The sequence below is a fragment of the Pelecanus crispus genome, chromosome 3, assembly GCF_030463565.1.
Source record: "Pelecanus crispus isolate bPelCri1 chromosome 3, bPelCri1.pri, whole genome shotgun sequence".
Lineage (NCBI taxonomy): Eukaryota > Metazoa > Chordata > Aves > Pelecaniformes > Pelecanidae > Pelecanus > Pelecanus crispus.
Window position 1 is genome coordinate 41,304,548 of NC_134645.1, and position 71,458 is coordinate 41,376,005.

Consider the following 71,458-nt stretch of genomic DNA (forward strand, 5'->3'; position numbering starts at 1 on the left):
GGGGAAAGCATAGCCTGTCTGCAAGCTCGGGATGTGAGAGGTAGCGTGGGCTGTGGTTGGCACTAGGAAGACCTAAAACTGCCACTGACCCATTGCATGATTCTGAGGAAGCCATTTCCCCTTTCTATTGTGCTTTTCTTCTCAGCCTTCATCTCTCCAACCCACCAGCCCTTCACAGCAAGACCTGTCTCTTACGATATCTGTCTCACAGTGAGAGCTCAGCCGGGGCTTCCAAATTAGAGCTGATTGGGAATTTTTCAACTAAATGAATTTTCGTTAGAAAGCGTAGCTCGGTTTCAGTGCAGTTCTGCAGTGCAGTTGTGGGGATGCTCACCCAATATGTGAGGATGCAAATTCAGCTAATGACCCTGAAGAATACGTTGTTGTAGGAAGTAGATCATCTGTAGCAGGAGCTGTGGAGTGCATCTTGCCCTAGGATAACTATCAGGCTGTGGGTGAATTGGCACAGTCATCTGTAGTTAGAGAGACAGCAGGTCAGGAATTTGAACCTCAGTATGCTAAGGGAGATCACATGCTGTACATCTCTTTTGTTGGTGTGTTTGTTTGTTTGTATTAAAACAAACCTTCTAAAAGCACTTGGGTTTGCTACAGGAAAGAACTGGAGCATCAATGAAATCCTGAGAAGTTTCATGGGTGGGTTCACTCGGTCTCACTCGGTTCTGCTCTGAACCCTGCTAACTGTTAACAGAGATCAGATATATTTTACCTTGTAAAATACTTACAGTCTAACGGAGACAGACAACTTCAGAATAAATCATGACCAAATATCTGAGGAGAGTTAATGACGAAAAGAAAGAGAAGTTATTTTCAAAAATAATTCCAAAGAGAAATAGAAAGTTCTTCTGGTGATTAGTAAAAACAAGTTGTCCCCAGCATGAGGAAGGAGATGGCAAGAGACAGGTGTGGGCAAAGGGAATGATCAGATCAGTAAACCAAAGGGAATAGTAACAAAGTCCAGTGGAGACAACAGGAAATAAAAGCATGGAAATGGTGGGAAAGTGGTATGGGGCTTTAGTAAGTTCTGGTGTCCCGTAATGAGAGAAAGGACATAACCAGGAATTTTCAAAAGAGATACCATTACAGCTTTTAGAACATTTCCTTAGTAGCTTCTGAGTATTAATTCTGGTGGAACACTCTGAAGAGAGAGACACTTTAGAAAGAGTTTGTTTTTACAAAAAAGATTTGTTGTTATGAAGCAGATCTCCACTCTACGCCAGCTTAACTTACTAATTATGTAGGACACTGCAGCAATACCAAAATGGCAGTGCTGAAGGGAAGATGTATTTTCTCCCCTTCCTAGCCCCACTTCAGCTTCTCTTACTGACTGCCAGTCTAAAATAGCCTGCATTTCTAACCCAGAGAGCAGCCGAGACATAATTCACATCGTCACTTTGCAGCTGAGTGTGATTGCACTACCTATGTGGCATCTCCAAAGAATATGCAAAATATCATTTGCTGAAATGGCCACTCTGTAAACGTGTCTCCAGGGGGCATTTTGTACAACAGTTAAGACTATCAGGAATATCATATCACTTAGGCTAAAGATTTGTACTGGATCACACACTATTCCCTCTCCAGCCTCTGTCTACCAAACACCAATTCTGTGCGCAGGGCTGTGAACCGGAGGTGAGGGTTCAGGCTCCAGTGTAACTGAAATCAGTACAGAGTCTGCTGCCTGACATCGTCATTGCCACTGTGCTCACCTTTCAGGAAAATTAAGGCCTCTTTCTGTGGGAGCTAATTTTGCTTAAGCTCACTCCATGAGTTTCCATTCTCTAATTGTTCACTTTAGACTCAGACAGAACAATTTTTTCCAACTTGCAGAACAATGTTCCAGGAGAATACATGGAGAAATTAGTCAAACCCTGGAAGAAATCTCAAGAAAAATATTGCATCAACAGTACAGATTACTAACAAAACCACTAGATTAGTCTCCTTCTCAATGAAGACAGTAACTTCTCCAGTGCAGTAAGATGACCTGTATTACTTCCTCAGAAACAAAAAAATTTTTTCCTTTTAAATGATATGGCCAGTGAAAATGCAATGAACTATGGAGTCTTTTGTGGGCAAAAGGTTTGACCGTGAACCTTCTGCTACATAAACTGAGATTAAAAGGAGAAAAATTTGAGACAAACAAGCACTGACCTGTGAGTGAGAGTTAAGCAAACACGTAGATGAATTCAGAGATGCAGCCCTGTTATGGGGAAATACCCAGGGTAAGAAATGTTTACAGAGGAAAGTTCTGTGGATTTTCAGGCAGGGGAATAGCGGTGGTTACCTCCTGCTGAAATATCATAGCCGCAATGAAGTGGCAAAGACGACAACTGACATGTCAGAGACACATAAATCTATCCTTAAAGGGCTGACAACTTGGTATGATTGCTCTCCAAAGATAACTTTATAACTTGCTGAAGTGTGATTTAAGGATGCCCTGGAGCAGCACTAACCTGTGTACCTTTCTTGTGGGTAACTTTTTATAAGCTATAGCTTTAGTTAATAGCTTATGCAATTTTTCATTTGACCTACGGGTGTCCCATGTGGGTGGGATTTTCAAAAACAGGCCCAAATCCACAAGGGGATTTACGCAGAGATGATTGCACCTATAACGTCTGTAGGGAGCAGAGCAGAGACCTGGCCACAATTTAGCCTGTAATCTAGCAAGGACGCAGGAGAGGGGCTGCAACACCCTTAAGTGTTTACCAGGAAATCTACCCATGGTTATGTATGAAATTGCTCTGGACTCTGGTGATGCCTTAGGTCTGTTCCCACCAAAATGGACTAAAATTAGGCACCAGCCAAGTGCTCTTGAAAAGACCAGACTGAATCTTTCTTTTCCTGCTGTAACTTTGACCCTTTCTAAAATATCTTTTAGAAAGAAGTACTTGAATTTTATTATCAGGTAGACCACTTCAGCAGGAAAAATGTGTGCTGTTTTTATTTCAGTGTTTTGGGTTTTGAGTGAACTATTGTATATACGTGCAAGAATAAAAAAGGTGATGGAAAGGATAATAATGCAAAATCCAGTTTGGTCCCAGTGATGTTAGATGTGCTTAATCTGAAGCAGTTGATAATTTCTGCATGCAACTTGGGCTGTAGATCTTTGTGTACATCTTCCCTTTTGATGCTGGCAAAGAGCAGGGGTTGTGTCTTCATATATGTCAAACGCTAGCATAAATTTATGTCCTCCATGGGAAACAAGCCACAAGCAGCAGTGTGTCTTATAAATAAGCCTTTAGCAAAGCTGCTTTATTTCCATTTTTTTCCCGTCTTTTCACAAAGTCAGACCATCCCCTGTGGCATTTGGGCACCCAGAAGACAATTGTATTTGAAAAGCCATAAAGAGTCAAACTAAATAAATAGATGCAAAAAGCTGAAGTCCTTGCAATGCCATGCTACAAAATAGGTGCCAGACTGGCAACTTCTGCACCAAGGCTCGATGCTGATTTTCTTCCTCAGACCCAGAGAGCTTTCGGTGAGTGCCTCTGAAGAAAAGTAAAGTGCAGGTTGCGCTGGCCTCACACCTGTGGAGCAGACAGCTACCTTTCTGAAGGCTGGTGCAGCGCCAGGACATTACAATCTAAACTCCCAGAGCCACATTCTGACCCCGGTCAGTGGCTGAATTTACACTCCTCTTAGTGGGGAGAAATCATCTGGAAAGCAGTAGAGGATCCCAAGGGTCTTTAGAGCTCCTCTAATGCTCAAGTGTAGTGGTAGCAGAACATACTCATCTGGCTTTCACTATGACAGGTAGCAAACCCAGTAAACTTAATCCAGGGTAAACTTCTGTGGCCTGCAGAGTGAACTGGAGAAAAGTCTTTGTCCTCTAGGGACAGCATTATGAGCAAGTCTATAAAGTTGTAGATCCAAGCACAGAGCCTGCGCTGACTTCCAGGAGAGCGCCAACTGCAGATAAACAGCAGTGCAAAAGCCTAAAGGCGTGATAAGAATTCATCTCAAAAGCATTACAAGTTTATTTTGCTTGCACCTACAGGACAAAGTATGTCAATTCTACTGCTGTTGTAGTAGTATGGTCTAAGTCTAAGATAAGAACTGCAGGAAGAGGCCGTATTTTCTCTTAGACCAACTGTTTTAAGTAGGGGGGAAAAGCTTGCAGACACAAGTCCTCTTTAGTACACAAAAACCTTCCTCCTGCTATTGGTATCAGCTATTCTAGTAGAAGAGGTTTCTTTTCCCTGCAACTTTGCCTTGGAAACAAGTGAGGTCTGAACTCTGCTCCAATGCAAAAAACTGGGTGATCTATGCCTACACAGTAAATAAGCATTGAAAATGTTTATTGGGAAAGCTGATGAACTCACTACACACTTTGTCCTAAGACTGACATAATTCTAAGGCTAGGCAGAAAAGAGGTTTTTCCCCAGTGGGTATATTTTGTAGGTGTAGTGATTTAAAGTCGCATCCTCACAGAAAGTCATCACAGAGTATCTGAACACTTAAATCCTAAGGGTGAAACGTGGGCCCTGTGGAATTGGTATGGTTATGAGAGTGCACAGGCCTTGTAATAGCATGTTTGTAATAAGGTCAAGTTGGTATAGAGAATGGGAGAAGAGGAAAGCAGATTCTACCCTAAAGCACTTGCACCCTGGCTCTTGGTAAGAAGTCAAGTAAGTATTTTATGCTGCATGGCACTTCAAGATTTATGACCTCTTGTTCTCGGTGATAAAATACCACTTACACGCAGGCAGCAGAAAAATCACATAAAAATAAATTCAGCTACTTCCTGCTTCATGGGAAGAACTAAAGTGGTGCTGTCGGCCCTCAGCATCAAAAAAAATTACGCTTTGTCAGGTAAAATGCACCATTCACCATTCACTGCAAATCACATGTTCTTGTTCGTTCTAGCATTTCATTCCTTTTGCGTTCTCTAGCTCTTAAATGAGGGAAAATCTGAGGGTGATGCTTCTGGATCATAGAGAAGGGAAGTAGGTTCCTTTTTAAAGCACTCTAGTTCCAAGGAACTAAGATATTTCTTCTAAGTATTCATTGCAAAAGCAGGGAAAACTAAGGAAAAGTGACTCCAAAGTAGCACCTACAGTCAGATTTGGGGTGAATGTTCTCAAAAACTTTCTCTTACACATACATTTTGTGGGCTCGAGCATTACGTTCAAAAAGATGATTGTGGACTACTAAAAAAGGAAGAGAAACCTGAAAGTGGGATAGTCTTCTAGACCCCTGAGTCCAGAGGAGCTATGTTGTATTTCTGAGGCTGCCTTAAAGTCTAAGGCGGTCGTTCTTCCTCTGACCTAAAAGAGAGTAGTAACAGTATTTCCCCTCACCCACCGATTTTCAGTTAGTGTTCATTTCAATCACAGGTGCCATAAGAGACTCTTAATGTGTATCATTACTTTGGCCAGCACGGAGGGTTTCTCTTGGCACCTGTAGATGCAGGAGTAGTATAAATATATTCAGTGCTACAGTGCCAAGCAAAGTCTTTAAAATAACATAGATCTCAGCATACACACATCTTCATAGGTACACAGTAAGGCACATTCAGCATTAGCCTAAACAGAGAAAATCAGGTAACATAGCACAAGGCCAGAAAGCAAGTATAAAATGAGTCTTGATCAAACAGTTTCTACTTCATTTATTTTTGTCCTGCTCTGACTGGTGTAACTTATAATTAGTCTCTGCCTGCAGTGGTGTGGTTCCAAAGAATGGTGGATTAAGGAGAAACTCTAGAATTTCTCCGTAACTTGACAAGTTATAACCTGAAAAGCTACACTTAGTCCATTAAAGATTTTTCACAGTGACATTTTAGTGCGGCAAGGGAAATATGCCACTTTGCCATTTATCATTTTCAGGGCATGGACAGTGAAAAGGAGGTTGCTATGAAGAACAAAATAAAATAGATTACACGTATAGAAGTGAGGTGAAGAATACTGATAAATATACACCATTGAATGTCAGCAAATGTCACTTGAGAAGCCATTTGCAGCTACCAGAACAGCCTTGCAAACCAGCAAAAGTAGCAAAACCAGGCAAAACAAGTTGGGTGTACTCACTTCCACATGAATAAGCAATAAACCTCTCTGAAGTTACACCAGAAAGTTGTTAAACTTGATAGATGAATCTTTTCCAAATTGCTCTGTCGCATACTGTATATGGCTACAAAGGACTATGGATGGTTTAAAAGTGAAAAGGAGAAAGCATTGCTGAGAATGCAGCGATTTAAGCATTTTTGTTCAAACACTTGTATTCTGCTTTGTATTAAAGGGACAGTTTGAACAAAGGAGTGATTCATCACACTGCTTTTTCTTCCATAGGGCTGCTCTTTTTTTTGTCTGAACTTCGTTGTCGGAACTATTGCGTTATTACCGTTTCTCCTTTAAACATATTTGCTGCTCCAGCAACAGGGCTTAGAGTTAAATCAATTTGGGTTTTAGGCAGAAACATTACAAATGAAAGACTTTCTGCTGGAAAACTTCTAATGGTAGCTATCTAGCATGCCATCTAAGTGTAAATGAAAGACCTGCAAGATGTCTCCTATCTTTCCAGGAGCACCTGATTTGTAGATCTAGGGATCAGCTCCATTTTGGTTTATAGACACGTTGACCTGGAAAAAGCTCTCCTTGTGAAAGTTACAATACTTGAGAGACAACATCAAGATTCCTTCAGACTTAGTTTAATCTGGGTTGTCTGTTCACAGCCTCTTGAACCACAACTCTTCATTGATAATAAACAGAAGTGAAGATCTTTGAGTCAGAAAATACCTCCAAGGAAAAGTAGGAGCTCTTAAAATCTCAGAAACTCTGACTGCTTTTGTATTTAATTTTCCATGAGATTCTTCCTCCCAAATTCTAATTTATCTTAGCAAAATCAGAGACAGCCTGCATCATTTTGATTTCATGAGACTGTTATCCCCAGACACTGCACTCATGCAAATTTCAGATCAGTTTTGTTTTCATTAGTGAAAAGCAGCAACATGGATCACATAAATGGGGTCATACAGGAACTTCTTTATTCAAAATATTTTGTACATGCTAAGATGCACTGATTGTAGAACCATTTCAGCCAAACTTCTCACCATATGTTTATGTAAAAGCTATAAACAACCAGCCCTACAATGACATCCTAAAGCCTGGAAGTTTAAATCTTTGAAGAGAACAAATTTCTTGTACTTACAGATCCTGTAGATGGAGTAAGGGCGAACCTTCCTTTCTTGGGCAGGATGTTTATACAGTGAATTTTCTTTGTACAAGTCTTCACTCTGTTCTTGCAAAATCAAAATCAAAAGCGATCCTTATGAGTCAAACCGAACCCTTTATTAAATTAAATGTAAAGTCTGTTTTAGAAATGAACAATGAAAATCAGAAAACAAAGATTAAACCGATGGGTTGTGCTCAGCACTGCATGAACTTTCCTGAACCGCTCCCCGCCCCCCTCCCCCCGATTCTTTGAAAACTGAAGTAATCTTTGAGGCAAAACAGGCGTTTGACAGCATCCGTCATCCAGAAGCTCTGTAGCAGTTGTGCTGCATCTTTGGTCTTGTTTTGAATTTCTCTGTCAATTTGAATAGACACAACAGAGTCTCAAAGAGTGATGCTCACAAGCTGAGAAGGCAAGGACTGTGTCGGATGCAACACAGGGCAAAAGACGTATCAGTTTGTTACCTCATCACAAATACCCATGTCCCCAAATACTTCTCCTTTTACATAAAAGTATGCAGTTCGGTGAAAAACACAAGAAAGCTTATTTACCTTTTATATGTGAAATTTACTGTATGTTACATAATAATATGCTTAACGTTTTTTAGACACTCTGAGATGTATGCACACACCCGTCTTCAAAAGAGACAAAAATACAGTTTCTTAAAGGGTATTTGAAAAGTAGAAATGCTCGGCCAAGAGGTTTTAGAGGCATTCTTGAACAAATAGGCAGCACATAAATAAATACGCTGATTTTGCAACAAGCACTGAAAAGAAACTTCTGGTAAGCAGCCTGCCTAACCTAATGAACGGTTTTGTCCTTCCTTCCTCCATCCTAAGCATTAAAGCTGCTATCCACACCCCAGGCTTGATCTAAACTACTGAATGCGATAGGGAAGTGCCTACAGATGTTGGATCAGGCCCGGCAGCCTCCAGGCTTGACCCTGTAGGCCTGCACCAGCCCAAAGCCAACCTATGCTTCCCCATAACCAAAAGTCCCTCAAAGGCAGCGTAATAACAGGTATGCGCAAAATAGATGAACTCGTAAACAGACAGATCTTGTCCTTTGGGAATAGTAGAAATTTTGCTTAAATAAAGCAGTATGGGGTTTGGTTTGGTACAGCCAGTAATTATGAAGAATCATAGTTTCTGTTATCAGGGGGTTTTGATACATGTGTCTTTCTAAGTAAAAAGAACATATAGTTCGGGGGGGGGGCATTTTTTGTCCTTTTTTATTTTAATGGCTAAACATTGTAATGCTAGCTAAATAGAAATTCTTGTCTGTTAATAGGTTCCTTTAGTTTGTAATAAATAGGAATGCTAATGACTAAAATTTGGTATTTGGTATGCATTAGCTTTTGTAAGTCTTTTCTTTACAGGCTTCATTGACATTCAATATGGCAAGCTTCCTTTGAAACATATTTATAAAATAACTACGGTATAATTAAACCAACAAAGCCATCTTTTAAGTAAGCTTAATAGCCCAGTTTTTCACTCTGTAAATTTTTTATTTTAAGGAGGAAAAATAGTTATGCTTCAATTCTACTGTATATTTCATTTTGCATCTAATATTTCCTTTCCATTTGCAATCTGTGCATATCTAATTCTTGACAACTGTGATTATTAATAAGTGTGCATGAAAAACATGCTTCGCAGAATCTTCCACAAGAATTTTTTTGTTAATGAGAACTGAAATGTATCTCGGCAAAGACAATATATGAAAAATATATATATGCATATATATACATATTTTAATAGCTAATGGTGGTGTAGTTAATACACAAAAATGGATTAATAGATATGGCAGGTAATAATCGAAGTGGATGCTGTTTAATAAATATAACTAAAAATGTCTTAATGATATAAAAGCAATAGGTAAATAAAAGCAATTACATTTAATTTTGCTTTCAGCTTGTGAGCATTTTCTGTAAGCTTTAATAGAGGGGAGAGCTTGTGCAGAAGGCTAATGGTAGAGTCAGTGTTAGCATTATTCATTAGGGTTTCTAAGTAGTACTTATTCCGAGATATTTCTCTGGAAGACTAAAATGTTCTTGGTAAGGGTACTTGGATCCTGATAACCCTAATTCATAATAATATCCCCCTCATTCAGAAAATTAAAGTTTACAGAGTCCTCAGCAGTTTGAAAATCTTTATACTATTTAGAACCCTGATCATGTTTACTAAGGACAAGCGAAAAAGTGATAGCTCACATTATAATAAGTAAAGTGGGACCTCATAACTGTTTCTTAAACTCTGTCCTCTACAGGCATAATAATATTGAGACCCCATTTACGGTACGGCGAATAAAAACAGTTGACATCATTGTTATAATCTTTATTTAAAACTGTTACCAAGGTTACAAATTACCATCACTGTGTGCAACAGGTCCCTCTGAAGCAGTATCATTACAGATTAACAGTAATGTGTAGGATTATAATAAAAGGCATAAGGGATTACGCACAAGCAAAAATGCTAGAAATAACACAAATACAGCTACATTATACGGTGCGTCGCGTTGCAAAAGCCTCTGCTTTCAACGCTGAAACAGACAATGTGGCTTTGTGTTTAATTCGGGCGTTTAGGGGGATGTTAACCGTACCCTGAAGTGGCTTTACAAATGTCAGGGAGCAGAGGGGGTAGGCTTTACCTCGACCTATAAACCCGCCGCTGCTGGAAGCGTTCCCACACGGTCTCCGCTCCTAGCGGAGCACCTGGTTTGCAGGGAACGATGCCTGTGCGTGCGAGGCAGGAGGGCGGTGAGAGGAAGGGGGCAGCGGCTGCGCGACCCGCAGCAGCGCGACCCGCAGCAGCGCGACCCGCAGCGCCCAGCGCCGCCCGGGGCTGCCCTCGCCGCCCGCCGTCGGGGCGCGTCCGAGCGGGGCGGCAGCGAACGGCCCGGCCCCGCCGCGCAGCCCCGGGCACCGGGGCTGAGGGCCAGGCCTCCCCCGCCCCCAAAAAGCGGGGCTGGCCGGCAGTGACGGGGTGGCTCAAGGGAAAGCGGGGCGGCGGGGGAGCTGCCGCCCGCCGAGGCGGCTGGCCACCCCCGGGCAGCGCCTCCGTCCCCCGCTCAAGCATTCCACCCCGCCCGCAACTTAGTGCCACAAATCCGGGCTCTTAAGGTCTTTGCGACTGACCGTACGCGCTCATTTATAAATAATGATCTCCATATAGATGCATAACAACAACATACCAGAAGTGTTTGGGGAGAAATCCGATTAAAGTCTATAGCTTTTTTTCCCCTCTCTCTCTCTCCCGGAGCAAAAGTCCTGCCACAGGTCAGCTGCCGCCGCTGGCCCAGCCTGCGGGGTTAAAGGGAAGAAAAGGCTCCCGGGCCGCCGCCTCCCCCGGGCGGCAGCTGGGGGCCGCCACCGAACGCCTCGCCCTGCCGGGGTGCGGCCCGCCCGGCCTGCGAGGCTCGGCCGGGCCGCCGGCCGGCATTTTGGGGCGGGGGGAGGGAGCCGCTGCCCCGGCTGGGGCGTGAACTCTGCGGTCGGGACCGATTTCCCCCCGGGCGCCAGCATCCCCGGGCAGGGGCGTGGGGCCGCCGCGCTCCGCCTGCACCGGCCCGGCCCGGGGTGGCGGTGACGCAGAAAAGCGCTTTCCTTTCCTTTTTCGGGCGATTTAGGGGAACTAGAAAAACAAACATCGGGTCGTTTCATGAAACCGGTGGAGAAAACTCCGAAGGGAAAGAGAGCGGGGCACATCCTTTTAGAGGAAGGACAAGGGTTCTCTGAGGAGGGAAAACAAAAGATGACAGTGGTGGCTGTAACCCCACCATGAACCAGGGACCTCCTGGCCACGCTCGGAGAGCTAACCTCCCCGGACTTCCCATTACCTCTCCATGACACTTCACTAATGCTCACACAATGGCCAACCGAGCAGTTTAAGTAAAGATATTTTAACCTGAACTAAACACTGTCTCCAGACAATAGGATGCAAAGCAACATCTGGTACCACACATAAACAATGCTGTGCAACGGCATATGCTCGACGTCTGGAAGTTTATGTCAACGCTAAGGATTCGAGGAGGCTGTCGCTGCTCGGCATGAAATCTTAATAAATGGCTGTTTGCTGCGCTTCCGAGGTGAGCATCTAGGATCCCTCCTCCCGGGGCATCCTTTTCAGCTCGAGGTTGCCCGGCAAGACATCTTCGGACGCCCTTCGCGCCTCCTCCCTCCCGCCCTCGGAGCAAACCACCGGTGAGAAATGCCACGGGGAGAGCCCGTGGCCCGGCCTAGGGACAACGCCGGGTTCCCCCTTCCCCGCTGCGGCTCCTGCGGGCGCGGCGCGGCCGCCGGCGCCGGTGGAAGAGGCCGGCGCTGAATGGGCAACTTCAGGGAAGCGCTTCTTTGAAGAGGAGGCTCTCGGCTAATGAAACAACGGGAGGTGACTATTGCAAACAGCTGTTCCTCATACATATTTCATTACACAATCAGATAATGCGTCTTACCACCTTCTCAATTATTCACAGATAAACATTTTCAAGACGTTTTGACATCTGTCTTAGGGCCTGCTATTAATTTAGTAATCACTGTGGTTAAAAATGTATGGGGACTGCACCTCACAAAAACTCCGATTTCACTTATGAGGACAACTTCCGTAAGAGCTCGCCCTAAGCAGCGCGTCAGGTCAAAGAGAGCCCCGAGCTGGGGCGAGCACACGATCTTCGCCCCGCAGCCCTCGCACTGCCGCCCCGGGGGGGCCGCGCCGGGGGCCTCCATGCACCCTCCGGAGCTCCCGGGGGGAAGGGCCGGGCACAGGAGGCCGCGGGGGCAGGGCGGGGAGGCGGCACCTTCCTGCCCTGGCGAGCCAAGAAACCACCCAGAAAAGTCGCATTGGTCCCTTCGGTGGGGCTCTTGGCACAAGCGCTCCCGCTCCCCTCCGCAGGCAAAGGGCCCTCCCCGCTGCCTCGGGGCGGCCCGGAGGAGGGCAGCCGCCCGGCCGGCTCAGCCCTGGCCGGGGCTGCTGGGCGCCTGCTCCCCCCGCTCCCACCCGTGCCCCGCCAGCCCACTGTCCCCGCCGGCCGCCCGGGGTGGTGGGACCCGCCCGGCCGGGGGCGGCGGGGGCAGCTCCTGCGGCTTCGCCCCCCGCCCGAACAAAGCCCGGGGGTCCCCGGCCGGGCGGCGGGACGCGCCTGTCCCTCCTGAGCGTCAGGAAACTTGTGACACAAAGTTGGTGTCGCTGCTGCTGCTCGGGCTGGTTGTAAAACCGCAAGGCTTGAAGGACCCGCAGCGTCTTAAAACTGCCTCTTTTGTGTCTCTTCCTTGGCAACGATCCCTTTCCTTAAAATAAGGAGCACACCACCCCCGAAACACACACGCACACGCAGAACTACCAGGTGTTACACACGAACCTTAAAGAGCGAGTTAAACGAGCAAAGGGGAGAATCAAATCTCGACAACTCTTTCAGACACTTTATTGATTAAATTAAACCGTTCAGTGCCTCTCTCCTCCCCCCCCCTTCTCTTTTAACCACAAAAATTCACACGCGAGCAATAATCGGCCCCCTTCACGACCCCCCAAATGCCCAGGTAAGTGGATGGAAACGCATGTGTGTTTTCCTGTCCTGCTTCAAAATATCTTGATTTAAACTAGTTTCTAGAGCTGCGGTCTCGCCGGTGACACGGGGCTTTTGCTTTGCAGAAGGCGCAGGACCCACGCGTGAGCCAGCAAAGCAGCGCACGGGGGAGAAGTGGTGCTTTCAGCCTGGCCCCGCTCATCTTATCCTGCGGGGGGCCTGGCCGCCCCCACACCCACCCACCCACCGACCCACCCACGCTGCCCCTGCGCGGAGGGCGCACACGGGGGGTCCACCAGGTACCAAAGCGCCGGCCGCCTCCTCCCGGCGCACACCCGGCCGCGGGTGGGTTTGCTCTAAAACCTCGACCGGAGCCCCGGCCGTGAATTTCATTTTAATCGCAGCGCCAAGATAAGTGCCGGCACCCAGGACGGCTGGGGAGCGTAAAAACCTTTCTGCCTTGCAGGTGGCGGAAGGCAGAGGAGGATTTGAGGGTCAGACGGAAGAGGGGATGCTCTGTGAAATAGAAACAAGAATTCTTAGTGCTCCCTCAAAATATTACCCACAGCTGAAGACCTTGCCTTCCCCTGAGTGCTTTGTAAACAGCAAGAGGGTTAGTGGTGAGCTCCGAGTCCCTGGTTCGGATCTACCTGGTACCCACGATTTTTCAAGTCAGACATAGGGTAAATCGGGCTGTGAACGTGGGGAGGGGAGACCCTTCCACCCCAGCAGCATTCATCGTGTTTCAAAGTGAAGTGTCAGAAGCCCTGCAACAAACCCGGCACCTGAAGCTTTCCTCCAGCCGCTCCTGAACTGGTCCTCCACTCACCCAGGGCTGGTCTGTGCCCACCTGGCTCTCGACTTCAGCTCTCTGAAGTCCTCGTGTAGTTTCAACACTCTGCTTGCAACTGCGTCCCCGCAGAGCCGTCCTGCTCACCGTCCCCACCCCAGCCTCAAGACGTCCTTCGCCCTATTGATTTGCGCTATAGCCAAACAGGGCGAAAAGACGAGAATTGTATTCGACAGATGCTGCTCACTCGTGAGTAACAGGTTCAGCGCATACGGTATCTCTCGCCATTATCCTGTAAGTTAATATTGAGTAGCAATAGCTGTCTAAGTATCAAAATCTATTTACAGGGGATGCAGAGCCATGACCTCTCCATCTGACCTTCAGGGTCCGCAGGCTGGAAAACAGGGCAAAGGGGAGGAAAAAGAAAAAAAAAAAAAGACAAAAAAAAAAAAAAGACGAAAAGCCCAGGATTACAATGGAGATTTGTGCGTGGCGGAGCTGGGCTGGGCTGCCTTTGTTCCGAAATCCCGAGGGGGGACTTGAACCCTTAGGACGGCCCCGGCCCCGCGGAGGAGCGGCTCTGTCCGACTTTTCTGTGTCTGCGCCGCGATCGCGGTGTTGCTTCGTCCACTTCGGCCCATCTGCAAAAGTTGTTGGTTTGGGTTTGGGGTTTTTTTCACACTATTAAAAAAAAAAAAAAACAAACCCAAAGGATGGGAAAAGACAAAACAGCGCCGTTGACTAAGCAGCAGGTCTCAGTGCCAGCTGGGGGAACTCAGCACAGTGCAGACCCACTGCCTGGGAAATTATTTTGCACGGGAGGGGCATTTTCTTATTTTGCTGCTGGCAGCCTCCCCAGCACAAACGGGGGGTGCGCGGAGGGAAGAGGGTCTTGGGGCGTCTTCCCACCCCCGCCCGGGCAAGCAGCAGGGTCGGGGGGCGCTGGGCGGTCCCAGGCGCTGCCCGGGGGTGACCGGGACCCCCGGCAAGGCGAGTGCCGGGGCCCTGGGCCGGGCCCCCGTGGCACCCCGCGAGGGGGAGGGTGCTCTGTAGGGTCCCAGAGCAGGGATCGATATTACAAAGCGCATCCCCTCGGGAGAAGTAGAAACGGGGAGGTGGGAGAGGGGGGAGAGCATCCCAAAGTACTTTTTTGTTTTTACGGAGCCGTCGAGAGTTCGTCCGCCTGAATTAACAACCGCGAAACAGCCCTCCCCCAGCCCCAGCTCCCGGCATTAATATGGCGCCTGCGAGCGAGGGAAGCACTTTTTCTCGATGTTGAGCCGCTGAAATGTGCTCCCTGAAGGTCACACCAGGCGACGCGCCCCTTGGCTGCCGCACAGGGCGAGGCCGCGGGCCGGGCCGGGCCGGGCCGGCGGCAGCGCCCGGAGCCCCCGGAGCCCCCGGCAGCGGCGCGCCCGCCCCGGCCGCCATCCCGGCGGGGACAAGAGCGGCCGGGAGCGCGGGGCGGTCTCCCACAGCCAGATGTGCCCCGGCTCGGCTTTTTCACCCCCCCTTCCTCTTTCTGTGTGTATAAAGGAATCGTAGCCAGCTTCCCTTTTTCTCTTATTAAAAAAAAAAAAAAAAAGATTACCGGGGCTCCGAGGGAGTCATTCCTTGTGTCTGGAAATTAAAAGGCTCCAACCTCCTATGTGACCCTGTTAAGACACGGGAGCGCTGTTCGCAGCTACTTTAAAGCGCCAGTCTCAGTTGGTTTGGAGGTCGGAGCTACTGTTCTTCAGGAAGAGAAGTGCAGTTCAGGGGGCAAACTCTGTCCCCGGGGCTGTGTGCTGTCTCCCTTTCCGCCGGCTAAGTGCACCTACCGAGGGAAGAGAGAGAGGCAGGGCTGCTAACCGCGCTGCTTAAATGTTCTCCGCTTTCTCCTACCGGGGGCTAAGCAAGGAACAAGCTTCTCTAGCCGCCCGAATATAATGAGAAAGGTGATTTTTTTTTTTTTTTAAAAAAAAAAAGAAAAAAACAACCCCACACTATTCTTGGCATTTGCGTCCCACTTGAGGAAAGTGTCTGGAAAAAAATCCCCCAAACTCGACCCAACACACTTGGCAATAATCTCCTTTTAAATCTTGGGTCTTGCTACTACATTAGGCTCCGTGATATTGCATTCCAAAGAAAATAGACCGGGTATTAGAAGAGGAATCTCCTCTTCCTAATGAATATTTACCCTGAGGTCATTACATCCGTAATGGTCCTCGCTTAACTTACCTTGCTCCCCTCGTTCTCTGCTAGAGACTGGGATTTCAATCACAATGCCCTCGATTTTAAAGTGCCGTGTACCATTTAATGGCGGGGTGCAGGCAAGGTTAGAATATTATTGACTTCATGCAACATATAAGATGGATACGTTTAAGACTTTTAACTTTTTGTTGCAATGACACGCTGTATTTTTATGAGATACCTATTATGTAGACAGAACCATTGTGCTGTAGCTGCCTCACAGTTCCTGGATCGTTTCTATCAGATGAAAGATTTTGAATAGTTTTCTTTCAACAATGCATCCTTTTGGTCTTGATACAAAGAATGTAGGCATGGTATACACTTAAACAGCTCTGTCACAGAGCAAGATTAAATAGAGTATATATCGAATCCTGTCTGCCGTATAATACGCGCAGGGAACAGAATGGAGCTCCCTCCGCCGCTGAAGAAGCCCATTAAGGTCTGATGTCCTGGGAGCATCTTCCAGATTTCCCTTATCTGTGATATTCGCTAAGCTGTTAAAAATCTTTACAGCCGGGCTTGGAAATCGGCCGTTTCTCAGGGAAAGACCGAGTTTGGTAACGGCGTCTTTTAACAAAATCTGCTGCGGGTAGAGGGGCCAATTTTGCTCTGCCTGGTTACCCGCCGCCGCGGCCGCCCGGCAGATCCCCGGCGCCCGTCCCGACCCCCGCAGAGGGGCCCCGTTTAACGCCCCCTCCCCCCCCCCCCCCGGCGGGGGCCCCGGGCCGGGCGGGCGGTGCCGGCGGCCGCCCGGTGCCGGGAGCGGGGGGCGCGGGGGGGAGGGGGGGGTGCAGCCGCGGGGAGACTCCGCGCCCGCCGTTCCCCCTCCGGTGCTCGCTCAAGCGACTTGACCGGAGTGCACGTGCTGAGCCCAACTTTCCTCTCCCCCTTTCCCCAGCTTTGTGCTCTCCGCTGATTGAGTCCCCATATTAAGCTCGAGATCCTTTCTAAGCAACTGCTAAGAAGTCAAGAGCATCCTTGCTTGCTTTCTCTCCGTGGCCTTTCATGCCCTCAATTTGTTATTCTACTGACACTTTTCTTAAAGTTAGCGCCTAGCATTGAAACATTAGCGACAAAAGCCCTGGAAAATCTCTCCCTCCTCGCCGCTAAATCCTCTAATGGGTCAGTGCGTGTCGAATTTTTATTTGATTTCCAATAATCTCTAGCGCTTCAATATTAAACCTACCTCAGCCCAGCGCCTCACCTATGGGATATTCTTCAGCTTCGCTCTAGAAAGTAGAGAGACGCTCAGATTTCCTTCCACGTGCACCCACTAATTTATAAATGAGTGTATACAGCTGTCTTCGTGTATATCCATGTCTCTATATCTGCAGTAACGCTTTCATTTTGTGTCAAAATAACATATCCTGTCACTCCACGCCAAAAGTATATTTATCGAATGAAACAGCACCGCAAGCCGCATCTTCTTTATCAAACCTTCATCTCTGTTTTACCCAGTTGTTAAATATCTTTTCATTTCTTTTCCTATTTTAAAATATGTATTAGAGTAATTGTTACTTGGAGGTCTTTTGTGTATCTATAGCTCCTTTGATTCATATCTTTTCCTTTCTTTTAATCTTGTTATGCGAAATTATATACACATTTCTCAGGAAATCCAAGGAGCATAACTTTATTAAATAAAAACCTCCTAATCCTGGAGTTTTGCAGCAAAACCCGACTTTTTTTTAAAGTACACGTTCCTAACCCATGGGGGTTTTTTTAATGAAGATCCATAAGTCCTCTTCACTTTATTACACGGATTTTGTGAAATGATTCTTCAGTTCTCTGATTTAAATAAGTTTTAGTGTGAACCAAGAGTGAACATTATCCTCTAACCTGAGGTCAAGTGAAGGGTGATTTACATGACAAAGAATAATGCCCATTTTGTCCAATATGAAGCAACTTCACCTTCGGCATCATTAAGAAGAATTTAGCACTTTCAGGGCTTTGGGGGTTGGGTTTTTTTGGTAAATAGTTGGCTATGTATGGCGCAATTTCCCTTTTATAAATCACAACACAAAGGCCAACTTCTTGCGCTCTTGAATTTCGGCATTATTTTTGTAGCCTTAAGTAGAGCGAATTTGCACCTGGTGGCATTTAAACTTTTAACATATTAGCTGGGGAGGACTTATCAGCCCAGCGCACTGCCTCGAAACAAATTAACAATCTTCATTAAAGTAAAGGAAGGGGGCGGGGGAGATGTGACCATTTAAGACGCTATCCCGGATCTCCCCGATCTATGCAGGTTCCGAGGGGATTATTTGGGGTCCTTACAGCAGGAGAATTTACCGCTTTCCTTCCCCTAACGCACACTCTCATTTCCAAATTTCTGCCTCTTTCCGGGCACTTTAACCCCCTCGACACCTTCTTCCCCCTCTGCCTGGCGCGGTGCCCTGCGGAGGAAGGTGGCGAAGGGGCAGGGGCACCCCGGCTGCGCTCCCGGGGCTCGGCCCCGGCGGCCGGGCCGCTCCCACCGCACCTCCCTTTGAGAGCGCTTCCCCCCCCAAAAATCAGGTTGTGCCCGTGGTGGTTTCCTCTCGCTCTGTTATGGCCATTTTCGGCTGAGCTCGCTCGCTCCCTCCCTCCCTCCCCTCCTCTCTGTCTCACACGCACCCGCACGCTACAAGAGCCCGTGGGGAAGTGATCTTAACCCAAATAGCAAACTTACCGTCCGGAGGGTCCTGCCTTGAAAAAGTTCGGCTCTGCCGGGTCTCAGAGTTAGAGAAACGACCGTCATCGCTCACCGGGAGCCCGGGGCTGGGGAGGGGGGCTGCAGGCGGAGGGCCCCGGGCGGGGAGCCCAGCTCCCCGGCTCTGCCCGCCCGCCTTTGCTGGCTCTGCGCCCCGAGGGGCGCGGGGAGGACCGAGACCCCCTTCCCCGCAGGCGGCTCCGGCGCTCCCGGGGCGGGCTCGCACCGGGCACCGGCTCCAGGATTTCTCCCGTGGACGCGGGGGTGCGCACCGAGACCTGCCTCCGCGGGGGCATCCGCGGGCTCCCCGCGGCGGGAGGGGGCCCGGGGGCAGCGCCCCGGCTCTGCCCGGCCGCTCGCTTCTTTTTTTTTTTTTTTTTTTTTGGGGGGGGGAGGGGGCTGGAGTGTGTGTCGTGTGCTTGTTCACAGCTACACCGGGAAAGTGGGAGCATTTGGTGTTTACAACCGGCTCCGGCTTGTCATGGTGAGATGTGGTTCAAGCAGCGCTCCAGTGTGTCGCGGGCTCTTAACTGGAGCTTTGCTCAGTCATTGAGAGCAATAGAAAGTATATGGAAATCAATATATAGACAGTGTGGAGGGCAGATAATGGATTCGAGTCAGTGAGTGTTATAATCTGCATTATGGGCTTCCTATTGTTTAGACTGAGCACAAATTTCCAAAGGGTGAAGTGTTGGGTGGGTTTCCGCCCCCCGCCCTTCTTCTTCTTTTTGGAGGGCTTTGTGTGTATAGGGGGAGGGGGGGTGTTAAATCCTCCTGCCACAATTATCAGAGTACCCCCCCTCTTCGCGCCCGCCCCATCTGATTTTAAAGGTAGTGCTTTCACGGCGAAGCTAATGACTTTCATTTAATTGAACATGCCCTGATGTAGCGGATTGTTCTCGCAGCCCTGCGCCTTTGTTGCTTTTGGGGGGAAATAAAGCTAATCAAACCTTTTGTCACGGCCAAATTCTCCCTCAGGGTCTCCCAAACATTTGTTTGAATAATTCACCTCAAGAATTGAAAATACTAATTGATTTTAAAATGCTAGCCCGGAGGGACGGGGAGGTGGGGGGTTGGGGGGGGGTGTGGGGGGGAGCCTGGAAATTAGAGGCGAAGAGCAAACGTCTACCTGCCAGCGGCGAAGCCTCCGCAGTCGCTGCCCTCGCCGGGAGCCGGGGCCGGGGCCGGGGCCGGGGCCGGGGCCGGGCTGTCCCCCCCCCGCGGCCCGCGGTGCCCCCGCCGCTGCCGGCCGCACGCTCCGTCCCCTCCCTCGGCCTCTTCTCCCCCTCCCCGCCGCCAAACTGCGCCTGGTCACCTCGGTCCTGGATGCTCCGCTAAAGTGCCGGAGGTGGCAGGGGTGGGCTCCGCCGGGCGGGGAGGGGATCCCGGTCCGGGCGCCTCGGCCCCATTCAGGGAAGAATTTTGATGCGATTCATTAGAAGTAACGAGTTGACATAAGGTAAATCTACATCGAGGGGGCCTTTCTTTGAGTGCATGGGGAAGCTTCATTAACCATCGCTAACAAGGCGTGCAAATGCTCTGATTGGGCAGCTTTCTTGTAACGCCAGGGCCTTAGCAGGATGCCCACCTAATGAGGGTCACTACAAGAGACTGATAAAATATTCAAATTTTCCGTCGCACCAGGAACTTTGTACTAAAGGAGAAAGTTGAGGCAACTGTGTGCTTATTTACCTCGGGAAGGCACACTCGGGGGAGAAGGCATCTAGCTCTGACAACTGCATCTCCCAGAGAAGCCCCGAGCTGGATGGTCGCTGCTTTTCGGACGTTTATTTGTTAAATTCGTCGACAGATTTCCCCCCTCCTTCCCTCATTTTCCCTCGGTCTAATTATGTTTCTCCCGGGTTTAATGCGCTGATAAATAACTAACTTGTCTGCGAGGTTCCACGCCTTTTTTTCTTTTCTTTCTTTTTTTTTTTCCCCTTGAAAAAAGAATTATTAAAATCAACCTGATGGCTTTAATGATACGTCAATCATTTCAAAGTTGCTGCTTGTTGCTAATATGTCAGCCTCTGTACACATCACCGCTACTTTCCTCGCTGCCGCGTTTAAAGGCTGTCCCCTCCTCCCCCCCGCAATTTGTTTCTTCAAGTTTTCATTGCTAGGTTACGATTTCTAATTAGAGCTAAGTATTTCACTTAATATTTAATTTAGACGCCCAGCACATATATCATACCTAGATCAGTCAATCAAGTGTCCCTTGTTGATAATGCTACATCATTAAGAGTTGTGTTTAATTCAGGAGCAAGCGACTGCACGGCTGCTGCTGCTGCTGCTGCTGCTGCTGCTGCTGCTGCTGCAGAGCAGGTAACTTTCGGCTGGCGGGAGCTGCCAGCAGATCCAGAGGGATGCGGGGAAGCAGCCCAGCCGGGCGGCGGCTGCGGCTCCGTCGCTTCCTCGGGAAAGTTTGCTGCTTCCCAAGCCGGCACCTCGCCGCGGAGGCGAGATTCTCCCTCCTTTCAAAAAAAAAAAAAAAAAAATCGAGTATCTCACGTTTTCCTCCTCCAGCCTCTGTGTTTATGCAAAATAAAGTGTGTGTGTGTGGGGGGGGGGGTGGTTCCCCAAAAGTTTAACTCGGAAGCTGGAGCACTGCTTTGGACCAGTAATAAAATCCCCTCCTAGGCTTCTTAAACCAATCCAAACCGTTAAAAAAAATCACTTGCCCACTTGTTTCTTAGCACGACCGGTACAGCACACATCGCATCAACAGGGAGCCGGATGGGCCACATCTCGCACACCCATCAAACGCGCGCTCATTTATCTCGGGAAACCGTGACTAAAAAGAGAGGGAGAGGAAGACAGAGAAAGAGGGAAGGAAGGAGGAGGATAATGTGTTTGTAAAGACAGCATCAGTGCAAAATTGTCACGGCTTGCCACTGCAGACTGACAAAAATTCAATTAAATCGTAATAATAATAATAAAAAGCTTAACAAGACCAACGCGATGGGTTCTCCTTTACCTGCCCCGGGCTCTCCCTCTCTCCCCCCTCGCCTTTCCCCTCGCCGCGGCCGCGGTGCTGCATTTTCCGCTCGCCGGTACCTCGACCGCTACGCCCCAGCCCCGTCTGAATCCCTGCCTCCCCCGATAAAAAAAAATAATCAGCCCTTGCAAGCGTCGACTGAGGCGCTCCCGAGTCGGGATTAAGGGGCACTAACTAGGCAGCAGAAAATCGCAGCCTCCTGGGAGCGACCATCAAAACAAGCAGTGAAATAAAAAAGAGCTTCCCCCTCTGCTTCCCTTCCTCTCCCCGGAAAAGTCCTCCAGGTTGGCAGCCCGACACACACACACACGCACGCACACACACTCGCACACAACTTCGCGGGGCTCCCTCCAGAGAGCACAGGCTTGTCCTGGGTTATTTAGAGGGGGAGGTTGTTGGGTTGTTTGGTTTGGTTTTTTTTTTTCGGGGGGGGGGGGGGGTGCTCCCCTGCCCTGCAGGGCCACATGTCATTCTAGCAGCTAAAACAATGATTCGTGTGGGATGAAGTAAGATTGACTGGAAACGGACGGCAGGTTCCCCAGCCCGGAGAAGATGGCCATCGGCTGCCGGGGGGGGGACCCCGCCTGTCACCGCCCCGGACCCCCGAGCCCCAGCGCGGGGGTGGGGAAGGGTTGGGGGGAGGGGGGGGGGGGGCTGAGGCAGCGCACCCCCGGGGGGCTCCCCCGCGGGACCTCCGCCTGCCCGTAACAAACTTACAGGATCCGGAAAGGATTTTCCCAGCCGAGAGGGCAGCCTCTGCCCAGCCCCGTCCGCCGCCGTGCTGCCGCTCCCGCCGCCGCTCCCGCTCCGCGCCCGGCTGGGCCGCCCGCTGTGCGCGCCCCTCCGCGCCGCTCCGCGCCGCTGCGCGCTGCCGGTGCCGGCGGGGGCCCGGCGGCTGCGCCCGCCCGGCTGCTGCGGCTCGGCGCCCGGCGGGTCCGGGCTCGGCATTAGCCGAGCCCATTGACAGTTTGCAGCCAGCAGCTGCAGTCATTAAAAGCCATTTACACCCTGGCCTCCTCACACAAAGCTAGAGCGCCGACAATTATCTGCTTGCACATTTCGGGACATGAGAGTGTGTCCCTAACAGGCTTAGGGGAGCGCTGAGTCCCCGGCCGGGCTGGGCAAGCACCGGATCCGCTTCCCGAGCTCTGGCTGACGACCACCGCGCCTCGGTGGCCCGCACTGGCGAGCCGCGACAACAGGCGCAAACATCTCAGGGTGCTGGCTGCGTCCTCGCAAGAGCTTCGGGCTGGCAGAGCTCCTGTGCTGGACGTCCGCGGGCGCGGAGAGGGGAGCGGGCTTCAGTGAGACCTTGGCATTAGCTGATAGGGACATCAGGGTTGTGGGTTTGTTTGGCTTTTGAACATAGACACACGCACACAGAGTACACATGCATTGAACTGCCCTGCAGAAGGGTATTCTGGAAGAAAGATTTTCACCAGAAACGCAGTTATATGTTTCATATGTCTGGGGAAAAAAAGAAAGGAAGAAAGAAAGAAAGGAAGAAAGGAAGAAAGCAAGGAAGAAAGCAAGGAAGAAAGGAAGGAAGGAAGAAAGGAAGAAAGGAAGAAAGAAAGAAAAAGAAAGGAAGAAAGGAAGGAAGAAAGGAAGGAAGGAAGGAAGGAAGGAAGGAAGGAAGGAAGGAAGGAAGGAAGGAAGGAAGGAAGGAAGGAAGGAAGGAAGGAAGGAAGGAATAAAGAAAGAAAGACGGAAGGAAGGAAGGAAGGAAGGAAGGAAGGAAGGAAGGAAGGAAGGAAGGAAGGAAGGAAGGAAGGAAGGAAGGAAGGAAGGAAGGAAGGAAGGAAGGAAGGAAGGAAGAGAGAAAGAGGATATATATTGAAGCTTTGCAAGGTTCATCAGGAAGGAATCCTAATATAGGGATGTAACCTATAGGTGAACGACCAGTGTATGATCCTCTGGCAGATTTAAAAAAAAAAAAAAAAAAAAAGGCCCGGTTGGTTTTTTTCTGGAAATACATTTTAAGGTAGTTTAATTTGCAGCTTGAAGAAAAATGGAATCAAATATTCAGAAACTCCCGCAGGAATTCCCCCCACCCTCCCCTCTGTAATCCTTTACATAAAAGGAAAGGATTACAAAGAAAAAGATTTTTTTTGTGTGTGTGTGTATTAAAATCTTTGGCTAAACATATTGTTGTCCAATTAATACCTCCAAGTCGATTTGTAGAGGGGCTGAAAAGTCTCTTTCCCTCCTTAGCGGTACAACTGGAAATATGAGCCAAGGAGGGAGGGAGGGGGTAAAAAGTTTTCCCCAAGTCTGTTAACAGAAGTGTTTAAGCAGATCACTAAAAATTAAGAGGGGGAGTTATTTCCATTAGGGCTATGAAGCCATGTAGCACACCGATGACAGTTTAGTGGAAATCAGATGAATGTGTAATACAGCGAGCTTCTTCCAGTCCAGCAGCTCTTCCAACTGGACCTATTCATCTGCCACTTGGAATTATTTCACGAGGAGTGCGCTGTGAAAGGATCACAACCAGTTTGGAGCCCAGCTAAAGAACTTCTACCACCCATAGCAGTATTATTATTATCCTTCGGATAGGGCAAGTCACGCTATGTTTTCACATTTTAATTGTAATATCTCTCTTCCCCCCCCCCCCCGCCCCTTCCCTCCATTGATGTCTGAAAGTAGTTTGGGCTCCAAGCCTCACCCCTCGATCTCCATCGGAATGCAGAAAAGATCTTTAAAAAAGTTTTGAATTCCTCAATGATTTTTCTTCTAGAAAGGCGGCTTAGGATAATTATTTCAGCTTTATTGAGGGCAGATTAGTTGAAGTCTGGATGCTGCGTTTCAATACTCGTTGTACATGCCTTTACAATGTCGGTATTGTTTGCTACTGTGTGTGAATCTATTCAAAATATACACTTTTTAACACCAAGCAAAGTCCTGTCTAAATATACACAGTAAGTCTGGAAAGATGTCCATGACCCGTACAAATCTCTGTAAATCACACTTCCATAGCTACAGAAACTAAACAAAAGAGTTACCAGCTCAAGATGCTGATTAAATCTTCTTAAAAGCAACATACCTAATAATAAATATAGTTGCATGGTAGCAAGGTCTGGCGACCCAGCTAGGTCTTACTGAGGGATGGACTCAAACCACCACGGAGATTTTCCTTGCTCCCGGTTAAAAAAAAAAAAAAAAAAAAAAGGAAGAAAGAAAAGGAAAAAAAGACAAGAAAATAAACATGGGCTCAAACCCGCTTCTGCTCGCCTCCCTTTCCTCCTCCCCGCGCAGAAGCCCTGCAAGTTCGCGGCAGAAATTGCGGGGAAAAGGAGAGATGCGGTGTAGAGCCCCGGCGGGTTTGGGGGTGAGGACAAGCCTCGCAAGGTCGCCGGGCTCCGGAGGAAGGAAGGAGCGAGAGGAGGTGAGGCGAGTGGGAGGAGGAAAGCCAGAATGAAGGAAAAACAAAGTGGAGAGAGGGAAGAGAAAGGAGAGGGAAAGGGAAGGCGAGAAGGAGCGGGAGGGCGGGGGAAGCGAGGCGTGGGACGGGGGAGGCAGCGAGCGGGGCGCCGGCGGAGCCGGGCGCGGAGCCGGGAGCGGGGCCGGGGCGGCGGGCGCGGAGCCGGGGCGGCGGGAGCGGAGCCGGGGCGGCGGGCGCGGAGCCGGGGCGGCGGGAGCGGAGCCGGGGCGGCGGGCGCGGAGCCGGGGCGGCGGGAGCGGGGCCGGGCCGGGCGCCCTGCGCGGCTCTCGGCGGAGCCGCCGCGGAACTGCGCGGGCAGCGGATCCCTCCTTCCGCGGAGAGGAGCAGGGAGCGGGAGAGGGGAGGGGAGGAGAGAGACTCCTCGGGGAAGCAGGGCTAAACCCAGCCTGTACTGTATGTGCCTGCTTCTGGGAGGGTCACCGGCGTGAGGATGGGTCTAATGATCTCATCTTTCTTTTCTTCCCCGGCACTATTAGTGCTCAGATAGGCAGAATGAAGTGAAACTACGTGCAAATCATGTGTAAATTGTCTCAGTTAGGAGCCCTTTATCCGAACGTGTATCCCAGCCTGGCCCATTTGCTTTCCCCCCATATCTCCTTTAGCTTTAACGAGGCTCGTTAAGATCACAATAATATTCCACCCTCTAATTGCTCATCCCATTCAACAAATACGTGCACACTGCTTTTCGCATTATTTGATCCCTTATTTAGGGAGGGGTGTGGAGAGGAGGGGGGAGAGACAGGGAGAAGGGGAAGTGCTGAGATTAGGAGTTGCAAAGATTAAGGGGAAAAGAAAAAAAAAAAAAAAACCCAACCAGGCTTTTCCACCAACCGCCCCGCTTCCCTCCCCCCCCGTGCATTTGGGCGAAGTGGTAAAAACCTTCCTTACGTACTCCGTAATGATTGGCAGGGCTGACAGTGATTGGCAGGGGCTGCCATGGCAACGCCACAACGACACTCAGAAGACCAATAGAAAAGCGAAACAAAATGTTTCAGCGCTGCACTCACTGTGGATTTAGGGGAGATATTATGAGGCTGTTGTCATTAGGGCGATTGCTGTTGAATCACTGAATCCTGACTCGGCGGCGGCGCGGGGCCGGGTGTGTGTGAGTGCGTGTGCGCGAGTGCGTGTGCGCGCGCGTGTGTGTGTGCGTGTGTGCGCGCGAGTGCGTGTGTCCGCGTGTGCGTGCGAGTGTGTGTGTGCCCCCGTGCCTCTATGTGGCTGTGTGTGCGTGTGCGGGTGTGGATGCGTGCGCGGTGCGTGTGCCCTTTCCTCCCTTCTTCCTCCCTTTCTTTCTTTTCTCCTTGATTTATCTCCCCCTCTCCCCGGTCATCCCATGGTGTTCAGGTCCCCGCTAGAGCTTTATCCGACCCATTTCTTCTTGCCAAACTTCGCCGCCGACCCGCACCACCGCTCCCTCCTTCTCGCCAGCGGCGGCGGCGGCGGCGGCAGCGGCAGCGGCTCGGGCTGCAGCCCCGGTGCCGGCGGCGGTGGAGGCGGCAGCTCCCGGGCACCCCACGAAGAGTTGTCAATGTTTCAGCTGCCCACACTCAACTTCTCCCCGGAGCAAGTGGCCAGCGTCTGCGAGACGCTGGAGGAGACTGGAGACATAGAGAGGCTGGGGAGGTTCCTCTGGTCGCTGCCGGTGGCGCCGGGGGCATGCGAGGCCATCAACAAGCACGAGTCCATCCTCCGCGCCCGGGCGGTGGTGGCCTTCCACACGGGCAACTTCCGAGACCTCTACCACATCCTGGAGAACCACAAATTCACCAAGGAGTCGCACGGCAAGTTGCAGGCCATGTGGCTCGAAGCGCACTACCAGGAGGCCGAGAAGCTAAGGGGTCGCCCGCTGGGGCCGGTTGATAAATACAGGGTGAGGAAGAAGTTTCCGCTGCCCAGGACCATTTGGGATGGCGAGCAGAAGACGCACTGCTTCAAGGAGAGGACTCGCAGCCTCCTGAGGGAGTGGTACCTGCAGGACCCTTACCCCAACCCCAGCAAGAAAAGGGAACTGGCTCAGGCCACGGGGCTCACCCCCACGCAAGTAGGCAACTGGTTCAAAAACCGAAGGCAAAGAGACAGAGCGGCGGCGGCTAAAAACAGGTCAGTGGGGCTGCGGGGCCCCGCTGCGGGCCGGGGGGTGAGGTGGGCGGCGGGGCTCCGCGGGCGGCCGCGCTCCGCGCCGCGGCTGGGCTCGGCGGCCGCCCGGCCGGCAGCGCGCTTCTGCCTCTCCTTCCCTCCTCCTCCTCCTCCTCCTCCTCCTCCACCTCCTCCTCCTCCTCCCCTCCATCCCCGCCACCGGCAGCAACCGCTCGCCCCGCCGGGCGGGAAGGGCTCCTCCCGGCAGCCGCGGGGATGCGGCAGGGGCAGGCAGGGCTCAAAGTTGCCTGGCGCGCCCCGAGCCCTGCCCGGGCTCCCCACAGGCTCCCGGGCTGCGGGCAGGGCTGGGGCTCGCCCGCGGGCGTGGGCAGCTCCGTGGGCACGCGTGTGTCCGTGTGTCTGTGCGTGTGCGGGGAGCGGCGGGGGCAGAGCCCGGCTCTCCCTGCCTCCCTCCCGGCAGCGGCTGCCGCGGGGGGCGGGAAACCCCACGGCCCCGGCTCGGTGGGCTCCGGTTTTTGCTTTGGGCTTGCGGGGATCTGCGTCTGGCCGGGCCCCGGCGCGGCTGCCCCGCCGAAGGGCCGAGGCGGGCGGTGCGGTTCGGAGCGGGTTTCTGCAGAGCAGGCGGCTCCGCTCCGATTGTTCGCGCTGCTCGGCGTGCGCGGCGGGACCGGCACACGCACACGCACACGCACACGCACACGCACGCCCCGGGGCCGCTGGGCTCAGGGAGAAAAAGGCAGAAAAGCCTTCAGGAGATCGGGGAACCTCTTATTTCCCCCCATCCCCGTTTCTCTGTTTACGCCACATGGCGACCTGGCCCTCCGCTCATGTGTTTCCTGTGCATTTACGCTTGCATTCATTTGCGTGTCTCTCGGTGTCTTTTCTTTTTTAAATTTTTTTTTTTAATTTCTCCTTTTCCATGATAAAAGCGAGGCACCCTTCTTTTTTTTTTTTTCTTCCCCTCGCTACCCTCCGTAAAAGTTATTTTGCAAGTGAAAATGGACCCTTAATCCAGCTTGACACGCTGTTTTTATTTTAATTTAAGTTTGGCTACCGCTGTAAGCGTGTAAACAAAACTTCTTGTTCTTGTAAATGCTGTCTCTTAAATTCCTCCTAATTATAGCACTGGTGCTATTGATTCCAGATTCTGTAGGAGAAATGCAACCTAAAAGTGCCTCGCCATTTAATTTCCATTAAATGGAAAACAGATCAGCTTAGGACTGTAAATAAACAGAAGTTGCCTACGGATGCTTTTGTTGACTCAACGCTGTTGACAGCAGATGAATGCACCGGGAATTGTAAATGGGAGAAAAATCAAAGACGCTGAAATTAGACAACTTGAAATAATGAGAAATGTAGAATAAACCGGCTACATTTTTCTGTCCTTTGCAGGCGGTTAAATAGAAAATACCCCGGCGAGAAGCAGTTGAGCGAAGAGTGTATTTTGATTCGCACTGGCAGTGCTAGGCGCTAGAGGTTGTGGCTGGCAGCTCAGCCCAGGACTTTTAGCTCTTATCCTCGTTTCAGGCTTTCTTTGGGTTTCCAGCGGAATAAACGGGCGCGGGGGAATATTCACAGCACGCTAGGGAACCTAAATATTATTTATCGCCTCTTTAAAAAAAATTAGCGTTCAACGGCAGTGTGCGCTTAAGTCTTGAAGGTGAAAGGACCAGCACTTTAAAGCTAATTTTGGCTTTCAGATGGAGAAGGGACTTAAATTTCGAGCGGAGAGAAGCGCTAGGTGCCACGATCGCCCTTTTTTTTATTTTATTGATAGCGCTGCCTCCCCGGGACAGGACTTTCTGCCTGTCCTGCCGCACACCCCACAATATTTATCTGTCCACTGGAAAATATGTAGACGGGTATTGGCCAGAGGACAAAATGAGGATCCTGCACGATTCTTTCCCGCTACAGAGCGGTCCTGGCAGGCTTTATGCGCTGGCCAAGTGTTTAAGGAGCTCCCAGGGACGCGGTTTTCTCCTAGGCCCGCGGTGCCGACTGGCTGTGGGGGGAAAGGGAAGGCGCTGCTCGTGTTTTTGCAACCCACGGGGCAAGGCAGAGCTTCTCTCCCCACACACACACGCCTCCCCCTCCTCCTTCCCTGTCTCTTTTCACATCGCCACCCCTCTATTTGTGTTTGTCCCGGGTGCCAACCACCACCCTTCCCCTTCCCGAGGTGGCTGCAGCGGGGGAACACCCGGCCCCCCCCGGCCGCCTTCCCGCAGCGCCCACGGGGCGCTGCGGGAAGGCGGCCGGGGCGGGCCGGGGGCGAACCGGGGGTCTTCTCCGGGCCGGATCGGTGTCTCAGAAGGGCTGTGCTGTTGTTTTGTCTCCCGGCGCGATGCAGGCTCCAGCACCAGGCGATAGGACAGAGCGGCATGAGGTCGCTGGCAGAGCCCGGCTGCCCGACACACAGCTCGGCCGAGTCTCCGTCCACGGCGGCCAGCCCGACCACCAGCGTCTCCAGTTTGACAGAAAGAGCCGAGACGGGCACCTCCATCCTCTCGGTAACCTCCAGCGACTCGGAATGTGATGTATGATATCGGCAAACAAACAAACAAACAAAAAAATCCAAACAGCCAAGCACCCTCTTCCCCGACCCGAGCAAAACAAACCGAGGCAACCTAGGATCAGGACACACACACGCATGCACGCACGCACACACAGCCGGGAGGAAAGAAAAGGCCAAACCCGACCCAAACATAATAGCAAACAAACAGACAGGGATCAGAGAATCCACCACCACCACCGTCAGCCAACACCACCACCAAGAGATGGAGCTAAAACTTCAACAGTAACAAACGCTGGTGCTGCAGCGGGGGGGGGGGGGGGGGGGAGGGGGGGGGAGGTTGGGTGGGAGGCGGGAAATAATAATTATTATATATATAAAAACAAAAAAAAAAAAAAAAAGAAAAAAAAAACAAAGCAAAAGTGACAATTGTATTCTTTTTAGGACAAGCACGATTTCTCCTTTGCGCTTTTCCATGGACGCATTTCACCCACTTGCATGATGATGATGATTAAATTTGTATCTGGGAAAAAAAATTCTCTATAGTAAAGGAAAACAAACAGAAACCAGACAAACAAACGTAAACTCCGATCGAATTTGTACAAAAAATCAAAATTTTAAAAAAAAAAATTAAAAAGGAACTCCTTGAAGAGGGAAATAACAAATGTTTATCGCCTTTTTGTTGGTCCTATTTCTCTCTCTTTCTCTCTCCCTCCCTTTCTCTCTGTTTTTTGTTTTGGTTTTTTTTTTAAGTCCAAGTGATGGTCCAGCCAAGTTGCAATTTTCTGTTTTTTTGTTCAGCAGACAATCATTTTATTCGTAAGCACCTTTTTTTCTACACTTCTGTCACTGCCTGTGTGGGTACTGGTTATAAATGTGGAAAAAGAATAGTTATGACTGTAACAGATTTTTATTTTTATTTCAAAATTTTATATGAATTATGTATATCTTAATGATGCGGTCATTTTCCCAGTTTGTAATATATGTGTAGAAATGCTTGTATATGATATTTGCTCTACTCTTTCTTTCTTCCTCCCCCCTCTCTGTCTATCTCCCTCCCACCCTTCCTCTCTCCTTTTTATTTTCCTTGACTCGGTGTTCCTTGCACAAACTTAGCTGTCAAGATCTGACGTGCTAGGTTTTCAAAAGGGACCTCAGCGATAGAAAAAAAAAAGAAAAAGAAAAAGAAAAAAAAAAAAGCTTAGGGTGCAACTGTAGTTATCTTATGCAAAAGCTATTTTGAGTATTTCATAGCAGCTTTGGGGGGTCTCTTCTTAAACTCCACGTAGGACGCTTAAACTATTGTTTCCTTAACTGCGTGTTTATCTATATGTACAAACTTTCTAAATCAAATACAGTATTCCATTTTCTTATCTATCCAGAGATGTTGGTGTTTTTGTCCGCCACGGAAAAACACGCCTTCCCCGTGGGCGCCTCGCCCCGCGCCCTGCGCCGCCGCCGGCTCCCGCCTTCCCCGGCTCGGCGGGACACCCCGGAGGGATTTTGGGGGGACCGGCTGACCCTGCGCGGAGGCTGCGGGCGGCAGCGGGGACCCCGGGGCCGCGGTAGCGGCGCGGGGCGCGGGGCACGGCCGTGTCCCCCCGGGTCCCCTCCGCCACCGCGGGCTCCAGCGTCGTCCCCCCCCACCCCACCCCGGGCCTTTTTTTGTGCACTCCGAGCTGAAAGGCTTCCCCTGGCCGCCTGTCTGCGGGGCCGGGTGTCTCCAGAGAGCGGTTAAGACATTTCGGGATTTGTTTTGTAGCTTTAAATGAAAACAAAAACATAAACTCCTCGCCCCAAGCGGGCTGCAGCTCCTCCCCTCGAATCCGGAGTATATTGTAATGTGCTGAAAGAAGCCTTTATTTGCATGACTAACAGTATTTCAGCATCTTTCTTTCTTTCTTTCTTTTTTTTTTTCTTTGTCTTCTTTTTTATTTTTTTTCATTAAAGTGTTGCTTTGCCCTGGGCAGATTATTCAGCCGTGAATTAAGGAGAGGTAAATTCTAAACTTGTTTTTACTTGAAAATACAATTTTGAAACTTACTAGGGATTTAGGGAGAAACGTGCCTGGAATTTCTTGACCACTTCCAAACTAATTTGGACTTCCGATCTACCTTTGTGTTGCCCGCGTCCTCTCTCCCTCTTCCCTCCTCCCCTTTTTTGGGGAAGTCCGAGCTAGGTTTACGGAAAGCCTTAGGAAGCGCCTAGAGATGCTTCCCCTCGCACCCCCCCCCGCCCCAAGAGGCTACCTGGGGAGCCGGGGGAAACCCCTAGGGTGTGAGATCTCGGAGCAAGCCACTAATGGATAACTTTAAGGAATAAGCTGATGTACAAATACATTCATACACCTCCGGTGCCCCCGAGGAAAAGCCGCGCGTGTGTGCGCAGAGCGCGAAGGGGACGACACGTCCCCCCGTGAGACCCCCCTGGCCGGGGCAGGAAAGGGTTTCCACGCTGGGCCGCTGAGCGCCCGCGAACCGCGGAGACCCGCGTAGGGGTGCGTGGGGGGATTTCTCCTCCGCTTCCCCGCGGGAGCCTCCGCGGGGAAGGACACGCACGGCCCCAGGCAGCGCCCGCCCCGTCGGGGCTCGCTCAACGCGCGGCTCCGCGGCGGGGGTCCCCCCAAGGGCAGCTCCGGCGGTGTCACTGCCCCACCGCCAACACGAGTGGGGAGTGAAAAGAAAAGAACGCCCTGTTGTGCGAAACCAGAATGGATGGGAATCGCTGGGGGGGGGGGGGGGGGGGGGAACACAGACAATAAGGCTCCCGTGTTCCGCGTGGGTGGAAGAAGGGGGTCGTGTTGTGGACTTAGTTCTTCCCCTCCCCGTGCGGCTTTTAGGAAGGGATAAAAGGCTCCCCAACGGCCGGCACCCCCGCACGCTCTCACTCTTGAGCTCGGGCTGCCCTTTCTTTGGGCAGCGAGGGAGCGGGGAGGCCTTCATAGGAAAAAATCCCGGCCCTTCCAGTCACCCCCGGCTTTGGGTAGGAAGGAGATCTTAGACGTGGGTACATTGTTTTTAAGCGCAATATTTCTGCTCCTCGCTGCTGGTAGGAGTGTCGTTCTCATCCTGCTTTATTTTTAACGGGATTTAATACCTGAAAGGATTCAGAGGCGTGAAAGTTTTGGGTTTTTTTTTTTTTCTTCCTCTTCCTTCATTTTCGCGTCTCGAAGCTGCAGCTAGAAGGCGTCAAGCCGGCAGCAATAATCTGCCTCAGCTGAGCCTTACACTGATAGGTTTGGATTTTTCTTCCCTCTGATTAAGACTCCAGAAGATCGCCCCGTCGTGCTGTGGCAGTTACGGGAGGCCGGAGATCGCCTTTAGCCTCACCCCACCCGTACCTGGCCTCAGGCTCCAGCCTCCCTCCCTTCCAGCCTCCCAGGCAGGGCCCTTGCTCCCAAGCCATTTGCCACCCCACCCCCCACCCCCCGCCCGTCCCCGAAAATGTACCCCTTTTGCCCAAACCCGGAGGAGCGAGCTGCCCGGGGCCCGGTGGTGGGGCCCGGTGTGGCCCCGCTGGGGGTGTTTGCCCAAAGGGCCTTTGTGCTGGGTGGTCGGGGGGGGACGGGGGGACCGGACACACATCCAGGGGGGCGCCGGTGCCTGCGCGCTTTCGGGGTGCCAAGGGTGCAGCTAATGAGATGCCGTTTCAAAGCCGGGCTCCGTAATGGATAAATGATGTTGTTTTAGGATTTGCATTAAAAACCTGAATGGCTGATTGAGGTGTAAATCTATGAAAAGCTGCGTTTAAGCCTTCTCACCCACTAAGTCCATCTGCCCCGGGAAGATAGGGCCTATCGAGCCCCACCAAACTGGAGGGCTGCCTCCTCCCTGCCCCTGGCCGAGCATTATCGACAGCCCCTCTCCAGCATTAGTTTATTATCCGCGCCGAGCTCGGCCGTTGATTAAGACGAAATTACTCGGAAGCTGAAGCGCGTTTGATCAATATTGAAGCGAAAGCCGGCGGACGGGAGGCAGATGGCCGGAGCCCGGCAGCACACGGCGCGGCCTCCCCGGGAGCCGGCCCGGGCGGCCCCGCTCCCCCGGCCCGCACCGCCGCCCCCCGCCCACGGCTGCGGGGGCACGGCCCCGCCCGTCGGAAGTCGGGCCGGGACCAGCCGGTTCCGGGAGCAATTTGGAGGCGATAGTTACACACACACCCCCCACCCCCCCCCGCCGCCCATCCCCTCGCCGTGGGGCTGTGCCGCTGCCTTCATCCCCAGCGAGCTCCGGTTTGCGGCTCCAGCGGCGTGTGCGCACCCCGGCGCGGGGGTCTGGGGAGCACCGAGGTCACCTGCCCGCCTGCCCCCCTGCCTGCCCCTCTGCCCGCCTGCCCCTCTGCCCGCTTGCCCGCCTGCCTGCCCCTCTGCCCACTTGCCTGCCTGCCTGCCCCCCTACCCGCCTGCCCCTCTGCCTGCCTGCCCCCCTGCCCCTCTGCCCACTTGCCTGCCTGCCTGCCCCCCTGCCTGCCCGCCTGCCCGCCCCTCGCCTGCCCGCCTGCCCCCCTGCCTACCCGCCTGCCCCCCTGCCTGCCCGCCTGCCCCCCTGCCTGCCTGCCTGCCCGCCCCTGTGCCTGCCTGCCTGCCTGCCCCCCTGCCCCTCTGCCCGCCTGCCTGCCCCTCTGCCCGCCTGCCCCCCTGCCCCTCTGCCCCCCTGCCTGCCTGCCTGCCCCCCTGCCCACCCGCCTGCCCCCCTGCCCGCCTGCCTGCCCTCCTGCCTGCCCGCTTCCGCTGCCCGAGGGCCGGCCCGAGCCCTGCAGCCGGGCCGGGTGCCCTTTGTGTGCCTGCCGGGCCGCGGCTGCTGCCGGCCCTCCGCGGCCAGGCCTGGGCTTCCATCATCCCCAGCTCCCTCTGCCCGATCAGTTACAGCCGCCTTTTCGAGGGACTTGAATCTGCTTGCCCGTTGCCCTTAATTTTTAGCATACCCGGATGAGGTTACTGCCCCGGCCCGAAGTGAAAAGAAACGTGGACGTTGGTGCCCTGGTATTGCTCTGATTTCTTCGGTTAGCTGAGCACAACTTTCTATTCGTGTTTATTCATGCAGTTTCTTATTGAGCTCCACATCGCACTGGCCTGGATTCCGCGTGTAGGGAGAGGATAGACAAACATTGCCTTTTTCCAGAGCACACACGCACACGGGCGTGCGGACCGATACACGCACACACCCACGCGAGTCCAAAATACAGAGGGCACCCGCGGCCTGTAGCCGGATCACCACCCTGCAGAGAGCCCTGCTACACAGAAGTTTGTATACGATGTATAAAAAAAAGGGGGGGAACGAACCAAACCGCCCAGTTGCAAACTGACCAAGGGATGGAGAAGGCGGGGGGTGGGGGAGCAAGAGTTGGGAAGAGAAAGCACTGAGGGCTTTATTACCGACGATCGCGCTAAATATTCTCTTCTGGCACGGTAATGACAACAGGCAGGGGCTGTGGGGACACAGCTCTGATTAAACGATACTAAAGGGATTTGAGTTGCTGTGTGTCTGGGGGAGGGACGGCCGTGAGGTTTTGTTTTCGGCGCTGTTCTTTTTTATTTTGGAAGCAAGGTGTTTTCAGACCAGGAGGCTTCAAAGCGGCTCGGCACCTCCGGGTCTGCAAAAGAAGCAAGATGCAAAAGAGTCATGAATAAAGAAAGGGTAGATGTAAATATCTGGAAGTGTGTGCTTAGAATCGCCTCGCTGTAAGCGACATGAAGTGGCAGGATCGGCTCTCCCTGAGGCAGGCAGGTCCTTTGCTGAACAGGTCGAAAAAGAAAGAAGAAAACTACACTGGAAGTCAAGATTTACAATATCTAAAAGCCAGACTGCGACTGACTTTAATTCCAGTCCTAGCTCTTAGAGGGAGATTTAGCTCTACTGCAAATATTTGCTTTTTTGTCCCCATAGAAACATCATTAGGGGAAGTTCATTTAATAATAAGGTCAATTAAAGAGTATTTTTCAATGAGTGGAGGAAAAATTGCTTTCCTACTGGAATAACCTCTTTAGCAATATCTGGCAACAATAAAGTAGTGCGGCAGTTTACCGGAACACACTGATTTCCCGTGTGTTTGCGTGGGTGTGTGTACATGCGTACACGGGTGAGCACACATGTCCGCGCAGGGTGGTTGTGTGCACTCGGTGATGGGATGGAGTTGATGTATATGATGTCCACATGCACACTCACGTATATATGTGGACACACGTATACGTAGACATATGCATGTTTTCAGATTAAAGTAGCTCTTGTAATATCTTGCAGAACACTAAATATTCCCTTCTAATATCTAAATAGGTCAGTAATACAGTTCAATAACATTGGAGGTGTCTGTATATTCTCTCTCTTCAGTCTGTGATAAAACATTCTTTAAGACTATTGGGATTTTACACTGTAATTCTATTAAATAGTAATTGAAGGGTCGCGAGAGGCTATGATACAGGATCAGCAGTGTGTAAGCCGTCCGTTTGAACTTTAATTTGGAATCATAGGCAGATGGGATCACGGCCTCTTTGTGGTGCTTGCAGATTTAAAACTAGCCGGCACATGGAGGGGAAAAAAAAAAACCAAACCACCCAACCCTGCAATGCAGATTCATTCATTAAACATGAAAGGTTAGAGCTAGAGAGGATAAGCGTTTAGACGTCTAGGTAAAGACAGAAATATATTTTCCTCCCCTCGCTTCCCTCCTACCATAACCCCCAACTATCTCAGTTACTGATTTTCTATTGTTATTACAAATAACTTTCCTTTATATCCCCAGCGGGGATAAGTGTACCTCAATGACTTATTTATACCTGCATCACAGTCTGTCTGCGAAACTTTTATTCCATTTGCAGCCGGGGGGGGGGTGGGGGGGTGGGGGAAGCCAGCTTTATTTATCTATTTACTCTTTCGCTGCCTCTTCCTTGCGCCTCTTGGGCTATTTTTAAAACTCTCTTGGAAGGGTTGCCGGAGCCAAGCCCCGCTGTATAGCTGGGGACACGGCAGAGAAGGGGCGAACTGTTTTCGGTTTAAAAACGGGGAGGGGGGAAAGAGTGCGGTAGGAATTGATCCGCCTGGGCCGGGAGGCGAGCGGTGCACGCCACGTTCTGCAGGGGGGGCCGTGGGTGCTGCCGCTGCGCGTCGCGGGGAGCTGCTGTGCGCGGCCGAGGTGGCGTGGGTGCGTGGGTGTGGGTGCGTGCCTGTGGGTGTGTGCCCGTGGGTGTGCGGTGGTCAACTCTTAGGCCCGGGGACGTTGCAGTTCCGCCTTATCTGAAAACAAAAGACTTTCCAACTGCGAGAGTCAAATCCCCCCCCCCCCCCCCCCCCCCCTTCGCCGGCTGTATCGTATTAAAAAGGAGCTTTCATTGTTTATTTCTAAATATTTGTGAAGCAGACAGTGTATGGGTTAACCTAATTAACACATCCATACTGTATATTCGTGGACCAAACCCTACGGCGAATTTCTAATGCGATGGTTGAACGTGATAGTCATTTCTGTGTTACAGGAGATTACAGCAACACTGGAGCATTTCCAGATTGTAGATGGTTTTAGATGTTGAATTTCCAGATGAGTATTTACCATCATAACTAATTTAAGACCATTATTAAATAGAAATTCTCAGCAGGGCTCTTTAATGACGGAACACGTTACTAATTACAGAGTTTACGCTCTGTTTTGGCTAAGCAGTCTAGAGGGATGCGATTGTGCTCTGCATGCAAAGCCAATATTACTAACGAGGAGGCATCATACCCCTAACATTTCAATCATATTATTAAAGAAAGCCACTTCTTGCCTCGTCTGCGCGAGGAGATAGCAAGAGCATTTTGTTTACCGGGCTCCCGAGCTCTGGAGATAGCTGGAACAGAGCGCGGGATCCCTCCCCTGCCTCCCCCTGCTCCCAGCGGTCTGGCCTCGGCCGGCGGCGGGGCTGTGCAAGCGGGGCCCCCCCCCGACCCCCCCCCCCGCTCCCCGCCGCCCGCCGCGCCCTCGGGGCTCGCCCCCCGCCGCCCCCCGCCCCGCCGCGGCCGCAGCGGGCAGCCTCTGCCCGCCACTCCGGCCAGGGGGAAAGGCAACAGCGGGGGCTTAAGCGGAGGGAGCAGCTGGGGAGCCTTCCCCGCGCCCCCCGAAAGTCACGGGCACAGATGCAGACGCCCCGAGCGGCTGCACAGAATTGGTGGCTGCGGGTGAGGGCGTGCAAGCATCCCTGTAAGTGAAGGGCACGCAGAAACAGCTTTGCTGTCCCCCCGCTCCCTCACGCCGCCCCCCCCCCCCCCCCAAATCCCGGGAGCCCACGTCGCGGCAAGCGGCCGGTGCGTTTCCCCCGGAGGACCGCGACGCTCCCGCCGCAGCCCGGGGAGGCAGATCCGCGCCACGAGTGTTGGTAAGAGACCGGGAAGAGGTGTGCCAGGCTGCGGGAGAGGGGCGGCCGCCGCAGCCCCCGCGGCCCCTGCCCCGGTAGGAGCCGGGGGGGGGGGGGGGCAGGGCGGCCCGGTGCCCCGGGCCCGCCGGCGGGCCGAGCCCCCGCTCCCGCGCCTCTGTCCCCTGGGTCACCCCGCACGTGCAGGGCTGGCACTCGCCTGCCCTCGCCGTTTCTTCGGGAATACAAAAGCCCGGGAGACAGAAGGAGGCAAAGAAGATCCGTGGCTTATTTACTCATCTCCGATGTGGGCCACCTAAAATTACATTTCGTTTTCCTGACAATGGCAATTTTCCTCTTACCCACCCACTTCCCGGCCCACCTCCTCCCTCTCTCCAGGTTACGGAGCACGCCGCTGCGTTCAGACCCGGTGTCAGTGCCGGGTTCTCGTTGCCCTTGAAAGGACGACAGACGGTTCTCAGCCCATTTTCATTCTCCCTATCCAGTAATGTATTTGATCTGGACGATTAATAAGTACCGAAGACAGGTTTGCAATAACCTGCTATTACGTTCGGTGACGGTTTTGCCCGAGTGAAGACTTTTTGGATTGGCTTGCTCCGCCTGTCTTGAAAAGATTCGGTATCTATTCTCTCTACAGATGGACAAACACATTCACGTGTGTGTGTGTATATATATATATATACAGAGACACACAAACACATTTTCTCTTTGTATACACAAACGTATTTGCAAGCGCAGTTGCGTATTTCCCACTCCCCCCCCCGCCCCCCCCAATCTGGCCTTACAGAACACGAAAATCGAGGAGGCACAAGAATACAGGCCAATGGCCAGAGGCTCGAAAGGTTTCCGCAGCTCCTTCTCTTTTAAAGAACCCTTTCATGCCATCTAAACAACAATCTGAACATAAAAATCTTCGGATGGATTTGAGGGAAATTAAATTGTCTCCCCCCACTGTGTGCTTGTGAGCGAGTCAGACTGTGTTAACTGTTCTAAATGGATTCTCTCGGTTTGTCTACTTATGTGTTTTACTGCAGCGTGTCTTGTTCAATAACGCAGGATGTGGCACTCGGTGTAAATCCGGCCGCTCTGCTGGGGCCCCGCCGCATCCCGGTGTCGAGGAACTTCCACCTCGGCGGCCGGGCCGCCACCGCGCCCCCGGCTGCGGCCCCGGGACGGGGAGCGGCTCCCTGCTGCCTCGGGGCGCTCCGCACAGGGTGCTTTCTCCCGGGGCTGGGGCTCCCCCGTCCTCCGGGCACAGCCGAGCGGGAGGCAAGCCCCGGAGGGGGGCGTGCATCCCCCCGGGCGTGCCGGCTGGGACCCTCGCTGCCCACTCCCGCAACAGCCCCGCTCCTGCCGAGGCACCGCCGGCCGCGGCGGGGGAAGGGAGGGCGCCCGGCTGGGTCTGCCGAGCCGCCTGCCCTCGCCCGGGGGGCCGTGCGGGGCCGGGGGCGCCGGGGCAGGGCTCGGCGAGGGGGTGCCACCCCTCTGCGGCCGCCCCCCGCCCCGCGGGCCCTGCCCGGGCCGGGCCGGGCCGAGCCCAGCGGGGCCCGGGCGCTGCCCCCGCCGGTGCGGGCGAGCGGCGCGGAGCCCCCTCCCCGGCGGGTCCTTGCCGCCCCCCGGCGTCCCGGGCGCCGCGTCCCCGCCGCGCCGCGCTCCCGCCGCCACCGACGGCGCCTCAGCCCGTTTGGAGACTGACTCATTCCGTAAATAATCTTTGACGTCCCCACAAAGCCGCCCTTCGAGAGGAGTTTATTAGCACGGAGCCATTAAAACAGATGTCATGTTAGCTTCCCCGTGACATTTGGGTGACACATCTCTCCCGATGAATTGCTAATTGTCTTCCCGCCCGCAGTAAACATCCCGCTCCATTGTCTGCGCTCAAGAGAGTTTCTGCCGCAAAATACGCTCCTGCGCGGCGGAGGGACCTCGCCGAGCGCCGCCCGGCCCCTGCCCCGGCCCCGGCCCCGGCCCCTGCTCCGGCCCCGGCCCCGGCCCCCGCGCCCGCACAGCTCCCCCTCTCCCGCCCCTCAGCCCCCGCCCGCCGCTGCTGCCCCCCGCCTGCAGCCGCGGCCCCTTCCCCGCACCTGGGCTGCGGCAGGGCGGCCCGACAGCTCCCTGCTCTGCCCTCCGCCGCCGCTCCTGCGGGCTGGGCGCGCCCCGCTCCCTCCACGGCAAGGAGCCCCTCGCCTAGAGCACCCCCGGCCCGCCCCGGCCCCGGCCCCGGCCCCGGCCCCGGCCCCGGCCCCGGCCCCCTCCCGCCGGGCTTCCGGAGCGCAGCCCCGTCGGCGGGGCCGGCGCGGGGGTGATGAGCGCGGCCCTCCCACCGCCTCTCCCCTTCTGGCATAACCCCCTTCCCCAGTTCCTCCGAAATGTTTATTTTTGCCTGGAACAAAAGGTGTGCGTGGCGGGGTGGGGGGGAGGCTGCCAATTTCCAGCCAAGTCCGGCCACGGCGGCGGCATATGTCGTGGTCTGGAGAGTTCGGATGTGAAAAGCGGGGCTGTGCAGCGCCGAGCCTTCTCCTCCTTAGCCCCCGGTGGAGGCACTCGGAGGAAAACTGTCTGAGGGCTTTGAGGGGATGAGACAGAGCAGCCCTAAAGAAGAGCTTTGCGGCTGAGTGGCTGACTGAATCCGTCTTACCTATGTACACAGGGTTTCGTATTCATAGCCGCCGTCTGTACGTCGGTACATAATCTCTCGCCCTTGTTAATTCTCAATAGATGCAAAGATAACTAATCCTCCCAGCTACTCAATAGATGCAAAGATAACTAATCCTCCCAGCTAGATAGACACGGACAGATTACGTGAGTGCAATCTATCTACCTATCTGCCTGTATATCCACACGCACGTATGTACACGCACCGGCAGACGTAAAGCGGTTTCACGGGGTTCCACGGGAGTACACAGAGGTGGGCAGATGCGGAGCCCGACACCTCGCCTACCAGATGTAGAAATATTCGGTGAGAATAAACATATACGTATCACTCACATATTTGAGGCTACCTGGCGTTATAGGTTTTATGTACTGCACCCACTTTCTCTCCCTCTCCTTCTCTGCAATGTGCTCGAGTTTTATACAAACACGTACAAGCTTTTCTTAGAGAGGAAAATTACGGGAAGAGGGAGAGGGAGGCGAAAGATTAGGTAGATCCGGAGTCTTTTTTAAAAAAAAAAAAAAAAAAAAAAAAAAGCCAAAACAGCACTTGAAATGATTTAGCTGCTGGATAAAGAGACCTATTTGGCATCAACTGAGACATTATTTTGATTACCCCAAAGCGTACCCGTCCTCAACGCCGGCCAGCATTTGCAGCGAGAGTTACCTGGGCTCTGCTTTGTTCTGATTTTTAGCATAGATGTTTCATGGATGGCAATCGCAGAACAAAGCGGTCTTGGGATGCCTGCTAAATCTCGCCCCGAGTGTGCCTAGCCCCTGCCCGCCCCCAGCCCGGGGGTGCTCAGCCCCCCTTCCCCAGTGAAGCCGGGGGCGATGACGCCGGGGCGGGGGGCAGCGCCCGTCCCCTCCGGCTGCTCTAACACCGTGGTCCGAAGTCGGTTGAGTTTGTAAATGTGGCTTAATACCTGTCCGCCCCCGCGGATGGGGTGGCTTTGCAGCCGCTCGGGCAGCTGCCCGGCCCGGGCCCGGCGGGAGCGGCCCCGCGGCCGCCGCCGGGCTCGGCACCCCCGGCAGCCCCTGCACCCCCGGCACCCTCGGCACGCCCGGCACCCCCGGTACCCCCGGCACCCCCGGCCCGGCCCGGCGACCCCGCAGGGAATGGCCCCTCCGGGCGCAGCGCAGCCTGCCAGCCGCAGCTCTGTGCAAATGGGAACCCTGCCCCCGGCGCGGGGGGGTTTCAAATGCCACCTCACTACTCCTCGGTGAATATTAAACATCATTGTCTTACAAATGAGGAGAAACCGCTACCGTCAGAATAATAATAAACTACTTCTTGAAACCCTAAGTCTCTTATAGCAGGTCGTTAGAGGCGACGAAGCTCTTAGCTCTAAAATCGGATTCCTCCCACCTGCGACTTCCCCGTGTCCTGATGTCCTGAAACTGTCCGTCCCGTTTGTAATCTTTGTTCTGCTATTAGCGATACAATACACATTGATCCCCACAAGAATGACCCCGGATGCATTAATCCTGCAAGGACTCTTCCCCGAAAAAGAGTACCTGCACTCCGCTCCTGCCCTTCCGATGATCAACTTTTCTCCTTGATTGGAAACTGTAATTTTCGGGGGGCACAAGGGACTTTGTCACTGAATCTGGGTCAGAAGAGGAAGGTAGCCCACGCTCCCTTGCCAAGATTTTTCCCTTCTGCTAATGGCTTTGTCCTATGTCAGTGAAGTCGCTGAGACTTGTTTTTTATCTGCAGGTCCAGAGCAAATGTTGAAGAAGTCTTGAATTTTACACCTCTCTGCTGCGGCTGTGAATGAGTCAGCCGCTCACTCCGAGAATTACCATGTATCAGAGGGGAGACAGCTCACTGCAGACAAATGGGGGTCGTGTATTAGGAAACAGCTTCCCGAGCTGTATTGTTCAGACTGGTGCTTATTTCTCTCCTTACAAAATCAAGATATTCCTCGGTCTCATGCAACATCCTAGCGTTACGTCTCGAGAAGGGAGAGAAAAGTCCGGAGAACTGAAGGTGACAGGTTGGCAAATGCAGGCAGGAAACAGGCACCCCTCCAAAATGAAAACCTTCTCACCAAAATAAAGCACCAAATAAACCACAAATCTATATGTAATCAATACTGATCTGGAACCAATCTGTTCCTCCCCGGCTGCGTGCGGATCCCAGGGCTGCAAGTGCTTGTGATTACAGAGAGTAGGAGGGTCATTTTCTAACAAGGGTGCTCACTGTATCTGAGCTCCAAATTATCCAGAGAGGACAGATGGCCCTTCTGATCTTATAATGAGAGCAGGGAGCGATTATCAGTCTGAACCAAAAAATGATGCTCTGCCGACATATTTTCACCGTTCTGAAATCTGTGCTTGCACTTACGCCTCGCTTCATATCCCTCTTCGTTTAATTCAGGCACCGTTTGGGATTTCGGAGAGCTGTGTGAAATCCGTTTATTCATCTCTCTCTGTGCGTCTCTGCCTCTCTCCCCATGTATCTATCTAGGACGTGTACAGACACAAAACAAAGGAAAGCAAAAGGTCACTTCACAGGAACTCTTAAGCCAAATCACGCTTGGCAAAATATTTATATATAAATATATTTGACAATAATTAAGAAGCCCAGCTGCCTCCCGGATGCCTAGATTTTATGCTTGCTTCTTGGCAGTTTTCTGGAGCTGTTGCATTCCATCTTTGCAATTACTGCAATACGAGCTCCCTTTGGAAAAAAAAATCGTACTTGTGTATGTACGTATTTGGCATTTGTATTCACGCTTTAACTAATTTTTTTTGCAGAGAGTAGAATCCCCTGTGGAGGAGAAATACAATCATGATGGCCGGGTAAACCTAAAGGGAGATACTCCTTTCATTTGTGGATTGCTGCGACTTTTCAGCCTAAAAGCAGTGTTAGTTCACCTCCAGCCAGCACAGAAAGCCTTACAGAGAAGGAGGCCCGGGGAAGTTTCCAAAATATCTCTTGTGGCTGGCAGGAGTCAGATCTCCATCCCTCTGTTCAAGTTCCTTAGAGGCGAGCTTGCAATTGCAAAGAAGTTTGGTCAGTACAAACAAATTAAATCGGGGAACTGTTCAGTGGTTACACAGTCATTTCACTCTCTTATTTACACTGTAATATTGCATTACACTCTAATTGTCACATATACTTTTCACTCTCCAAATATGAAAGACAAATATTGAATCCATTTAAAGTTGTACCACTTACCAGGCTGACCGGCTGGGCAGGGAACGCATTTTCAGCGTGTTCTTGCTGCCATCTACTGGTCCCACAGCTCTGAGCGAGCTCTTCATCCCTGAAACTTTCCTCTGTTTTCACACCCGAGAAGAAAAAGGTCTATGGCAAGCAGTGGGAAATGCAGCTAAACAGGAAAAGCCGTGATAATGTCGCCAGTGGCACTGGGAGGTCGCCACGCCATTCATTTTAAGCATAGGGAATAAATCCTCTTTGCTTCACTGGAGCTCTGCTCACTACTTGGAGCTAAGTACACGCATGTATCTTTGCAGACTCCAGCTCCAGATGTAAGGTGATTTTAGACAAGGAAGGCAGTTATTTTGTATTTTTGGTGCTAAGACATTCCAATAATATATTCTTTGAAGAACAACTGTTTGTTTTGCAGGAAAAAAAGGAAAAAACTTTTAGACATCCTATGTCATTACCATCGTCATATTTCAAGGCAGCTATTGCCAAAGTTTTCCCTACTCCCTTTTCCCTCTTCAGTACCCATCTGAATTCCACCCCTGAACTATGTCAGGAGGTGTGCCATACTACATAAGTAACAGTAGTGTGGCTTTGTCTGTATTTTGTCAGCACTTTCTCTAGAAAGTCCTTTGTTTTCACAGCAGAAGCATTTTCCCTGAGGTATCATCTCACGTTATCGTCTGTTTATTTCCAAATGACTGCTGATTTGAAATAATGACACCATCTAGTAATTTTATCCCATTAAACACACACCATATACATAAACAGCTTCTTAAAGGAATGTGTGGTTAGGAGAAACAGATAGAGTAATACTTACCATTTCCACCCGTAGATTGCCTGGGCCACATCCACTGAGGGCTTAACGAGCACTTAACTACAGAGGCTTGAGCTAAGTCTCCCAGGTTCCTGTGATTCCTCCAGTAAAGCCTCCACAACACCCACACTGCAAATACACAGTGTACAGCAACTGTCTGTGTTCTGAGGGGATCAAGAAGCTTTGGGCCTTGGGACCAGCAGACACCTCAGGTCAAGCATCCTTTTCCAGAGCCCTCCCGCAGGGCCTCACTTAGTGGGCACTGATTTATCCTTTTAAAAATGCTGCCACCTCCACGGTCTCCTGGAATGTTAGAAACCTGGGTATTGATTCTTACTCCAAACCAAGCAGGGTGTAACCACAGAAAACCTTTCTTCTGCCACATGACAGAAGTCCAACTTAAGGAAAGGATTTCTGACTAAGCATCAACTGGATGGGCCACATCCCTCTAGAGCAGTGAACTTTGGCAAACCCTAATTCCTTTAATGCCTTAGGTTTTATCTTTTGGAGATAGGTTTCTGAGGTAGACTTTCTGAGTCGCCTTACCTTCTCTATTTATAATTCTGCCTGACTACTTTAGCCATCCCCTGGGCCCATGTCACATCTTCTGGGGCACCTGCCCTTTCGTACCAGGGATCTCCACATAACGGGGTTTAAGAACCCAAAGTTTAAAACTCTGCTTGGCAGGAGAACACCAACAATGCAAGGGATGCAATGCTGAGAGCTTAAGTTGCCTGTGCCTTATTCTGAATAGCCAAAGTTAAACAGCATGGTCTCCACGCAAGGAAACTGAGACTTAGAGAGGAAATACCATGCCTACCGTCATACAGCTAATCAAGGAATAAAGCCCCAACCTACGGATTCCTATCTGACCATGACTTCTTCACTATCTGACAGAGCATACAGGTCTTTTTAGGGATATGCAAAGAATTATAATGTGTATTTTGAAATTGTAGATTTTTAAAGTAAGATCAAAGCCATTTACAATATGTCATGAAACATGCATGCCCTGGCCATTCTCTCCCGCCCTCCCCTACATATTCTGCCTATTTTGACAAATGGCTTCAATGAGATCTGAGCAGAGGAGTGGTCTGGTGTGAGGTATCTCAGGTATTGATCAGTAGAACAAGGCCTTCACAAACTCTCCAAGATCTCTGAGTGTCACTCCATCTTTAAGTGCTGCTTGTTTCTGATTCAGCAGTACGGTGCTAGTCGTACCTGTAGGAAGCAGACATGACAGCTTTTGACTCCTAAGTGACTAGCTAGCCACCCTGGGAAGCTACCTGATACATTATTTTCTTTTACTGCTGTTAGTGTGAGTTTGAATGTCCATAGAGATTCTGTCTCAGCGTATATGAACAGCATCATCATTTTAAACAGAACATTATAAGTATTTAGCAGGACTGCTGAAAAACAGTAGGACATATTTGTTGTACATTCTGCTTTGCCAGTGTGACATCCACATGACAGCTGTGGTCCGTGAACGCTCGTGTTTTTTAATCTCATAGCTGTTTTCACTTACACTTGCAAAATACACTAACGTACAGCAATATATTGCTGTAACACAGCATATACTAGCTGTGTGCATTTAACCTGTGTGCTGCTCTGAAATACCTGTGCCTCCTAGATTGAACAGATGGCCATAGAAGATGTTACATGATATCTCTGGTTAAATGACTCTCTGCACATGACAAAGTTATTTTTGGGCAGTATAGCATATGATCATATGGGTCCTCTGTGAGTGAGATGCAAATGTACAGAGAACACAGCTGAGGCATGTTCTCAGCTTGAGTTGGGGTCATTAAGAAAAGTTTGTGTCATTTTGCACATTTTAAACGATGCAGAAACCATGGCAATGGGCTTTGTGCTGAGACTGTTGGCTAGCTTTCATTAAATAAGTGATTATTTTTATTCAAGGGGATGGTCCAGAATCCTGTATAACTGAAGACATCACAAGGAATTCTGGAAAACCCAGTGGAAAAAATTATGTTATTGCTGTTTTAAATAATGTTCAGCATATGACACTGTGAAACATACTGAGTAGCCTGAACATCTTGCTGCATCACTAATTCATACTAATACAATTCTTTTTTCCAAGATGGTTTGCAATACTTGTACTCACATGTAAGTGGTACTTTGAATTCAATCGATGCCTACTGTTCAACATAATTAGCAGATTTCAAAACTGAGGGATTTTTTTCTATGGAAATGTTAACATTGCAAACTTTTCTTTCAGGACAACAAAAAGACAAAATTCTGAAATTTTAGATACTCAGGAATATCTACATGAGCTACCAAAATCTTCCATTTCAGTAAGGCTGGAACACTCCATGCTGATATGGATTTCTTTTGACTTGATAATTTCTATTTTTCCACTCTATTAATCTAAATTATAAAACCAAAGGGAAACACTTCAATGACTTAGAAATTAAATATTCCAGTATTTGTGGCAAAGAATATTCATAGAATTTTCAGCAACAGGTATTGAAATTGACAAATTAGAACATTTTTAACCAGCTCTAATTATCAGATGATAAAGTGGCTAGACAGATAGGAGACTGACTGCTGTGCAAAATAATAATTTACACTGAAACTGATCACTCTTATTATTATGATTTATGTGCTAACATATGTGTATGAATTATGAAACAAGGGAACTTGCATTTAGTTTAAATAGTATTCAGAGCAGAACTATTGAAATATTGAGACCTTAATAATGCCCTAAGCATTCCTACAATCAGACGAAGCACAATGTGATGCATAGGATTTATTTTTCTTATTTTGTTTTGACAAGAGGAAAACAATATCCTGTTTACAGTCTAACAATGTTCTTCGGTGTTTAAAACTACTGTGAGTTAGATGAAGAGGAGAAGCTTTGCCATGCACCTTCACAGATAAATGGCAAACCCTACTCCTGGTACTGAACATCTATTTGGGAATGACTCAGGCTTCCCATGTGGATCTGGCCTACTCAGTGTTCACTTGGCAGTCTTGTTCCAGAGATTACATGGCCAAACAAGACATTCTAAAGAATCACCTGTTCCACAGTCAAGTTCCTAAATCCCTTGCAGAGATGGGTACCCTGATGCATAGCTGCTCAAGTGCCTGAAAACTTTTCTTTTTCCTCCAAATTATATTTAGAGAATTTGAAACATTTTTCAGTTTGTCCACCTGAACTATATAGGGTGAACTACCCTTCCTCTTTGATTTTTCCATGCTTGTGCCAATGGGAAGCATAAAAAGAAGACTAGCTTTCATAGGGTACCAAAGCATCTCTGTGCTAAATTTGACACTGCACACTGGATAGATGAATTCTGAATGAATGCCAGTCTTACCCCTGTGATGTGCACTTTCAGAAGATGCTCCATGGCCCATCTTCCCTTCAAATACATTAAAGTGACATCTTTTCTGGCCTCCACTGGCTTCTGGTTGCACTAATTTTGTCTTAGCAATCATAAGTGGTGTAGGAAATATTGTTCATTTTAGAACTGAAGCTTTGACATGATACAAGTTAGACCTTGTTGAGCAATCTGGATAACTGTGTGTTTTATGGCTTTCAGATGTTCTTGCTGCAGCATAAAGGTCCATAAATATTTAGAACAGGGAGACTATGGCCCATTTATCCCTGTTTTATGTAGCATTGTTTTTCTTTATTGAAGTTTGCTATTTCATGTATGACAGCAGTATTTGAGTTTTCAAATAGGAAACATTTTTATTTTTTTTCTATGGAATTTCTTTTAACAGAGGCATTGAGGTGATCAGAAGATGAATTCTATTTTAACACTCACAAACTGGAAGATATCAACAGAGATTAGATGGAGAAAAATAAAGAAATAATCTATGACAGTGTTGAGAATGATTCCCAGAATTTTAAATACTTGTTAAAGGCTTTGCTGTATTTCACTTCAATAAACATCATGCTCCAGTTACTACTTGAAACCACACGGGCATTATCCTGTGCAGCACTTATCAATATTTTAACATGTGAAAGTCAAATGATGTTGAAACATTGAACTATATTTCCATCTGTGCAAGCTAAAATGGTACAAATGCATCCTGTGTAATGGAATACTACATCCCTAGTTACTTTCTTACAAGTGATACCTGATTCCTTTGTATTTTCCGTAGTTGTTTCCATTGCTCTGATGGTGCCCAAAGGAAGACTGTCTTTTAAAATAAAAGTTTATAGCGTTTAAGGAGTTTTAACCCAACCTGCTTTAAATCCAGAGAAAACAAATGCTTGGAACATGCTATTAAAATTGGTAACTAATTTTCAGTTGCCCTTGCCTTGGTGCTAAATCTCTCTGTGTGTGTGCATTTTGTGTGGAAAGAGGTATTTGTACCAAAACAAAGACCCTGAGAGTGGCTAGAGCAGAAATGCATGGCTTCTGTAAGAGATTCTGGGAGCTTGTGCCCAGTGGAAAAATGGTCAGCATTGTCCATGTACTGCTTAGTGGGCAATAACAGAAGAGGATTGCATGTCCCACCACACGACAGGAAGCAGCGGAAGAAGGAGGTTGCTGCCAAGGACTGAATATTTCAGTGGGGTTTTTCTGAAACCTGTGGGAAGACAGTCCCAGGCGTAGACCTGCAATGTGACTTCCATACACCATGGCCCCAGAGCCCCCTGCATCAGGCAAAACTGGATGGCCTATCATATATTAGACCAATTACCTGGTTTTGCCTGATAGGGTCATGAACCAGAGGAAGGATTGCTGCACTGCAAATGGGTGTGACACAAGTGTGATGGCATGAGAGTGTAAGACCCATGTCAAACATTAACTGTATCGCTCACTGTGTCTCTTGAGAGTCTGTACTCCAGCAAGATGTTCTTTTACCAGCAACCCATCACAGATTAACATGATTGGTATCCCTACCCTGCACAAGTCTCCTGTTGCGTATGTTATTGCTGACAGTAGGGACCTTCCTGCCATCTGGGCACTGCATTCCTTTTCTTGGCTTAAATCATGCCGGTTTGTTTTGTTGCATGTTCTCCTTGTTTCTTCTGACTTTCCTGCCTGAGGTCCTGGTTTATATCCTCAAGTCAACCAACCATTTTCTTCCTTTTTTTCTTGGAGCTATCTGTAGCTTTCTCTCTCCATGGTCACGGGTCTACATTTCTTGTATGGTCTCCTTCCTAACAAAGATTGGACTACTGGCTTTTGCTATTGCTTTAGAAAAAGATTTGATGGCTAGCAAATCTGCTTCACTGAGAGGCTGCTTCAAGCACTTCTCTCCAGCCTTTTAGGGGCTGCTCATTTAGGTATCATGTTTCTCTGTACAGTCATAGTCCTACTAGGCTGTAGCATCAAGTGAAGCAGACTTTTGGTTCTCCTGCCCGTCTTTTCTGTGCTAGTGGGACGGTGAATTGTTATATTCCAGCATCGCAGGACTAGATTCTTTTCCCACCTGATCTGATGTCTTCCTCTAGGTGTTCAGGTAGACCAATGAGTCAAACAGAGAGCCAAGGTAAACAGAAAACAGGCAGCTGTAGTTATTTGACCACAGCCCTTCATGGTGGCTATTGTTCCTTTCAGCTTCACCTGGGAGAGAAGCAGTTACACAGGCTACCTGAGGCATGATGATTGTCTCTCTTTGCACACTCATACAGTGTCACATGGCAATCAGACCTCTGCTTTGCAGTGTCCTGCTGTTCAGCAATGGTCAGTTCTCCAGAGACCCAGTTATGGATGCATCCAGTGAGAAAGCTTCTCTTGCTTACTGGGTTTCCCAGCTTTGCACACTGGCCTTAAATTGGTTTCACTGAATACAGCCAATCATTGGTCACGTTTTTTCAGGGCCTTGCTGACTCTGCTTTATATTTTTTATTGTCCTTGTGACAATATCTACTAGCAGTCTATTCCTGTTGTTTAGCAGTGTTCCTGGGAACGGATTTCAGAGGGCTTCCCATCCACCTAGAACTGACTTGATCCATTAGCCTGTAAGTGGCTGTAAGTGCATCCAGTAGAAGAGGTGCAATCATTTGGTCAATGTGTTTCTTCTATAGTGTGTGCATCTAGAGTACCTTCAGATCTGGTAAAGTTATACAGCAGATACTGCTGCCTGTGCCAGAAGACCAATGCTAGGCTAGATCCCCACTACCCTGGGATAATCATGGTGCTGGAATATAGCATGAGTCTACTTGCAATGCTCCACTTTTCCCATGATTTCTTATAGGCTGAACATTTTCCCTTCTTGCTTTCCATTGGATCCTGACATCTGCATTTTCCATTTGTCTGTCTGCCTGGCTTCCTTTTTGCCTTTAACTAGAGTACTTGGAGAGTGCTGTTCTCTGTCATTACTGCGACCCTTGCCCAGACAGTTCAGCTGCTGTCACTGCTTGAATTAATTGCTTCAAGTTTGTGTCTCTGAATTATTTTCTATAAGCTGCAATAGACAGTCCCAGGAAACACACTCGTGGTGGTGGGAAATGACAGCAGTGACTGGGCATGAGACAACATCTCTGAGAACTCTATAAAGACTCATGTGGTTACCAGGATCCACCAGGCAAAATTGTTTTATTGTCAGAGGTTCAGCAGTCAACGCTGGAATGGAGACACTGGGCCTTTGTGAAAGAGTTTGATTTTTCAAACTGTTGCACAGATTACCAGTAGGTAAATCCCAAAAGACCAGATCAAGTGTTTGAGCTTCCAAGGACATCAGCTGAGGTTAAGTGTGGAGAACACAAGGCTTTCTGAGAAGGAAGCCTGGCCTGGGATTTGTGATATACATGATTAAGACAAGCCTAGCTCAACAGTAACATCAGTCACTGATCAACTTTGATTATAAATGGTAAAAAAATGATTTTGACCAAGACTGGAGCAGAGCTGTGGTGCCTAGATATCCACTCCTTTGGTGTCTGCAGCGAAGCCGGACACAGAGGTAAATAATGCCAGGTGAGGTGTGTGACACTGATGTCAAATGTTCCATGCTTGAGGCCCAGGTGACCCTGGCTTCTGTCCATTCTCTGTCCCATTACTGATGTTGCCTGCAAATTACAAGTGGATGCCAGTTATCATCTCTATCAAGTAAGTAAGTGCTAAAAGAACTCGTTAGACATTCTAATCTATCCCAGTGGTCATGCAGTAATTTAGATGGGGTTTTGCACCTTTTCCTCCCAAAGAGATGATAAAAAAATCTTCACATTCCCATATAATTATCCTTCATGCCTAGCTTGCTATAGAAACTCTGTTCTTACTTTCATGCTTTTGCAAAATTTTTGATCTGGAAATCCAGCACTGTTAGAAGTGTGAGTCTCCCCATACAGTTTTTTTTTTAGTGTACTTAATGTGCTAGGTGTGCTATGTTTGCCTGCTCAGGACGTTCTTCTCCTTGATGTGAATCTCCATAGACTGACAAATGTCATGTTTCTTCATGTACTTTGGGTAAGGTAATTCTGCTCTGAGACAGCAGATGACATTCAATGTAAATAAATGTGAAGTGATGCATATGGGGAAAAAGCAGTCCATATAAGGTGATGGCCTAAATCTACAGCATACCTTTGCCATGAATATTGTGTGTTGTTCTGAGCCCCTCATCTCTAAAAGGATATAGAAAAGCTGGAAAAGGTTCAGAGAAGGGTGACAAGGATGGTCAAGTGTATGGAATAATCTTGTATGAGAAATAAAGGTGGAAGATTCAAAGCAAACAGAAGAAAGTATTCTCTTACACAATAGATCTGGAAATAGTAGGAACACTGTGCTGCAGGATGCTGTGAATGGCGAAAGCTGACCTTGATTCAGGGAGAGACAGAGAAAATTAACAGAAGAGAAGGCCATTAATCAAGGCCCATTAAATACAAATTATTTTGGATCTGGAAGTCCCTGAGCAGCAAGCTGTTGGAATGTGGTTATGTGAGTTGCTCTCTCTTAGAGACAGGTTACTAGGCTGGATAGATCTTTGCTCTGATTCACTATGGACACTCTTAGCATTTATGTTAGAAGATTCCGTATTTCTAAATACAATGACAGCTGTCTGGTGGCTAGCCTTCCATTCTAGTTTCCTGGCTAAAAGTGGAAAACCATATTTGAGCCCCTTCCCTTTGAACCTGGCAGCTGGACCAGGCTTTTCCGTTTGTGCCTGGAATCACAAGCAGCAAAAAACACACATTCAATCTACAGCACAGACTTTGCTCTAAAAGATTTGGGTTTCTGCCAAGAAGGAACGAAAACACATTTTGGAATTTTTAGTGCTGCTGCAAAGGGAATGATGCCTTGAAGTGCAGGGTGCATGTTGCTTCCTGATGCCTTCTCTAACAATCTCTCCTGAAAATGTGCTTTTCTTAAGTTCAGATGGAGGAAAGATCCAAAGCCTTACCTTCTTCATTTCCCTCTCTGCTTACAGAAACTGCTTTTGAAGAGGTAGGTGGCTGCTTTGGTCAACCATTCTGGAGGTATTAGGATGGGCTTTGGGACCCAAAACAAAGCAGAAGGTTATGGAGTTTCTATACAATTGGATGTCACTTAGTTTGGCAAGATCATCCCGCACCTGGAAAGGTAGGCAATAAAACTGCAACCTGTTTTCTACCTAACATATGGTATCTAACCCCACTGGAAGCTTGTGCTTGGCAAGCAAAACCACTGCAAATTTGATTTCGGCACATATTCAATAGTAGTCATATGGTTTCCACACGCTCTGCTTTGGAGACAGGCCAGTGTGCACAAACAAGGGGATATATAATACCAGTAGTATGGAATTCTCTTCCTCTTTTCAGCTTTCACTAAAAATTAGGTGTCTTTGTTAGGGAACACAAACCATTCCTTCTGGCAAAATAACCCCCAAAATTCATCTTCTCTGCATGTATAAAACAAGTTATGGGGTCTAAAGGATCACAAAAAGGACAGGAAAATACCTTCATACGCTGTCATCTTTATTCATGTTTTGTTCACTTCATTATTCACTTCATTATTTATTTCAATAAATGTTATCTGAAGTTCAGAGGTATGTAGGAATCCTAAAGCAATGGCAGCTGTAAGGAGCTGGCGTCTTTGAAAATAAGCTGTATTGGATATCCATGTTTGAGTTTTCTCTGCCTCAGTTTACCTACCTAAAAAGAGGAAAGTTGTATCTGCCAGCTGACTTGGGTGGCACATTGTGGGATTAAATTGGTGATTGGAAAAATGTTTTGAAGTTCCTGTCTGAAAGACAGTGTGCATTTGTGAGGTGTTATGGTGTTTAAAAAATGAGCAATAACATGCAAGTTCAACTTACTCATTGCACTATGCAAAAGCAGTGCATTAACCTTTTGGATCGAATCACAGTTTCAGCTGGGGATGGATTAGAGATCTCTCTAACTGCATTAATACATGCAAACAAAACCAAACTGATGAATCTATTTACTTGAGAGACAAGCTGCCATGGTGTCATTGTCAGCGGGAGCCAGAAAGCAAGGAGACTGTGTCAGGGCATGGGTCAAGACAGCAGTTACAGCTACTGTTAAACAATTCAACAGCTCGGCAGTTCTTCCTTCTTCTCTTCTGTCTGAAGGCAAATGATTACCTGAGACAGGAACCGGAGCATTCAGGCAATGTCATATGTCATGCTATTTATGTGCGTCTTACTGCCAAGAACTCCAAATAGTACGTACTTTTCTTCTATCCTTGAGTTTGGAAGTTTCATCCTTTTAATTGCTGCACTTGAATCCAGGGATCTCCTGCTGGATTGACAAGACAGTTGTTAATAAGCTGGCCAAGATTTGGCCATAAACATTTTGAAGAATAATTGCCAGCTATTTGGACACAAGACAGTTTGTGCGAATTCATACACTGAAAATCTTGACTATATTTGGGATCTGTGATTCTGAACACGCTAAGAAATAATTCACCAGCAGTGAAGAAGCTTCGGAGGAGCCCAGCTGTGTGCAGTCATGTGGCTACTGAGTGTTCAGGTGGAACAACTGTCCTGGGGTCTGTGGGGTGCAGAAACAGTGCAATATCAATGTAAGCATTCACTGACTGAACACTGAACCCAATCCATTTGCTGGCACTGGAGCCCATCTCAATCACACCATGTTACTGAAGTTGGATAGAGATGTCAATGTTAAGGAAATTTTGTTCAAATAACAGGTTGGCCTGGAGGCTGGCATGAGGCCTCAAGGTACTGAGGATTTGTTTGTGTTCTGGTGAGATTTCAGACGTAGCCCTGTCATGACCTAAGCTGAGTATTTGTTACTGCACCTCCTTAAAGTAGTATCCTTGTTGCCACATTGCTGATGTGGAAGGAAGCACAGGGGCCATAAAGCAAAATTTTAAATTTGGGATTATGAAGTAAGGTTGTTAAATCACATTTGAGAACTGATGTTAAGCTCAATTTACAGGGCAGGCTGGTCACCTGTTGGTCCTTGCATCGTCTGATATCACGTGTCTATACTTTTTATCACAGGTTGGCCCCTATGACAAGACAAAAGATGAAAAGAAATCCTAAAGAGATTCTGAAATGTAAATTCTTTCATGCTTTAAGGAAGGAGGGAAGACATGAGGAAGGACAGCTCCTTGCATTCAGGAGACCCTCCCTGTATGAGAGCACTCAAGCTTGGGACTATTCCCAGTGTAGCAGTGAGGCTACCACCAACGAACAGGGTAGCTCTGAACATGTCACTGCAGGGTGCCAAGGCAGATGGGTGCTTCGAGACCAGCCACTGTGTCCTGTTATGTTAACAGACCTGTAAAAGGAACAAGGTGTGCAGATGCTGTGTAATTCCCAGGGCTTAGGAGGAGACCAGGGAAGAATGATCTGGCTTTCTGATAGGAACTATCTCCAGGGACCAGTGGTGTCTTCCTTGGCTCACATGATAAGGGGATTCTCCCCAAAAGCCAAATCTGTGCCTCTTTTAATACACATTATATTGATTCTGGCCACTTTACCTAGCCTGCAGCTTCTGGGAGGTGGAGATGAAATTCTTTCCACAGCGCTGAAGACTTTCACTCCTTGACACATTCCTCTCTCAGGTTACTTGTGTCTAGAAGGTGACAGTACAGGTTCTGTTCGTGAATGAGCATTGCTAAATACACTGTACAAAAGCGTGCATCTGGAACAAGGCATTTCGGCATCTCTCCCCTGAGAGTCAAGCAGAAGTCAGAGTTGTGCATGTGTGTGTGAAAAAGGCACATTGTGGCAGCGTGAGATGAGAAAGGGATCTTCCACAGTTATACTTGCCAACAAGAATGACACTGACATTTGGCACTTCTCTGACACCTTTCAGCCGAGTGTATTAGAGAACTGTAAAAGGACAATGCCTCTCAGAAAGGGTTATACTGAGAGACCAAGAAATTAGCTTGGCAGATTAAAGTCATGCAGACAACCCTTCTTAAGGGTTCCTGGGGTGGGGTGCATGTGTATCTGCATCACAGGCTTGGGGGCTTTCTCCCAATGCATTTAATTAAGAGCTTTCCAAATTTAAAGTATCCCCACTGTTTTTTGTTCACTTGTCAGAGAAGATCAGCCCAAAACACATGCATGCACACTCACAGCGGGTAAAATTGTAAAAGATACGAGTGCTATTGAAGTACAAATCTCCATGATTTTTGCTTTTGAGGAGATCCTTCCATATATCGAGATCTCTCTACTTCAGATATAAATACGGGTACAAATTTCCTACTGGGAGAGAGCAAGTAGCAGCAGAGAACTGGGCCAGGGAAACTCTAGCCCTCCTTTGCTGACATATCCCATTGCTGTACACCTCTGTGGCCATGCAACACAGAGGAAACAATGTACAGAGGCGCCTGGCTGCACAACTTCAGTGTTACATGTGCTGCTATATTCTCTTAGACTGTCCTGGTGGCGACGTTGCTTGACACTTCTAAAACTCAGCTGCTGGTGTTACTGCTTTCTGATAAATCAAGTTCCAAGCGCATTCATGAGCATAACCTAACTATACATCTGAACTGTGGGATTATTTTCCCCATTCCTCAGCAATTCACATCTTAAGTACCTTGCTGAAGACTTTAGTTCCCACTTTACTTTTTGGCAAGAGCACTGCACATGAGTGTCTGTGAGGTGAAATCTATGCTGATACAGAGGGGTTGCACAAAGGCAGTATCAGAAGCCTGAGTCCTCTGAGCTTTCACAGGACCACAACTTAATCTAGGTGGGTTAAAGGCACTAGTGCAATGGGGCTCTCCACCCTGGCATGAAATTTATCCACGATGATTAAGGAAACCTTATCATTTGGGCCATTTTGGCACATTAGGCACTTTCTAAAGCTAAATGAATATTTTATCCCCTTATAGCTCCACTCTGTCTATGAATCTGCTCTGACCAGCTGCTTGTATTTACTGCCATGCAGCCTGTCCTATTTATGCTTCAGTGTACTCTGTTCTGCGTAGGAGATTATTTCTGTTCCATGTTAAAGAGTTTTTTGCTCTTTAGGTCTTATTAATGTATTGGTTCTTGACACACAAACACCCCCCCCCCCCCCCCCACCCCAACAAAGAATGCAAACCCAATTCCTCCTATGACAAAGCCCCAGATTAATATGAAAGTAGCTTTATTTTTATTGGAAAATGTAGAGGGAAGTAATGTAACAGATTAGGTGGTGACATGTGAAACAAATGGCCTAATTAATAACTCATCATTCCAGGGATTGTGTCAGCAGACATAGTTATTTTCTGTGGCATTTATTAATGAATTTGCTGGTGGCATCCACAGAAACGTCTTGAGCAATGAACATTTTACTTTTTAACTGAATTCTTACACAGAACTTAAAGGTAGATACCAAAGGGAGGCACCCAGATTTATGTGGAAGAAATGCTGTGAGTTTTAGAGGAGTGTAAATGCAACCCTGAAAATCAGGCCATTTCCTTATGGGCTTTTAATGTGCATGAACTCTGAAGGAGAGAGTTGCCCACTCTGACTTTCTGCACCCAAGGAGCTGTGGTTGTGCCCAAGCATTCTTCAGCATGGGAGGATTTTAGGGTATATTCTGTCTATCTGGTTCTTGTTAACATCATTGTTTCTCCTCCTGCCTCTGCCCATGGAGAGCAGACTGTGGTTGAGCACTGTCCAGCCAGGGTGAAAGAATAGTCATTTGGGAGTGTACAGGGTTCTTAATGAAGAGGGGCTTAATATGGAGTTAACAGGCTGTTGCTGGGCTATCCAATAAAGGTCATACCCAGCCCCCATTATATCTTAAGGATAATGTGTGCTGAATGTCTTTAAAAACACAGCCAAAACTAATGAGGTTTGAGTATATCCCACCGCAAATAATTCTTATTCCTACTCCTTATAAGGACAGAGGATGCAAAGGAATGAGGAGGGATGGAGTTTGTTCAGTTTCTGGAGCTTAAAGATGCAGATTCAATTTCTCATGTGAAATTAAAGGCAAGTAGGTGCATTGGCATTTTTGGAAATCTTTCTGCAGCCCCAGTCCTCAAGACCACCCAGGTATCTAACTCCATCTGAAGTCAATGGGAGCTGAGCATCAGTCTGAAGGTCTAAACCTTAGGAGATTTTCAAAAGTGCGCAAGGTACCAATTTCCTGTTAATACGAAATACAGCCTGGCTGACTTCCACAGAACAGAATACCATGTTTGCCATCTACTGCCATGAAACACGGGGGTCAGTTCATTTCACACAGGCTGTATACATCTATTAAACCTCCATTCTCAGGCTGTTTCTTCAACTGGTTATCAACCTGCCTAATTCAGTGCTCACAAGTTCTCCCCCTGAAGTTACTGAGCGTGTTTGTATCTGCGTGAAAGCGCTCATGAATGTGGGAGGGACCTTTCACAAGTTTTTCCAGGCTTTACCGTTCCAACTTCAAAAAGCTGGTAGCAATGTCAGTCATGAGGTTATCCAGGATCTGGGGTTTTTTTTGAAGAACTGTGACCCTAAAGGGCTATAGTCAGCAGTGAACTCAGAAAACCTATTTCTGATGTGAATACTAGCACAGAGAGATGAAAACTGATTCAACATCAGCCTTAAATAAAGGAACATGACTAAACAGGAATACATTCTTATTAGCAACCAGTTGTCTGTCCTACAGAAAGCAGAACATGCTAATATATGTAACTATAAAGACAGACTCCAAAATATTTAAGTTCATGAGCAGAGGTGTTGACAGTTAAATTGACCTTCTGGCAGGCATTTCCAGCTTGTGAGGGAGCAAACAGCAACTCTTCAGCTTTCAAAACATTTACCAAAGATAATAATTACAAAGCCACATAGTTTCAGAATGACTTTCATTTGTCAGGACAGTTAACAGCAGTGAGGAGCAAAGCCAAGAGAAAAGCCAAATGCTAGCAGGAAAAAACTGACAAATCACTTGATGTAAAGCTGAGCCTTGTAGTGTTACAGGAAAGCACAGGACCTGTCATCTAGTCCCAGCAGGCCCACACTGAATATGTTACAGTCGTCTGACCTGGGGAGGAACCAGGCTGCATTGGGGTTGTACCAAGGAGTGTGGTACAGCCCTGGGGCAGGATTTCCAGTCTGGCAGTGGCTCTTTCCCCCTTCATCCCTTTCTGACTCTGAGTGGATATGGGTGGGACTGCATCATTATCCCAGCCAACAGACTCAGAACATGTGCTTCATGATGCCAGGGAAAAGGGGAGAGAGGAAGGAGGTATCTAGGAGCAGAGAGTAGGGATAACCACACCTGTGGGGAGGGAAGTGTCTGGGATATTATCCTCTTCTCCTTGACAGGAGCAGGAAGTGTATCGCTCAGTGGGTTTGTTCTACCTCTTACCTTGGCACCCAGCTCCAACCTCCTTCTCCTGCCGCCTTCCCTCCTGCCCTCTCTGGCCATCCCTCTGGCCTTATTTCTTCTGTTCTGCAGCCAAAGTGGCAGTCGAAAACCAGCTATCCAGAGCCAGCGTACCTCTCAATTGGCCTTTTGTCTGGTTCTCATTATAGCCACTGGAGCTTGCTGAATTTAACACAGTCTCAACAAGCCACCTCACTCTGCAGGCGTGTTTGCAAAAGCTGAACTGATAACACCAGCTCTGGGCTATGCAAATTTGGGATGCTGCTTCATTCGTAAATGTTTTGCAAAGACCTATCACTTATCATCTCTATTAATTCCTGTGCCAAATAAACATTGCAGCCAAATGGGGGAGGATGTGGGTGAACAGATTTGGGTTAAATAACCCCTAGCAATCTAAACTGGTTTCAGGTATAATTTAGGTTGCCTGTTGAGTTTTATCTTAGCACCACGCTCTAACCAACTGAGCTAACCAGGCTGAGTTTTTGCTTTGTGACTCAGATAACCCAGAACAGTGTTGGTGCTCTTCTGCTTTTTGTCTTGGAACAGATCCAGAAATAGCAAAATACATTGCAGAATAGGCTGTTCACAGAGGAGGTCTGGGAGTACAGGAGCACGAGAGAGAGAAATTTTATAAGTGAGTCTGTTCATATTTTTTTTCTGTCCTGATTATGCAGATTGAGAATGTTTCAATAAGCCTGTATTATTTGCAGTGCAGAAAAAAGACAGTCAGGATGCAGACCCCCTTGAGCTCTGTCTACCCACAAATAAACAACATGGGCTACCCACAAGATGTTACTCTTGGGAGTAACACACAGCTATAGCAGATGCCACCAACTACGGTAGCTGCTCAGCTGGGGAGACTTTCATTACGTTGACCATTATAATAGCAAAGGATATCATACATTTGTTGCCTAACATGCAGCTCAGAAAGGAGAACTTAAAAATCTTCTAGGCTTGCAGTCAAGCCACTGACTATCTCCAGTGCATCTTAGCAGACACAGCGTGAGGACAAAACTCCCAACAGATACTTTAGTCCACTGCTCCCCATGTGGATGAACTGCAAATAGAGATTTCTGAGCACCTGCAAAGCGTAGTATCTTGCATAGCATACCACAGCCTGGCCACTATTTGGTAATATCAGCAGAAGGATGTTGAGGTGTTACCACAGTACTTCCCTTTTCACACTTCAGTAAGTCAAAAGGAATATTAAACCATCCAATCTCCATACGCTTCTGGTAACTGCCTGTCCTTACAAAAACAAAAAGTTACATCTTGCAGAGAATACCTGGCTTCAAAGCAAGTATAAACAAAGTTGGAAGCTTGGTTCATTGAACAGCTGTTAAGAAACACAAGGCAATTACAGCTCCTTTAACGCAACCTTTTTGTGTTGGAAGTATTGTGGCATCTACAGAATTATTTATTACAGACTTCTGTGGGTGCAATGCAGTATGTGCTGCTGCTGCTGCATCTTCTGTGAAATGCCATCATAAGTACAAGTAGGCAGGCAGACCAACACATCAGGTATGGTCAGATCAACTCTCCTAGGGTAGTTCCTAAATCTGAGACATTTTCTAAGATCTTGCCTTTCGGGAGCCCTGTGTTTCTGAAGGGTTTCATAGATCTCAGTTTACCCACAAAAGGCCAGAGTTATGAACAGTCAAACATGTAATGTCTTTAGGAAAGAAGAAGAAAAAGAGGAAAACCCATTTCTCCGCCAGTCATGGATTCCTGGACATGTACCAAGGCCCTTGATGGTTCTGGGACTGGTCAAAGGTGATGTTGACAATGTTGAGAATTTTCTGGAAAAGCAAATATTAATTTATGATGGGGACTTGAGAAGATTATCTGTCCTATCTGACAGATCTGTGCTTTCAGACTCTTTATATTGTTTGTGGCAGAAGAGTAGCTAAGAGTCATCAACATCCTTGGCTCATATTGGCAAAATGAGTATTTTTCTGTAGTCTATCGTTGACCAGATGAGTTTGGACCAAAGTCCAAAGAGATTGACTGAAAGCCTGGAGCACTTTTTGGAGGTTACTACATTTAACCATTACTTTAGTTTTACTTTGTCTAGACCTTTTGCAAATGTAGGGGAGCATATCTACACAAAAATATGGGGATGCAGGCTCTGCACACCAAAAAATCTATGCTTCGCACAGCATTGAAAGATGCATTTTAGATCCTGTACTCAGTCACATCTTCCACATATTCATATCATTTCTATCTTTTCCCACAGTGACTGCTCCCCCTCCTTAACTAACCTCACCAAGCTCTTGCCTTTGGGGCTAATCCCACTGTCTTCACTCACCCAGATAGTAATAACCCAGCACTGCATGATCAGCCATCTCCCAGCCTCACTCACAGAGACCCTGTGGCTTTCTCTCCCGCACTAGGAAATAATGGGGTTTAGGGCATACAAGTGACCATCCAGGCAACTTCCACACAGGCAGTGCGCAGGGAGCCAAGTTCCCCTCTGTACATGTGCTTGGAGACCCAATGTCAGATGTGCTCCACAGGGCACACTCGAGCTGCATCTGAACTTCCTTTCATGGGATTGCTGTCTGCGTGACTGATGTGCCTGGTATCAAGGCAGCTTTAGAGCCGCCCTGAGCACACAGTGGGGATTCACCCTTGGGGCTTGGAGATCCTTCTCTTCTAATTATTTCTAAAGAATTACACAGATAGTACAGACATGATTAGACCTACTATGGATTTAAGGGGTACTTATGTGCTGCATGGTGCAGAGTAAACTTCAGCTGTGGGAAACTACATTCTGCCCAAAATATGTGCAGCAGGAATGGATCCTTTCTTTGTATGGATCTAAACATACCCCTGATCACTATAATCTAGTTGTGTAAACCCTCTGCCTATGGGATTAGAGAGCTCTATATATGGAAGTCTAAGAACTAGGGTTGCCAAGGTCATACAGTGGCCATAATATATGACCTATGAATTCTATTTGTTGTCCCACATCACTGTAACAATGCATTAAAAGTGTTTTGCGCCTTCCTCTCTTTCCCTTTCTCCCTTAGTTCTCACATTATCCTGGTGTGTCCGTACATGAGGGCTGGAATGTTTTTTCTTTTTAACTTCATATCATGATGACATCGGGATTGGGACTCCACAGGCTCGCACTGAAATAATTGACACCATTTGCATTTCACATTCTAACAGCTTCATAACAAGATCTCTGCAGACTTGCACTGAAATTGTTTTCCCACTGAAGTCTTACAACACAGCAGCAACATAATGACATTTTAATGGGATCCCTATAGACTTGCCATGAAATTGTCAAGAGAAAATAGTGGTGATGTTAATTGAATTGGGAGCTAACATTGTTAAAATCAAATGTGAAAAGTAATTGCTCTGTGAGAAGAAACACACAAATTTAGGTGCTGATCCTGCAAAGATATATGCATGTGAGTATTTTTTCTCATAGAAGCAATCCCCTTGAAATCTACTTCTCTGGGGAATAAAGTTAGGACATAGAAGGAACCAATTCATTTCATCTTCTGTCTTCATATACAAAATGGCTAACCCAGATGCAACAATCAAAGACTGTGCCTCAACTGTGACATTTCCTATGCACATCTGTGCAGATGCTAAGCAGAAATTACCTGAAAAGCTTGGCACTTGACATCATGAATCCTCTAACTGTACATAAATACAGTAACAGTTGCTTAGCTGGTAAAGCCCTTGAGTAAAACCATATTCACAATAAAGTTGCTGGGAATTGTGTCACTGACTGTAGCAGAGCTAGCTTGCCATTCCCAGTATCACCTTCCTGTGAATCCCAAAGGCTCAAACGCACACCTGCTTTGGAGGCTAAACCTACAGAAAGGAAAGCTGTTCTTTTTAATCCTTGTGTTTTCTAAGACATAAGAATGTGTTTGAGTGAAGATCTTCTCTTTTATTTCTGGTGTGAAGAGAGAGAGAGAATTGCTTTAAAAATTAACCTTGCAATTCTCATGTCATCATGTGAGTGTCAGACTTTGGAGTTCAGTTCTTTCAAAAGCGACTGCTGGAGTGGGCAATGCCACCTGACTCTGGAAAACAGGGTGAGTGTTCTGACCTTACTCCTTCGCCTATAGCGTTGTACGTAAGAATTACACTAACATCTACTGACAGTTTTTCATTTGGTCATAAAACAGCCAGAGCACAGCCAAAAATAATCCCACCTGATCAGAAGGACCTAAAACTGTTACATCTAACATACTGAGTTCTGTCCAGAAATAAAGTGGGGTTTATTGGGGATATTTCTGAGAATACTTCCTCATAAGCAGAGCTGTATGTCAGGAGGAGGTAAGATCGATACAGAAAACAAACCATCAGCAATGATAAATTATTCCCTTTCTCTCAAGAAAAGCCTGGAGTCATTGATCTGTCCTGGAATCCATGCAGACCTACTCCTCAGATGAACAAAAGGCTGAACAATAGAGTCCTGATAGGTGGCCTGATAACTCAGGAGATTAGTGCAGGGCTGCTGGGTGAGCTCTGGGCCAGGGCTTCAATCTGCTTTCATGGAAATCAGATCAGAACATTCACAATCAACTTCAGCAGAAGCAGGAGACATTTTTATGTCAAGTAAAACCTGAACTAGGAACTGAGTTATTACAGAAAGAATACAGAGAGAACAAAACAGAAAATATAATTATGTCTGGGTTTGAATTCACAATTCATCTGCATCTCAAATGCATTTCTGGCATTTCTTCATACCAAAAAAGGATGTAGTTTGTCAAAAAAGTATAGAGATAGGGTAAAAGGGCTGATGAAAAGTAGGAAAAGGCTTCTGTTTAAGGAGAAATTGAAAAGACCCTTAGTTTGCATTAAGGACTGTAAAAGGATGGGGGGCATACAGAAGGTGAAATTTGTCAGTACTCCTAACATCACAAGGACATGGAGACACCCAATGAAAATAATTGCCAAATATAAAACCAAGTGAAGGAACCCCTTTTTTTTCACACAGCACATAACTAAACTGTGGAACTCATTGATGCAGTATATGGTAGATAGAAAAACCCCAAAGGAAGTCTGAAAAATATTGTATGCCCTCATGGAGGATAGGTCCACTGGCAGGTTTTAAAAATGGTGATCTGGATGCAACACTGAGCTTGCAAATTCCCTTATCCGGAGGTGGGTAGATGTACAAGGGAGAAAAGCAATACATACCTGCTCTAACTCCTGCACTCACTCTCAAATATTCATTGGAGTTCACTGTCATGGGACTTAACTAGACGCACTTGGCTGTGGTGGGGCTGAGTGCAGCTGATCTCAAGTCTCATAGAGTGTTGTATGAAATAAGTCAGCAGTCTCAGCACTGGACATGTTGCCTCCTTGTCAAACCACCGCTCCAAACAGGACCTCTGTGCCTGTCAATTCTACCTGAATAGTGAAGACTTCAGAAAGGAGAAAGCCTGACTGACATCAGGTTCCCACATAAGGACTTTTCAGATATTCTGGGAGCACCCTGATGTGGCAGAGAGATGCTTCCTATGACGTTTGCTCTGTGACCAAAGAGAGAGTTTCAAAAAGAAGGTTTTTCACTCCCTTACTCTTTCCCAGTCACTATGTTCCTTACAGACTAGACATTCAAGTGCACAGTGCCAGCACTTACCTAATGGATTCTGAATTGTCATTTTAATTTTTAGAAGCTTTATAACATTATTTAGAAAAATGGTTTGCCTTTTGGCTTTGCTTTACAGCTAGGAACAAAACCAGACAGTGAAGCCAGCCGTGGCTCCCCTCAGACTGCTCCTGAAATGCCTAAAGACGAGCACATCCGACTAGCTCAGCTGTGCTGGAACTCCTCGCCAAAGAGGTCCATTATAGGCTGTGATTGTCAAGTTACTTATTTCAGTGGCTCCACTGCTGCAGTGCAGAAATCCTGGGTGGTCCTTAAGGCCATCGTGAGTGCTCTGCACCTGGGGCTGCAGAAAGTATTAAGTAAAGCGTACACATGGCTGGCTTGGTGGACTGTGACCAGTTGGTCCAAAGTTGCGGGAACCACTGGGCGAACCGTAATCCTTAAGGGACCAGAGTCCATTGTCATGTATTCAGAGAGAGACCCATAATTATTTCAGCTGAAACCAGATCAGGCACCAGAGCTGGACAAGGGACAAAACATTAAGTTGTTTCATTTCATTCTGACCTCTTTTTATGGCAATAACTGCTAAAAGGAAAACAAATGTTCGTAGGGATCTGCTTTGTTCTGCCTTTGCATGTGGAGCACACAAGGGGCCTTTTCATGCAGAAAAATGCATAAATCACTCCCCTAGTTTTACTTATGGGAATGCAGCATTTTCATATTAGAGAAATACAGCCAGTAACGAGATGCACAGACATCCGACAAAGAAGAGTAGGGATTTCAGAAAAAAGGAGGAGGGACGATTTAGATATTAGCCAAAATGAAGCAGGAACCTCATGAGGAAATGTGATTACAGGAATTGTGCAGAGAAAGCATTTCACGTATATACACAGGGCCAGATTCTCAGCAGCTATAAGTAGATGTAGCTTTACTCACCCACTTCCAGAAAGAATACTACAAGAAGTTAGTTCTGTGATCATCTTGGGAACATTTAATTATGGGCTGCTTCTTTGCCTCTCTTCCTCCTTTTTTTGTGTTAGTTTTACTGGTCATGAAAACATACTCAACAGAAAAGTAATGCTGATGCGGGGAGGTAGGTGAAACACCTGGAAAGGGAGAGAGAGAGGGTAGAAGCAGCCCACAGCTAAGTCAATAATATAAGGGCCTTCCAATATTCACCAGCTGGAGATACAGTGCTATGAATACAGCAGTCTGAGCAAGAAAACAGCCACAGTAAAAGATCAAACTAAATGATCTTAAGGTACAACCAAAGTAGCATGATAACGTCACATTTCTGTATCTTCTCAATTAAGACAACTAGATGTTTGCTTCTGATCAGACATCAGCTATGTCAGACATTGTAGGACTGCAATGAATGACAGCAGAGCAAGTCTTTACGTATATGATTTTTATTTAAAATACTGTGAAAGCTGTTCTATTATAGTTGATCAAAACATAAAACTTCTTTTAATAGACATAAGCTGTGCTTATTTTAAAGTGTGTTTAGATATTTTTCCAGAATTGGTTAGAAAAATACCACTATGTAAGAAAGAGCAATGTTTGTAATAAGTTTTCAGTAACAGTTTTGTTAAAAAAAATATAAAATGTGATTATATAGTGAGAAAGTATATCTAATGCAAAGCTGTAGAAAAAATGGCTTTAAAACCAGTTCATGTTTTACTAAACAGTTGCTAGAAATGCTTAACTTGTTAGGAATGGTTCCAGCCTCATTAGTCAATGAGGAGGGTAAAAAATGCTCATTTCTGGTAGATTGCACCCACTATAGTTGTTTCACAGCACTCTCTTGTCTACAGTCTGTAGCCTCTGACTATTTCTCGTAAACCTTTTGGGAAGGAATTATAGTTTTGTTTCACATTTGCAGATCATCTGAACTGTATGGTCCAGATCTATGATAAGGATGCTTAAAAGCTACTGTGCTGTTAGTGGCAACAAAACTGCAACCACGACACCTTAACAGGGGATTTACAAATGAGTGAGTCACAAAATAATCTCATGTATTTTGCTCACAGGATGTTGTTTTCCCTCACTAAGGCTTATGCAGCACACAGGGTATAAAAATAAGAGGGAAGCATTCTCAAAAAAGGATGGAAGATCCATCATATGTGGTGAACCACTTGTAAGAGTAAAATTTTGATATGGACATTTTCATCACTGAAATGAAACTGACTGGGAAAACTCTTCAGGGGCATTTGTGCATGCCCTTGTTCCAAAGGGCTAAGCATCTAAGTCCTGCCTGTTCTACACCTTCTTACTAGTTGATGGCAAGTCTGAGTTGCAATATGTTATGTGCTCATAAACTACACAGTTAAGACTCATGAAATAACTACATCAGACAGACATGGTTTGCCTCTGCCAAAGACCTGAAGTGGTACTTTGATGACTTCCCTTAGGCAGGCTGCAACCTTTATTTCCTCAAGTGGAAGAATCTACTCACTGTGTCTATTCTGTAAACATTTTGACTGGTCCTTCAGTGCTCTAGCTCTCCCAGATGCAGTAAAACGTCCCAGATGAAAATTTTTGTGTAAATAGTGTGTACAGATATCCCCTTGGGAAGAGTACAAAAGGAGCTCTCCAGATTTCCCCAGATGGGCTCTGATACAGATGTGGCAAGGGAGCAGAGCAGTGTAGACTCACCTCCTAGTAGTTTGTTTTGTTGTGTTGTGAAAAAGACCAGTGTGTGAAAACATAGATGACATCCTTGCCCATGCCACTGAGCCTCTAAATGAGCTGCATAGCTACAGGGGCCATGTACGTTCTATGTGTTAGCTGTGCAGTCCCACAAATATCTTGAAGACCATATTGATCCCAAGACCTAAATTCACATCCATATAGTTGCTCTATAGACACAGGTGCCTTTCAATTATTTCTGTCCCCTAGATAGGTACCAGAGGGTCTCTTTGTCACAAATGCTAACATTCTTTGTCTGTCCGGTGTCTACCACTTAACATTTCCAAAAGGCCTTGGAAGTGACCAAACCAATCTCCCTTGAATGTGCAGGGCCAACCCATGCTACAAATTAAGCCATGTTTAACTATCCCTTAGGGGACAACAGGCTATTAGTTTCAAGAGAAAAGATTTAAGTTTCACATGAGTTGCTCATAAACCCTACCTGCTCCTGAGAACAAACTATGTAGATGGGCTGTTTATCTGATCAGAAGCCCTGCCTGAACACCACTTGGAAGACAGTGTAAACATGCCCAGGGTTGCTGTTGTGTGAGGAAAGTGAGAAAGAGGGCCATGGTCTGGCCCTAATTTTGTTGGAAATGAGTCATATGTGACTGCAATGAATTGACTAGAAAATGCTGAGTGAGCCCTAAAATAAAACAAACATAGTCCACATGCACAGAGGAGGAGAGGAAAGCATTACTATATAAAGGATGATTTGCATTCAGATTCAATCACTACTCCAGCCAGGATGTGGCATCCCACCTCATAATGGCAGTCCTGAAGATTTAGAATAAGTTTACCATCACATAATACACCAAAGCTTTAATGCAAACCTGTATTTGATTCAAATTACTCATGCTGTGGTAGTTTAAACATACATCCTTCTTTATATGGGCTTGATCAAAACTGGCAGGCAAAATACAAAGAGCACTGTCAATTAAACTCTATGGGTGGAGCGGAAAGTATGCAACATAAATGAGAAGTAGCAGTATGTCAGGGATTCTTGCTGTCTATTGTTTAGTGGTGGTTGATGCATAGTTCAGATGGACACTTCATCCATGAAGTGATCCTATAATCAGATTCACACAGGAAATGCATCATTTTCAGGCATCATGTGCCTGCTCTCCCTGAGGATAAAGCACGCTGGGAAAGTATGGTTTAAATAATGATGGATGTGACCTGCTGAAGCTAAATCTCACTATTTGCAGCCTTCTCCATTCCTAGGAAATGAAAATCACTGCAGGTGCCCCAGGCAGATACCTCGGTGAGGCAAATGCTGTGGTTTTAATGCAATCTACAGGAATGTTTACTCACCATATCTGTAGCTCAGTTTGACTAGAAGCTGTAACTCAGTTTTTTTTTTCTTGCAGTTACCTGGTGGGATGGAAGAAAGGTGTCATCTGAAAGCCATTCACATATGTTTTCAAATAATCTTTGAACATGTGAGTAGGGAGCTACCTACCCATCACGTTTGGAGCCAAGTACCTAGTGCCACAGTTGTAGTAGAGGTAAATCACTGTTTTCCAACAGATGTTGGGGGTTCTGACTCTCTAGGGACACTCGGTCAGGCTTCCTGTGCAATAAAAAATAGCACCCATGCATTTTCCTCAATAAGGGAGTAAGTGCTGCTGACTTTAATACAGGGAAAACCTCTGTGCACAAATATATGTATTTGTATGTTTATATATTTGTATGTTTTTATATATATATATGCATACACATATGTTTTCCTAGCAGGAAAACAACCAACTGCTTAAATAAACTGCTTTCATTCTGAGATCATAATCACTCTTGCATGCATATGTGCACACACACAAAGGGATGGAGACAACTGGATCTCTAAATAGAAACGTACATGTTCTGGCTGCTTTTGGCTTTGCTTTTCCCTCCAAGCCTCCCAGGCAAATGGCAGCAAGGCTCTAACTCTTTCCAAGTGAGCCTCCTGAGGCTTGTTTGCCTGAGTTCAGGCCTCTCACAGGGAGCACACAGAGCTGAGCTACCTAAAAATCTGCCCTGCATCCTTTCTGACATCCGTGCTGGGTATGTGAACAAGATTATGTTACCTTCTTGAGGTAGGCTTAAGAGTTATGTCATGTATTTAAGGGATATCAATAGTGCATGTGAAGTGTGCGCACTCCTGAAAGCAAAAGCATTGCGTTGTGACATGAAAAGTGATAGGAAGCACCAGCCTCAGGTTTCCTCAGCCCCAGTGAGCAGTTTAACAAGGCTTCATGATGCATGTCACCTCTCCTGCCATGCCCGTAGGACACGCTGCATGTCTTTATTCCTTGTGCATACTATACTGCCTCATCTGTAATTATAAATATATGTTTAGTGTCACTTCAAAGCCTCCCCTTGACAGGGGTGTTCCCTTTTCAGGGATTTTGAATCTCTGACATTCCTTCTTCAGAAACTCCAGAGGAGGGTGTGATAGCCTCCTGCTGACAGTTACCTTTGTTCAAAGGGACTGCCAGAGAAAACCCATTGCAATGCAGGGGGAAAATTGACTTTTGTGTCACCCATTGGACACAGAGGCCATTTTCTATCCTTGGAAGGTTTTTGGGTTGTTTTTTTTTTTTACCTGAAAGGTATTTAATGATGGGTACAGAGAGCAGATTTGTAAGACATGGAAAGGTTAGCAGTAGTTTAGACTTTCCACCAGATAAGTCTGCTGAACAAAAAAACCTGCTCCTGGCTGTGCTTGTTCATTGCATATATTTTATACAGTCCAGCCATGGGAGCTGAAACTCTGCTAACCCACTTATTCATTTTGTGGCATTTTCCTGTGAACTGGACATTTTTTTAAAAATATCCATCTGTCAATTTATTATATTATTATATTACAGTACCATCTAGAGGTCCCAAATGGGATCAGGGCTCTGCATAGTAGGTGTACCATGCAGTTGTCTTCTGGGAGATAAAGTGTACAACCTGAGTAGATGAGAGAAAAGAAGGATTATTGTCGCTATTTTATCCATTTTGGAGATGTCCCTATTTTATAAATTTTGCATACAGTAAGATGCATACAGTCAGACAAAGAATACAGACTTACCAGGTCTGTCATTTTGGATGGGACTATACGGCTTTTAAAGATAGCCCACTGTCCTACATAGATTCCACTAGGAATCTGCTGGATTTCCTGCTGTTTGGCAGCCATCAAGAACTCCCAGACAAAAAAGCTGTTGTGTGGATCAGCACATCTCAGATGCATCTAATAACTTCCTTTGGATTGGCTGAGAGGCACGGAAACAAGAGACAGAGCTGGGACGTGAGCAAGGTCTGCTGAGTGTTAATCACAAGGCTCTCCTGTGGCCTTGATGTTCATTGGTCATAGTCACCCGAAAATGAGAAAAGCATTGCCTGGCAAACTTTCCTCTTCTTTGTAAGGGGCTCATATTTCTGAAAGGCTTTTCATCATATGGGATTTATGAAGATATTTCTGAGAGGGTGAGTTCCCAGACCTTTAGCCCTTGACCTAAAGAAAGCGTTTTCATAGACTTCCTATGAAAATCCCACCGTGTAATGTCACTGAAGATGGCAGTACTACAAACCTGAATTCATGGCAAATTTGGGCCATGATTTAGAATTACAATGGGGAGCTAGAATCCATAAGCAATTTGAAATATCTTTAATTAGGTTGACCATTATCATCCAAGAAGTTGGCAAGGCAGTAGTTGATCCTAATGGAGGTAAGCTAATACAGTAAGTTTCTACAAATTACCAGATCCAAATCACCTAATTTAGGTACAGCAGCACTTAACTACAAGCCACTTTAGCTCCAGGAAGATGACCCAGTGCATCTAAATGAGTCAGACAGACCAAATGTACAGCTGATAGAGGGAGGTAGGAGTCTGAATGGCAATCCAGAAAGCTGATGTGTTGGGTAGGAACTGTGAATGTCAAATTACAAAACGTGCTAGGTGCATGGGGGCACAATATCTGAAAAGTCTTCCTGCTTCAGGACATCAGATACTTTCATTCACTTGGGGATTAGAACACTTTGCTGAAAGTATGGGTGAAGAGGAATGTCAGCAC

The 71,458-nt window shown here is 48.1% G+C and overlaps 1 protein-coding gene across 2 annotated transcripts; it reads left to right on the forward strand.

The window, feature by feature from the left end:
• Window positions 1–26,192: 26,192 nt before the first annotated feature.
• Window positions 26,193–30,011, forward strand: SIX3 (SIX homeobox 3). Of its 2 annotated transcripts, none has more exons than XM_075707957.1 (3): window positions 26,193–26,959; window positions 29,304–29,463; window positions 29,910–30,011. In XM_075707957.1, exons 1-3 carry the CDS (start codon window positions 26,193–26,195, stop codon window positions 30,009–30,011), a joined length of 1,029 nt encoding a protein of 342 aa, XP_075564072.1. The 2 variants fall into 2 exon arrangements, with proteins under 2 accessions (XP_075564072.1, XP_075564073.1); XM_075707958.1 differs by lacking the exon at window positions 29,910–30,011 and having other exon boundaries at window positions 26,193–26,304; window positions 26,380–26,959; window positions 29,304–29,496.
• The last annotated feature ends 41,447 nt before the right edge of the window (window positions 30,012–71,458 follow it).

Coding starts and splice junctions, on each gene's coding strand:
- SIX3 (XM_075707957.1), top strand. CDS start 26,193: ATGGTGTTCAGGTCCCCGCTAGAGCTTTATCCGACCCATTTCTTCTTG. Junction 26,960..29,303: donor GCGGCGGCGGCTAAAAACAG/GTCAGTGGGGCT, acceptor GGCGCGATGCAG/GCTCCAGCACCAGGCGATAG. Junction 29,464..29,909: donor CGGGCACCTCCATCCTCTCG/GTAACCTCCAGC, acceptor TATTCTTTTTAG/GACAAGCACGATTTCTCCTT.